At 38.5% G+C, this 72089-nt stretch overlaps 2 protein-coding genes and 1 pseudogene across 3 annotated transcripts; 1 reads left to right on the top strand and 2 right to left on the bottom strand.

Annotated features, from left to right (window-relative positions):
• Positions 1-627: 627 nt before the first annotated feature.
• LOC307157337 (nuclear receptor coactivator 3-like) lies at positions 628-13317 on the bottom strand. Its single transcript, XM_079869223.1, has 6 exons — positions 11724-13317; positions 11398-11619; positions 11177-11291; positions 5490-5661; positions 1164-1370; positions 628-1017 (listed from the first exon to the last, which is right to left on the bottom strand). The coding sequence occupies exons 1-5, from the start codon at positions 12592-12594 to the stop codon at positions 1167-1169; spliced, it is 1584 nt and encodes a 527-aa protein (XP_079725349.1). The 5' UTR covers positions 12595-13317; the 3' UTR covers positions 628-1017; positions 1164-1166.
• Positions 13318-13355: 38 nt separating this feature from the next.
• LOC307157369 (uncharacterized protein) lies at positions 13356-32105 on the bottom strand. Its single transcript, XM_079869265.1, has 4 exons — positions 31989-32105; positions 31042-31235; positions 29607-29754; positions 13356-16775 (listed from the first exon to the last, which is right to left on the bottom strand). Exons 3-4 carry the CDS (start codon positions 29695-29697, stop codon positions 15643-15645), a joined length of 1224 nt encoding a protein of 407 aa, XP_079725391.1. The 5' UTR covers positions 29698-29754; positions 31042-31235; positions 31989-32105; the 3' UTR covers positions 13356-15642.
• A 17537-nt stretch (positions 32106-49642) lies between these two features.
• LOC307157349 (tripartite motif-containing protein 16-like) lies at positions 49643-56288 on the top strand (annotated as a pseudogene). Its single transcript, XR_013824052.1, has 6 exons — positions 49643-50252; positions 53162-53257; positions 53344-53577; positions 54000-54159; positions 54306-54353; positions 54594-56288. The product of XR_013824052.1 is annotated as a tripartite motif-containing protein 16-like (transcript).
• The last annotated feature ends 15801 nt before the right edge of the window (positions 56289-72089 follow it).

Here is a 72089-nt window from a genome sequence, read left to right on the forward strand (position 1 = left end):
TCTGTCAATCCCCCGTCCTCATCGCCTCAATCCCTGAGGACAGACCAGGGTCAAGTTCAGCAGTGAGTGCCCACGGTGAGGAGGAGCCAGCAACAGCAGCACCAGCACCCGCACCACCACCAGCAGGAGCACCCGCACCAGCACCAGCAGCACCCGCACCACCACCAGCAGGAGCACCAGCACGGAGAAAGCGGGACTATGAGGAGAAGATGCTGAACCTCATTAGAGAGGACAAGGCTCTACAAAGGGAGGCAGAGGAGAGGAGAGCTCGAGAGAGCAGGGAGAGGATGGACAGGCTGTTTGTTCTTCTTGAGCGTATGGTGGAGAAAGTTTTTTTTTTTTTTTGTATATATAAAAGAGGAAACTTTCATTCTGTACAGTTAATTTTTTTATTTACATTAAATTAGGTAATATATATATATATATTTAAAAGAGGAAACTTATGTTTTGTGCAGTTTATTTTTGTAATCTAAGTTATATTAAATGAGGAATTTTATTTCTTTATTTTTTTCAAACTTGTGTACAGTTTATTTAAAATGAAGAATAAACATTATTTTGTTCCATTTCTGTGCATTATTTTTTAAATAACTTGATGTGTTGGGATATGAAATATAAAGGAATAGTTCTTGACATTGCTTATTTTTTTAATGACAGGTTTGACAGGCAATTTGAAAACAAACAAACAATATTTTGTAATAACATTTGTAAAAAAATAAATAATTATATAGATAACGTTTTATAAATAATAAATAACCATTTACAACATATTGTACAACTTATATATCATCTGAATTTAAATGAACAGTACATAAAACAAGATTTCAGCTGAGCAGGGAGATCCTGGTGGTGCTGCTGGACCCGGGTGGGCTCCACAATAGAGACCCTGGTAAGGCCTCTCTGCCGGTGGGACATCATCTAGGATGGTCTCCAGAGTGTTTGACTGCATAATTTCCACTGTCCACTGCATTGTCTAACAACAGGTTTGCAGGGCTGACTCAATTGACGGCTGCCATCTCACTGAGATCATTTCAAAAAGAGGGAAGAATAAAATAAATCAACTCGCATCCTCAAATCAAAGCATCAAAAATTTCGAGATGTAAACCCATTCTATGGACATTAATTTTTGGTTTTGGCCATTATAGCTTTAAAGTTCTCTGACTTGCCTGTTACAAATAATCATGGTCAATGGGAACCTCCTCCAGGGCAGACACCTCTGCAGACAGCTGGTCACGCCAGGGAGCCCCACTGACCGTCTCCAAAACATGCTCCCCCTCATCCTCTGCATCATCCTCCTCGTGCTTATCCTCCGGGGCCATGATGTCACCAACCCCAAGACAGATGTTGTGGAGGATGGCACAGGCTGTGATGACCTGAAAAGAAAAAAACAAAAAAATGATATGGTCTGGAAGAAAGAAGTTAATTATGTTTTTTGCAAATGTATTTTCATTTAACTTAGAGGCTTGGTCGTGTTCACCATCCGAGGTCTCATCATGTTCGCACGAGGATGCATAGCGCCCATTCCACCCATTCCGGGAAAACCACTCTGCTGGCTCATCTGACTCATCATGGGGTTAAACCCTGGTCCAGACTTTTATTTTTTAGGGAATGTGACTGGACAGTTGCTCTAACATTTATGTGAACTAGAGGTGCACGATATTGACAAAAAGTGATATTGCAATATCGATAATGAATATTGCGATATTGATATTCATTTAGATATTTTTAAACATATGTAAAACTACAAAAGTTATGGGAAAACGCATCAAAATAGATTCATAACAAATAAAACAAGTTTTCTTAAAACATAAGGTTTATTGAGCGCATTCGAGACGGATTTGAATCTGATCGCTGAAACCACTTCAGGAGGAGATCTGGGCCGCATTCCAGACGAAACTGGACAAGTGTAAATGCATTTGGTTGTTGAAACCACATATGTAAATGTACTCCTCCCAAAAACACTAAAAAATAAACGTTTGAGAACGTGTTATAGGCTACATGTCATGTTATGGCCAGATATGACGATGCTGTAGCTGTGTCCCAATGTGAAGTCTGCATCCTCCGAAGGCCGTATTTGAAGGCCGATTGCGTCACAGCGGCGCGTCGAAACGTCACAGCGGAGCGACGAAGGATGTCCCAATTCAAAGGCTGCACACTTCGGAGGTCGCATTTGAAGGCCGATTGCGTCACCGCGGCGTGATGAAGGCTGTCCCAATTCAATTCTGCATCCTCCGAAGTCCGTATTCGAAGGCCGGTTGCGTCATCGCGGCGCGACGAAGGCTAAAGCGACGCCAAATGCACCCTTCGTTTCCCCGTGAAAGGAAGGATACATAAATGGACACTTTGCGGACTATCCTACCCCATAATTCATCGCGCGGCGGTGACGACAGCATTTTTATTAATAAATAAATAAATAAATGACGGCCGAGAGTTCGCTGGTGGACGGCAAATTCACATTTAAATGTAAGTATTATGTTTTCATTTACTCAAATAGCTAGTGAAACCTGAGTTAAAAGCCACATGTTTTTCTTTCTTATAAACTTCACCATAACTCCTTCACCATTGCGTGGCTTCATTTGTCAGGTGGTCTGAGGCAAAACTTGAGCTAATAGTTTAATAATTGTTTCAGGAAGCAAGGAGCAGACAGCTCAATTTATTAAACTGCAATTTAAAATAAATAAATAAACTAAATAAATTAAATTAAATGTTATTGTAATATTTGCACTAGTCTGTCTAACTTGTGTAAATAAGAAATATCACTCACCCTATAAAGCCCACAACAATAGGAAAAGCAGTAGATAAGGCAATGGGGTTTCACTTGTATGTGTTTTTGTAGTGCTGCTATGTCTACAAAGGTTTTAACCAAATTTGAGTATTCATGAATATGATTTCTGAACATGAATATGATTTTAAAAATACAAAGTAAGAAAGTTGAGATCACATCTTTGCTGAAATGTATGTGCTGTTGTTGTTAACAAGCCATGGTTATTTTGCTCTGCCTTAGGATTGCACGTGTCCTGGGACAGGAGAGGGTGTGAGTGGGAACCCACTGCTGAAACTTGGCCCTGGTTTGTCCTCATGGATGAGATGATTGCACCCTCATTGCCTCAATCCCTGAGGACGCACTCTCTTCTTGAAAGAATGATTAAGAAATATATATATATATATATATATATATATATATATATATATATATATATACTTTAACTTTTTTCACTTATATTTTTTAAAAGGAAAAAAAAATATGCAACTTTAAATGTGTAAATAAAAGAGAATTCATTGCTCTGGACATTGTTTATTTTTGTAATGACAGTCATAATTTCTACATGAAACAAATTCTTCTATAACGTTTTTCCCCCAACTATTTACAACATACGTTAAACATCTCAAAATCAACATAAACATTTAAATTTACAGTACATAAAATAAGAAAAAATTATGTAGAGTTTTATTGAGCTGAGTGGGAGACCCTGGTGTGCTGCTGGACCGGGATGGGCTCCACAATAGAGACCCGGGTAAGGCCTCCTGCTGGTGGGACATCATCTGGGATGCTCTCCAGAGTGTTTGACTGCATATTTTCACTATCCACTAAGTTGTCTACCAACAGGTTTGCAGGGCTGACTCATGGAATAAATATTGAGATACTTTATTACACTAAAGTACTTGTAATAACCACTAATACCACTAATTGGGGGAAAAACTATTAGTCATATATTTCAAACCTTAGTTAAGCAAAATTATCTTGCATACTCTAATGTACTTAAGGTATCAAGAGTAAAAGTAAAGGAATTCTGGAGGAAAAAAACCTTGTCAGGGTTTTTATGATGTTTCTGCTTTTATATTAGCCTACTGCATATGTTGCATTTTACTTCTGGAATATTTTCAAGGTTGATACATTTAAACTATATACTTTTGTGTAGTTTATTGTAAAACAATGCATCATATTGTAAAATAACATAATTTTGTAGTGTTGCTGTCCTGTGTGGGAAAATCACTTCGAGTATTAACGATGTAGTTCCTTACATACCACCACTGGTTATTTTGAAAATTAAAGTAAATGTAGGCCTATTGTCACAATATTAACAAATTGTTGCGAACTACAGCTCTGTTATATTTCAAAGGGCGCATCTGAAGCGCTCGGACCGGTCTAGCCTACAGAGGACTGTTCTTGTCGCCTAGCAACATGTGACTGACAGCTGCCGATGAAGAGCGGGAGTAACATTCGCACTGGACTTTTTATATTCAACTGAGTTTTATATTCAAATAGGGTTGAAAGCCTGTGTAAATATATTTACCAAGGTCCATTTATGTGCATAATAAAAAAAGAATACACTAGCCTACAAAATCGCATCAAGGTAAGATATAGCCTAAATGAACATTTGAATCTTCAGCTAAGCTGAAAGTACATGACCTGAAACATCCTTATTAATACCATGTCCTCCAGTAAAATATAAAACATAAAAATGACAATAGCCAATTCTGGCTCCATAGCTGTTTACTCAATTATATCAAATGAATTGTCAGGATGGCAGCATACTCTCGCACCGTTGCTTGGCGCCTGGAGCGGTAATCGGGAACACCTGGCTGCACAATTAGGAAATCCTACGAAGGCTGCATGGTGTGCCGTTCGGAGGACGCATAGGCTGCATCGTTTGAAGTCCGCAGCCTTCGAAGGATGCAGTCTTCACATTGGGACACAGCTTGAGTCTGCAACACGCATCACCGCATGAGCAGCTGAGCATCTACCGGTCAAGCCAACGCGCAAACTATCGCAAATCAAAGTGAAAGTAAGTCGCAGATGCTTTACACACAAGTATCTTCATTAAAAGTAAAGAAGCGAAATTATCTTACCAGGGCTGTTGCCGTTCTCTATTATTGCGGTATTTGATTTTGACATTTTAGCTGATGATCAATAAAATGCAGCTCATAACTGTGTTCGGTGACATGAACTCTGCATATAGCGCGGGAATTGAAGATCGGATTTATATCCGTTTTGCAAAAACACGTGAACAGGTGTAAAAGGAATCGTTTTGATAAATCAGATAGCTATCCGATCTGTGATAATGCATGAAGTGGCCAGGTGGCCTGATGTTTATACTTGCGCGCTGGTGTGTGCGTCGAGTGTGTGTGTGGACTGTGTGGTAGAGAGTGAGAGAGTGACGGCGATTAGCTTTGGAGCGACTCTACAGTCATATTGAGAGAAACAAAGTGTCTCCCTTGTTCTTTCTGACCACTGTTGGAAATCTGTAGCATGAAAAGTTAACCCTCTCCTTGATTTCATGTTTATGGAGAAGTAGAACCAGGAAATCAGTCGAGGGAAATGCAACGGTGCATGTCGGACGGGACGCATCATAAACAAAATATCGCATAAATATCGCAAGACTTTCGATATGATATCGGGCAACGTGATATCGCGATAACGATATTGATTCGATATATCGTGCACCCCTAATGTGAACACATCTGTTCCATGAAGCAGGTTGGCTGAGTACCTGGTTGATGAGATCCGGTATGCCAAGGGCACGGTCGATCTCCTCCAGAGCAATGACATCAGTGTTGTTGAGTAGAGAGTCCAGCTGGTCCAACAGAGCTCGCTCATCACTCTGACCCTCAGTGGTGGATGGAGGGACCAGAAGATCATCCAGAGAGTTATTAAATGGCAGCCTGATATATAAAAAGAGAGCAAAGAGGACGCTATTGACTTTTGGGTGTAAAAACCATCGAAACATCGTTGAAACAAAATAAATTTACTTGAGAAGCAATAAGATGCACAACCTTGTTTTCAAAAAAATATATCTTGAATTAAGTACTTTTTTGGTTTTAAGAATAAATCTAACAATTTCGTGCTTAAAAAAAGGGGGGCAATTTTATATGAATTATATAAACTTAACTTAATGCAAATCTTATTTGCAAATTTATTAAATTATATATTTCTCAAACAAAAAACATTAAATATATAAATATTATATATTATACACTCACCTAAAGGATTATTAGGAACACCTGTTCAATTTCTCATTAAATCAATTATCTAATCAACCATTCACATGGCAGTTGCTTCAATGCATTTAGTGGTGTGGTCCTGGTCAAGACAATCTCCTGAACTCCAAACTGAATGTCAGAATGGGAAAGAAAGGTGATTTAAGCAATTTTGAGCGTGGCATGGTTGTTGGTGCCAGACGGGCCGGTCTGAGTATTTCACAATCTGCTCAGTTACTGGGATTTTCACGCACAACCATTTCTAGGGTTTACAAAGAATGGTGTGAAAAGGGAAAAACATCCAGTATGCGGCAGTCCTGTGGGCGAAAATGCCTTGTTGATGCTAGAGGTCAGAGGAGAATGGGCCGACTGATTCAAGCTGATAGAAGAGCAACTTTGACTTAAATAACCACTCGTTACAACCGAGGTATGCAGCAAAGCATTTGTGAAGCCACAACACGCACAACCTTGAGGCGGATGGGCTACAACAGCAGAAGACCCCACCGGGTACCACTCATCTCCACTACAAATAGGAAAAAGAGGCTACAATTTGCACGAGCTCACCAAAATTGGACAGTTGAAGACTGGAAAAATGTTGCCTGGTCTGATGAGTCTCGATTTCTGTTGAGACATTCAGATGGTAGAGTCAGAATTTGGCGTAAACAGAATGAGAACATGGATCCATCATGCCTTGTTACCACTGTGCAGGCTGGTGGTGGTGGTGTAATGGTGTGGGGGATGTTTTCTTGGCACACTTTAGGCCCCTTAGTGCCAATTGGGCATCGTTTAAATGCCACGGCCTACCTGAGCATTGTTTCTGACCATGTCCATCCCTTTATGACCACCATGTACCCATCCTCTGATGGCTACTTCCAGCAGGATAATGCACCATGTCACAAAGCTCGAATCATTTCAAATTGGTTTCTTGAACATGACAATGAGTTCACTGTACTAAAATGGCCCCCACAGTCACCAGATCTCAACCCAATAGAGCATCTTTGGGATGTGGTGGAACAGGAGCTTCGTGCACTGGATGTGCATCCCACAAATCTCCATCAGCTGCAAGATGCTATCCTATCAATATGGGCCAACATTTCTAAAGAATGCTTTCAGCACCTTGTTGAATCAATGCCACGTAGAATTATACGTGTATTCGTATCGAACCATTCGGTATGAGGCTTTCGGTTCGGTTTTCGGTACGCATTACGTACCGAACGGTTCGTTGGACCATTTTTTCTGCCAACAACAATTTCGTTATTTCAAATGAAAGGCGCGTCGCGGGTGGCAAGTGTGGCGCGACCACAACATCAACTGGCAAATGTAATGAACGAAACTGAGCTACTCTTATTGTGTTTGTGTGGACCGTTATCAGTTTTGACCTGTGAAGCGGGACTCGCGAGCCCTATGCCATGCGCGAGCCTGATCAAGCAACACCACACAGCGCTAAGAGATCCAGACCAGTAAAGAAAGCATTTGAATTTCAAATGCTTTTTGAAATCGCCACTGAAGTAATAACATCGCTGTGAGATCTAGTGAGAAACATGCATGAAGACTCAAAATTCATCATTTAATGTTGTTTTTAGTACCGGTATTATTATTACTTTTTATTAATATGCATAATCAGTATTATGTATCTCTTTTATACTTTTTATATACATTCATAATCATTTGTACAATGTATTTTGTGAAGATGTGGGAGAAAGATAGACTTTGGTGGACTTTGAGTGTGTGCTGACTTTGTGTGCTGGAAAGACTGTAATGTTATACAAAGCATAGCATAAGGGTATACATTCCAACGTTAATGGAAACCATATGTTCCTCTGCTGAATGTATGTGTTATGTGTATGTGCTATGGTGATGTAGTTTTTTCCTGGTCGGGGTATAAAAACCAAGCCCGTAGAGAAGATGACCGGAGAAGATGATGAGAAACTAGATTGAGGGCTTGTCCTGTCTCTTCTCTCCTATGTCTTATATAATTAAATAAATAAGAGATCTCTTGGCAAAATCACTGGTGTCTGTTTCCATGAAATGAAACAACAGGGGAAAGCAAGATTTTTAAATCAACAATGCACATTTCTCTGTTATTAACGGATCAAACTGCGCTGACATGGAAACCAGGAAGAAACATTGTGCCATGAATGAACTACCCAGTGTCCACAGATCAGCAACATTCACCATGGATTTGCTGTAGTAACACTAACTGCAACGTATGGAAGTTTGTCAGGAATAGTGCTATAATGCTCTCAAGTAACATTACGCCGGTTTTATTTTGACATTATGAATACAATTGCTGCCCTCAAATGTTAATCTGAACTAAAATAAACCTGTTTATAACTAGCCTACTACTACAATATTACATTTCATTTTGTCCAAGAAGCTGTTTTGTTTTATATGCTCATAAAAAGAGTCAAATATAGCTCCATTATTGTTCAGTAAAAAAAATAATAAAAAAAATCATAATTTATGATGTTAGTTTCATTAAATAAAATAATAATAATAAAAAAAAATTCAAGGAAATTTCTCTGGCATTTATTTATTTTTGCTGTATGGAAAACGTACCGAATCGAACCGTAGTGAACCGTGACACAAGTGTATCGTATCGAACCTTAACGCGTTATTACCGGCGTTAACGCAAACCCATTTTAACGCGATACATTTTTTTATCGCGAGATTAACAGTCTTTTTGGCCTAGCAAACTTTGTAGTTTTTTTCACATGCTTTTGCAACAGGACGCGGCATGCTGCTCTATGAAACCCATTCATTTCAATGGCTTGTGCCGCGCGAGGACGTTTTGTTGCTTCGTCGACCAAAGCCAGTTTTTACCACACATAGACTAATTCGTGGCGGTGCGCCACAGAATCAACACCGGCCGCCACATATTGCGTTTCGTTATAAAAAAAATACAAAAAATACGCTATTTAAAACATGCAGCGTATTCATTCAGCTGCATTTCCTTTCCCAGCTCTCCCTCCGTCTCTCTGTCACTCGCACGTCTCTCTCACAACACAAGCGATTTTTTTGTCTCGCCAAGACCTTATTTGATCGGTGAGTGATGTAGTAGATGACTGAAAGAACGAGCAGAGAGAGAGGCCCGGTCGTGCGCGCGCCCCCTTACCGCCTTCAAACTGTCTTGTTCTCTCTTGCTCCCTCGCGCATATTATTCAAAATCAATTGAGAATTGACACGATGGTAAAAGATCGGAAGATCGAAGTTTCACATTAAGCATTCGGGTATTTTTTTCCTGAATTACTGCTGGGTGTTGTGCTAAAAAAAAAAAAATTACATTGTCTTATCTTCCTTGAAAAGCGTTCCGTCCATTCAGCTGAAATGAAAAACACTTTCAATAAACAAAACAAAACCTATCCAATGATTAAATGTTTTCTGTGTTGACAAATCTGCGATGTCCTAACTGCCGGGATAATCATACAATGCGTACAAGTCCGCTAATGACACGTCCGATTCGCGAACTAATGACTCCTTTGAACCAATTCAACCAAAACAATCTTTTAGTTTAGACTGTTTGCGGTAAATGCAGTTGGGTTGTCGAGGTCAAAATTCTAAATAAGCTGTGAATCAAATAAACTTACTATAAATAATGTTGTCATTTTTTTACTCTTACACAGAATTTTTGGATTTTGTGAAGGTGTGAATCATTTTTGATTAATATTCAATATATTAAAGTTCTGTGTAACAGATTATTAACGGAGATTATTAATTTATTTTAATACATTTGTTTTATTGTATGGACTGAAAAAAAATTATTATTACAGTTTTTCTCGATTGCTTAAACACATTTCTTGAAACTATGCCTCATATTCTCAAAACTATAAACACAAATCCATAACGTCTCACCCAATTCCCCAAACATCCTATTTTCAGGTCAAAATGAAGCTCTACACTCAAAACCATTCACTCTTGCTGAAAAACCAAACTTTGCCCTCAGACAGGACACACAAACACTCAAAATCACACACACTACAACATAGTCTAAGACACTGGTGCAATAAATTCAAAACAACATTTCCAAAACTGGTAAGTTATGTTGCTTGTGGTTCCCCCCTCACAAACCTTTTCACATGATGAACACAAAAGACACAACCAGTGGATACATTGGCACATTTTTACAGTATTCATACACAGAAAACACACTTTTTTTTCCTGTTTTACTCTTTTTCTTTTTTTTTACTCTCTCCTCAATTTTTTTATTTTTTTATATTTACTTACAGTAAGATGTGTGTGACCAACATATGAGAGTAAAAGAGCACACACAAACCTTACTCTAATATGGAATTGTATTGGAATGGTAAAGAGTGTTGGGACGTGACAGGAGGGCCTCCACTCAAGGATACAATATGATGAACAAGTCTAAGAATGTTCCACATATGGTTGAAATACCATCATTTGCCTAGAAAAGATAACATTCTGGGAGTCCAGACTATAAAGGATGAAGGATGCCCTCCCTTCACTGTCACACTCTGCAGCCACTCTGTGTGACTGTACGACTGCTGGCCTTTTCTTGCAAGAAAATAAACCTCATCAAAGACTATTGGAAATGTTTGTCTCTTATTCAGTGATAGAATCTTGTTTGCCACCACACCTCCCTGAAGGTTCTCAAGGCGACGGTAAAGCGACTCAAGTTTGGCCTTACTCATAGCCCAGCCTCCCTCATAGTCACACCATTGACTAACACATGGGCAACTAGAGTGGCTTGAATTTCATCTGAGACTGCTTGTCTTCTTATCCTTGCCCTTCCTCCTCCTCATTCTTATCCCTCTTCGATCTCTTCCTTCATGCCTTTCTGGATCCATTGTTCCAAAACGCAATAAACTGATTTGGGCCCTTTTATCTCTCTATTGAAGGATCTGACTGATGTGTGTTAAATTTTGACTCCTAGTGTTTCCACTTGGGTAATTGTGTGCTAACTGAGCTGAAGCTGTGCTGATTGAGTGAACAATTTTGAATGCTAGTGCTTTCTATATGACAACATGGTCTAAGCAATGAGAAATTAAGGGATTTGTGTGTAGAGTTTTGCAGTGACAGTTCAACAAATCTGACTCATGTGTCAAAACAGGGAATAGTGTTTATAGTTTAGTGAAATGGGTGTGCTTTTTGATAAATGGCATTATGGTTTTGAAATTTTAGTTCAAAAGCCTGGTTATAGTGTTTAAGCAATCGAGAAAAACTGTAAGAAAAAAAAGACCTGTTTGCATTATGTGGTCCCTCCATTACCATCCCACTGTCCGGCCATGAAGGGGACTGTGGTGGAGGTGCCTGCCCTCTGAACGAATTTATACCCATTCCTACATCATAAGGCCCTGCAATAACAACATCATGCAGTTTGAAAGATTTCATTTGATATATTACCTGTTTTAATAGGTACACACTGCTGGTTTTTAGTTATTCTGAATTAACAGCACTTACCCATATCCATTAACTGCTGCTGCAACATGGATCTGGTTGCAGGAACGCTGTTAGATCGGTTAACCATGGGTCCTCCCATCATGCTCTTAGGATTGTGGTCCATGCCTGCACGACCCATGCCAGGGTGCCTGACAGGGCCGCCGGTGGAACCAGACATTGTCCAATCTCCTGCACCTGCCATAGGGGGCCGATTGGGCATTCCCATTGGCCTGTTTGGACCTCCTGGGAACAAAATAGTGGAAATGTTAAAAATCCAGCTATAGAATGAATGTATGCACAGTTTTACAGTTACGTTTATGTTTAAATGTTGAAAATATGAGACTCACCCATGACCATCTGGTTGTCAGTGTGCTCCTCCAGCTTTGGCTTGACCTCTGTGGCATTGGGCTCTTTGGAGTCATCCTTATTGAGGAGGTAGTGAAGAAGGGCTTGGGGCTTTTTTCCTTCTTTCGGACTGTGCTGCTTCTGTTTGAGATCCAGATTCCTCCCTTCAGCGCCTGGGTGCTCTGAACCAAGGGAGGCCTTACCAGTGGCCTCGGCTGTGATGCGAGCCACCTCATCGGGCGTGATTCCAATTTGAAGAAGCTTGTGAAGTATCTTGTGTTTTTCTAAGGTGTGAGTACTGTGATGTCCACCGGGACAAGCCGTGGACGACACTCCTCCCGAGCCTTGCTGATTCAGGTTATTCCCTGACGATGAACCGGAGGAGGAGGACACCCCCGTTGATGAAGGACTCATCATGCCACTTCCTGCCTCCTTTGAGTCGGAACCCATTGGAGTGGAGGCGCGGCCTGGGACGGGTCCACCAGTCGCAGTCCCAATCCCAATCTCTTCAGTTGGGGATGTGAGCATCTGAAGTAATTTCTTGTGGCCCTTTCCATCAGGGACTCTCCGGTTGACTTCCGCCCCAGTCGAACCGTCCTTGTTAGACTGACTGTCCGGCTTATCCATGGTCTCTGATGAAGAGGCCTGTTGTTGATCCAACCCTGTGCTGTGAGCACTTGACGGGCTCTTGGAGTCACCAGCGCTGGGTTTGTTGTTGCCGGTCTGGCCTTGCTGACTGGACTGGGTCGAGTTGATGCTGGGAGAACTGTCAGATTCAGGCATGAAAACAGGCCAGGGGTAAAAAAGGTGAGAAGGATGCGGCATATATACTACCCCCCCCACCACAAAAAAAAAAAAAAAAAAAAGCTGCATTAGTAATACCAGTGTTTCTCACAGGATTTTTTTGGATCACTGTGGTGAGTGGACCTCTGCCACTCTAGGGGGGTTCGGGGGCATGGTCCCCCGTAAGAAAATTTTGTGCTTTTTAATGTTAAATTCATCAATCTGGTGCAAATTAAACAAAGAAAAATTCAAAACTCTTTTAGTGTCTGTCTACATTACTACTACAATAATAGTTATAATATTAATCCCATGATAGTAATAGCCATATATTGTAAAACAAATGCACTGAAAAATAAAGGAAACTTTCATAATTAGTTTTGTACTAATTTCTATACTTGAAAGAGTATATTTCTATACTTCACATTAAAGATGTGATTGGGCTAGCCCAGTATCAATCAAGAAAAGAACCAATGGGTCGCTGATCTACGTGTTTCATCCACTGATTTATATAATGACATGTCATTATATAGAGCCGTGGTTTCATCGGGTGTCAGAAAAAAAAAACTAGCGCTGACTTTTTTTTGACCAATGCATTACACACTAATTACGCACTGTCTAACCCAGCGCCGCCAAATAAGCAAAACAAAACGTATGGGCCGCCGATGTACGAGTTTTATGGGCCGTTAAGACAAAAACAAAACAAAAAAGTATGAGATGTATCGGCCAAAAAGCACGTCGATCCACCGGGAATCTCCCGGTAGTCCCGATGGCATTAGCCTACATGCCTGGACGTCACACAAAACAAAATCCTACCTGTAGCCAGAGATGTATAAAGTACTAGAGACCCAGACTTGAGTAAAAGTACAAGTGCTCTATCAAAAAAGTGACTTGAGTAGAAGTTGAAGTGCTCTTTAAGCAGACTACTTAAGTAGAAGTACTAAAGTATTCAACATTTTTTGTACTTAAGTATTGCAAGTAGTTTATTTTAAAATTTACTACTCAAGTACTGAAAGTAAAAGTACAAGTATTGTGTTATGAAGTTATTAAAGAAAACAGTCAAAAGTTTGAACATCATATTGTTTATATTATTTCAAATGTTTAGGACACTCACAATTAATTTGGCAGAAGCACTAATACAAGGACATGAATGTTCAAGAACACCTTAAAATACTGAGCTTAACTCTTTGTAAAGAAAAACAGATCAAATATGTCCCTTCCCCCTCTAAAGCATCCCTCTCTTCTCTTCCCTGCTTGTGCCTTTTTTCTCCACAACTTATTGGGTATTTATCAGCATGTAACGGCGATCTCTGGAAGCTTTGTTTATGTCAGGGAGTTCCTTCCTGGAATGGCTCTTCTTCATGTGTTCCATATATGGTCTAATGTGCATAGGGCGCCCTCAGGCTCCCGGTATGGACTGAAAACACAGTACAGAGTATCCAGCGCTCGTAATGATTACATCGGCCCATTTTGGTCATAATAATTTAAATAAATATTATTCCTCTCTATAGAAATCTAAGGTAAACCTATGAAATCTATCAATCTATCAAAATCTGCACATTTTTTAGCTAAAAGCCCTGAGGGACGTTGTTTGGTCAAGCGCTTTCATGACGACCGCACATGAGATTTTTTTTTTTTTTTTTTGAATGGGTGCGGCTGACGCTCATAATTCATATTAAAGGTATCGACTATTTTTTCCTGATATATAACTGACACAAATTAAGACATAACTGTCCCTATAAGTTTCTCAGAATAAAATAGTGCTCAAATACTAAAACTTGAGTCTCATATCATTTTAATGATGTATAGTTTGTCAAGGTAATGACATTACATATAACAGTAGCCTAACTTTAAACTATTTAAACAAGTAACGAACGATTCAGTTCATCGGCGTCCTCATGACAGCTAACAGTTACACACTTCAATCTATATGAATTGTCTTTCACTCCGACAAATGAAAACATGGACTAGTAGGGCCAGGAGTGGTCTCCTTCCTCACCCTCACCCTCACCGCCACCGCCAAGATCACTCGAAGTTCTGGTTCTTCCATCTCGAAACAAATTAACAAAGCTCAAGTGTTCTCAATGGAGGCAGGCAGCAGAGCGAAAGGCAGAACGGGAGCACGCGCGGTCTTCTTGCTCGCTTGATTCGCTGGGCTAGCTTCATCAAACCTGGTGACAGAGCCATCTACCGCTCTGGCAGTGATAATGTGGGTTTGGAATGATTCGTAACATTTTAATAATTGTAACGAGTAACGATGCAGCACATAAAAAAAGTATCGGCGTAAAAGTATTACACTCGCCGAAAATATGTACTGAAGTAAAAGTGGAAGTATGAGAAAAAAATAATACTCTAGAAAAGTACAGATACAGCCTTTTAGTACTTAAGTAGCCTACAGTAGTGAAGTAGTTCTACTTCGTTACTATACATCTCTGCCTGTAGCCTTTCAACATACACTTATTTAGCTGCTTTCGCATCAGTTGACATGCCATCTCATTTCCCCTCTTTCTTTTTCTATTTTTAGCCCCCAACAACTTTTTTGCGTTATCCATCTTTTTCGACGACAACTCACTACTGTTACTCGTTCCTGCTCGCTCAGAGCTCACGGCGCCCGCGCCCGCTCGCGTAATTATCCTGCCCACTTCTATGTCAAAATTAAAAATAATGACATTGGCAACATTGCTGTCTGTATCTGACAGGACAGTTAACATTGTAAGCTATCTTACCTCAGGCTTGCTTTCCGACGTGCGGTTCTTTGTTCGGCAGTGTGTCCAGTTGTCAGACTCGCGGTGTAAGACTTTGAAAACATTTCTGCCCTAACGTTACTCTGACTGTATTGGCTGTCATGTTTCGGCCTTAGGAATGATGTTTGTTTTTTAAAGCTGCGAAGTTTATGGTAACTTTATAGGGGATAAATGCTGGCCTCGGCCTCGATCAATGCAGAAATCCAGATACATTCAGTATTTCACAAACTTATTATTTTCACTGAAGATAGATGGATAGATAGATAGATTCACACAGATTCATATTTTTCTGGTGACACTTTAAATTTCCAGGGAATTAAAACTCTTTCCACACAAAAAACAAAAGTCTCACATCTGACCTTTCAGGTGTCTCTCTAATGGCAAAAGAATCTTTCAACTAAATGGTCTGCGTAGGTGATTTTTGAAATTGCTCCTTTTTCTGCAATATTTCTCCAGAATGAGTTTGCAAGTGGCGTTTCAGGTCCGCTCGATATGCGAAACTCTTTTCACACTGAATACACATGTAAGGCTTCTCTCCAGTATGAGATCTTATGTGAGTCCTAAGGCTTTCTTTAAGTGTGAAACTCTTTCCACACTGAGGACAGGTGAAAGGCTTCTCTCCAGTGTGAACTCTCATGTGAACATTAAGGTTTGTTTTGTTTGAGAAAGCCTTTCCACAGTTAATGCACATAAAAGGCTTCTCTCCAATGTGAGTTATTACATGATTCTTAAGGTGATCACTGTCTGTGAAAATCATTTCACACTGATGGCATGTAAAACAGTTCTCTCTTGAGTGAATCCTCATGTGGGTATTAAGGTTCACTTTATGTCTGAAAGTATTTCCACACTGATCACAAGTGAACGGCTTCTCTCCAGTGTGAATTTTCATGTGGGAATTAATTGTTGCTCTATGTTTAAAACTTTTTCCACATTGAGGGCAAGTGAAAGGCTTTTCTCCAGTGTGAATTCGCATGTGGCTCATAAGGCATCCTTTTCGAATGAAACATTTTCCACACTGTTGGCAGGTGAAAAGGTTCTCTCCATTGTGAATTCTCATGTGGACTTTAAGACTGTCTTTTTGAGTGAACCTGTTTCCACATTGTTGGCAGGTGAACGGCTTCTCTCCATTGTGAATTCTCATGTGGGCTTTAAGGCTGTTGTTTTGAGTGAAACTTTTCCCACATTGTTGGCAGGTGAAAGGGCTATCTCCAGTGTGAATCCTCATGTGTTTTTTGAGGTTTCCTTTTTCACTGAAACTTTTTCCACAATGTTGGCAGGTGAAAGGCTTCTCGCCAGTGTGAATTCTCATGTGGACTTTCAGGTTTCCAAGTTGATTGAAACCCTTTCCACATTGAGTGCAAGAGAAATAATTTATAGTTGCCGTCTTCTGACCCATTTTTTGTGAAGAAGTCTTTTCAGTCTGTGAGCAACTAAAAGATTTTTCTCCAATTATAAAATCATTACTCTCATCCTGATCTTCCTCTTCCTTTTCATTCAATTCTTGACTCTCTTCTTTAAGCTCTGTCAGATCTAAGTTGAAAAAAGACAAAAACAAATGAACCACGGTTAAATGGCTCAAAGCAACAGACATCAAAACAAAGCATCAAAACCAACAGCATGTACTCCTGAATATTGTCAGCTCTCCTCTTTTAGGAAACATCCCCAAAAATTATGAAATTTGAAATTATGAGCAGTTTTAGAACCCCTTATCAAAAAATAAAATAATTATACCAAGAGAACTGGCTAGTTAGACAATCTCAAATCTCCCATTTATTTGCAAAATATTAGAAAAACAGTGTCCTCTCACCTATGTTCAGATTTGCAGAGAAACAGTATGGATAATTGTGGACAATTTCAGTTGACATTTAAGCCCGATCACAGCACAGAATCTGTGCTTATTAAAGTTATAAATGACATGCTTATGGTATCTGATCTCAGCCAGCTACATCTCTCTTGAAGTGCTATTAGATCTTTTGACAACATAGACAAAATATTCTCTTATTGGGTCTCAATCATGAAACATTCGTAAATATTCTCTTATTGGGTCTCAATCATGAAACATTCGTAAATATTAAAGTAAATACGTGAGTGATTTGCGCGTAAAGAGACCTTCCCGAAAACTCCTCCTGATTCACAAATACTTCGTAAACGTCAGATGTGATAGTGAAATGTGTGTGTGTGTGTTAATGAATTCCAATCAGTCGTAAATGGGACGCACGTGCACGCTCATTCTCAATTACCATAAATCCCACCCATTAAATCCGACTGACAACTATATATGGGCATTATATTATGACACCAAACAAAGGATTTCAACATGTCTTCTCAAAAGCGAATGAAAAAGAGAAATTTCTCAGATGCAGAAATTGAAGTTTTATTATCAGAAGTTCATTCAAAACGCCACATTTTATTTTCAAGCGTACATAGAGGCGTATCAGGTCCTAAAAAAAAGGAAGCTTGGCAGCATATTACAGATGCAGTTAATGGAGTTTCATCTGTTAATCGAACAGTCCCAGAAGTGAAAAGAAAATGGTTCGACATGAAGCTTGACTGCAACACTTGTGACTTGCGGACTTGTGTTCCGTTTGCAGATGCTATTACTGGCTCTCATAATAAAAGTAAAAAGAAAAACCGTATGTAATTACTATATATAATATTTTTTCAAAATGCTGTGTAAATATGTACCCGATTAAGGTGAATTAAAATGCAGCCTTATTAATGAGCAAAACGTTCGGATGTTAAACGCACTATTTACGCGTGGCTGGGAGCAGGTGTAGATTTCTTTTCTAGATTTCTAGTACCAACTAACATTTGGAAAATATGAACATTTTAATGAATCCGAAAATTTACGCCAGAACCACTTTACACACGATTTACACAAAAATTTGTTCTGCTCGTGTTTCATGAATGAGACCCAATGAGTTGACAAGAATTAGCATGGATTATGTACCATCTACCCAACCGCTACCTATATGCATGGAGTGCCACAGGGCTCAGTATTAGGCCCTCTACGTTTCTCTATGTATGTTTCCCCTGAGAGACATAATTAGATTTTAATATATCATGCCAGTGATACTCAGTTTTATATTTCTCTACAACCTGAAAAAACTGCACAACTCTCCAAGTTAGCAGAGAGTATTAATGATATCAAAGATGGGATAACTAGTAATTTTCTTCTATTCACTTCTGACAAGACAGGGCTATTAAAGGAGAACTCCGGTCAATTTTAACATTTTTTTGTAAATTTGGAGTGCTGTCAGTACAGAGAACAACGACAAAAATCGGTGTTGCCTACACCGTGTTATCCTCTTTTTAAAATTTGCACCCTGTTGACTTCAATGGGGCAAGTTTTAAACCTGCTTTTAGCCTCTTAACATCCTTGATGTGTCATTACAAGTGCACAGCTAATGTGAGTGATTCCTTCAGAGTGAACACGGGTGAATCTGACTGCAGTAGATGTGAAAGATATAAACAATACCACATGCGGAACCCAGTCTGCAAAACGCATGCGCAGCATTACGCATAGTGCATTAACATTATATCGAGCATTCATCAAACTGTTAACGTTTTATTGAGGAGAATTTAAAATTCCCCCACAAGAGTCACCTAAGGTGGGGATGCTACCAATTTTCCAAAATGAAATTCAGGTCCTAAATTAATGTCAGTAAAAATCATGATTGGTGAACCCGGTCGAATTTCGGTCGAAGTCCACAGCAGTCGATTGTCGAGTTCTCCACTGTTGCTTAGTTACCTATGATCACGCGCGTGAACTCGACAATCGACTACTATGGACTTCGACCGAAAACAGGAAATAAATACAGGTATGTGCGCTGGCCGAATTAACTTAATTTTTATTCATATCTTTCACATCTACTGCAGTCAGATTCACTGTGTTCACTCTGAAGGAATCACTCACAATGGCTGGGCACTTGTAATGACACATGAAGGATGTTAAGAGGCTAAAAGCAGGTTTAAAACTTGCCCCATTGAAGTCAACAGGGTGCAAATTTTAAAAAGAGGATAACACGGTGTAGGCAACACCGATTTTTGTCAGCACTCCAAATTTACAAAAAAAATGAGCTCAATGTTAAAATTGACCGGCGTTCTCCTTTAATTATCAGATTAAAAACATTTGCACAGAAGATGCTAGATCTCAATGGATATACTGTTATATCACTTTCTACAGTTAAGAACTGGTTGTGAGTGACCAAGGTTTTGTTGAAAGCAAGTGGCTCTTTGATTATCACGTATCCTGTGTTTAATAATTAAGCTCTAGTTGGTTCAAAATGTAGTGGCTGGAGTGCACGCTAGATAAAAGAAATATGACGACATTAGCTACTTTTACAATCTCTACAGCGACTGCTTGTTAAGTTTTGTATTACAAGCGCCACCCACTGGCCCAACGACGGTATGCAATGATGTGGCTGAAGGTTTCCTGCACATTGTCTTTTCTGTCTGAAACGATCAATAATACTTAAGGTATTGAAATTTAAGTTAATTCCAACTAAATTACTATGATGCCAAATGATTATAGGTCATATACATAATTTATTGCAACATTTGATTTTAGCTTGTTTGGATTTAATTTTTAAATTTGATTAGGCTAACTTGACTCAGCAAAAAAACAGTTCATAGGACAGTTTACAGGTAGTAGACAATGTAAAGGGTTCACCAATCATGATTTTTACTGACATTAATTTAGGACCTGAAGTTAATTTTGGAAAATTGGTAGCATCCCCACCTTAAGGTGACTCTTGTGGGGGAATTTTAAATTCTCCTCAATAAAACGTTAACAGTTCGATGAATGCTCGATATAATGTTAATGCACTATGCGTAATGCTGCGCATGCGTTTTGCAGACTGGGTTCCGCATGTGGTATTGTTTATAGTTACAGTGGTCGACAGGCTTGGAGGAGTGGAGCAAGAAAAATGAGCGATAGTGAAGAAAGTGCAGTGCCCACGACCAGCTCGAAGGACATCGTTGACAAGAAAGGTAATTTAATTTAAAGTCCCACTGAAGTGCCTTGGAAAGTACAGCTTTGTATGATGGGCTGACTAGGGCTTTAGCTATCGATTATTTTAATAATCGAGTATTCTACTGATTATTCCATCGATTAATCGGATTTAAAAAAAAATAATAAAAAGTGAACAACAGCTTTTTAAATTACTTAAAATACAGATAAGTAACACTTTACAATATGGTTCATTTTAACATTAGTTAACATACTAAGAATGAACAATACTTCTACAGCATTTATTAATCTTAGTAAATATTAATTTCAACATTTACTTATACATTATTAAAATCAAATGTTATATTTGTTAACATTACTGTGAACTAACATGAACAAACAATGAAACTAACATTAACAAAGATGAATACATACAGTTACAAACAGTGTTGGTCAAGTTACTTGGAAAAAGTAATCCAGTTACTTTACTGATTACTTATTTTCAAAAGTAATTAGTTACTTTACTAGTTACTTTTCAAAAACATGATGCACGAAATGAATACGCTATAAAGCAATAGACCTTTCTGCTTAATTCTTATTCTTTCTGCATATTCCATCATCTAAAATTGAATCAAATGAAACATTCTTTTTTAAAACTTGTTTTATTAGTTTCAGTATTTTAACTTTATGCACATTGCATCAATGACTCACTCATTAAGATGATCGCCTGCCGCCTCCTACTGGTGGTTTATAAATATTATTTCTATGCACAAATAATATTTCTTATTTGTATATTCAAAAAATATTTTAAATAATCTCATTACATTATTTAATGCAATTTATTTGATTGGTAACAGCCCTTTAGCATCTTATTATTCTATTGTAATTTATTGATCAAATTTAAGAATTTTAAATGAAAGATGAAGCAAACGATAAGGGGAAAATGCCCTTTATAAAGGTTAAAGTACCATAAATATGCCAATTTATATATGTTAAAGCTGACTGAACTGATGAGAATACTGAATCGGAATAAATTATATTTACAACACAAAAAAAAAAAAAAAAAAAAAAAAAAAAAAATCACATTTTTTTCCTGTTCTAACAAATGTTTTTACTCAGACAAGTGAATGACCGACCGAAGGACAAATGAAAAGGCTTAAATGTTGAGCCCTGGTATATATTTTTTATTATTATTCATTTATTTACCCATAAACCTATCTTTAGGAAGCCATAAGTTACAGTGGCAAGAATACCTTTGTGAAACCTTTGGGGGTGGTGGACAGGGTTTACATTAAGACAGGAGTTTGCCTTAATCTAGTTAATCATGCATTTCTTTTCTTTTATTCCACAGCTGATGTGTGCAGTTTTTTATTGCTTGCATTAAAATAATTTTCTCTTGTTTTGTTTTTTAATTGCAGTCTTTTTCTTCTGCCATTCATGCTTATCAGCTCCATGCAATCTTAAGCTTTTCTTGGTTCAGCTGTACACAGTCTGAAAAGGTTTTTTGGCAGTTTGCTCAAATAAAAGACCCATTCTAAGAGCCATCGTTTAAGCTGTTGACTTTTCTACCTTGGGAAAGAACGTTAAACGAACAACTTAAAAAGGCATGACAAATCATGACATAAGACTGACATCACTCACATCGCACCAATGCATTATCCCTCATGAACAAATATAACGTCTGATGTTTGCACGCGCATACAGTTTACCATTACGACATCGTTCATGAATAAACATGACGTCTGAACACGGACAAACGGTGCGTGTTGACGCGTCAAAATTCACGCGTTTCGTTCAAAGACTTTTGAACGCGATCGCTTGCCATAGTGTTTACCACTGACTTCGTGGCGCTCATGTCATTGTCACTCACGAGTCACGGCTCACGTCGCGAGACAGTCTCGCAGTATAACGCAGTAACGCAGCCTGCTTACGGGGAAGTAACAGTAATCTAATTACTGTTTTTGCAATTGTAATCCCTTACTTTACTCGTTACTTGAAAAAAGTAATCAGATTACAGTAACGCGTTACTTCTAACGCGTTACTGCCCATCAGTGGTTACAAATGTATTGTTCATTGTTAGTTCATGTTGGTTAATACATTAACTAATGCTAATGAACCTTATTGTAAAGTGTTACCTAAATACATAATAACAAGCAATAATTAATAAAGTATCAAAGTAATCACATGGGTTTTATTGAACAACACTGTTAAAGTACACCATGTAAAATAAATGATATAAGCTAATATAAACATAACTTAGGCTATGTACATTACGGAAAAAACTAATGCCTGCAGAGAGCGTCAATGGCTTGGTTAGACTAAGGCATGATCAAATCCTTGTTTAATATCGGCCAAACAAAATTTAATTCAAATGTCAACTTAATCTTTAATATTTGGTCTCTTCTGTACGGTAGAGATGCAACAGCTGCTGTATTTTTTTTTTAACAATAGCCTGTGCACGTCAAAACATGCAAACTAAATAAACTTTTATTTTGAAATCGTGATGAACAACAATTCGCATTTCAGAGAGATGTTTATGTATCGTTCTCCTGTGTTGGCGTTTTACAAATGAGTTGCGTTACGAATCTTGTGAAACGGTGCAAACTGCATATAGATGAACGTTATAAACCACAAATACTCACAGCACGCAGAGATGGAGTTTGAGAAACCCGAGACGCTGACACACATAAATGATGACAGTGATATGAAACAACACGCGTCCGAGGTTTTGCGTTCCCAAACGTACATTATCGGAAACCTAAACAAACAGCACATGAAGAGACTGAGTATGTGTGGAGCAGCGTTTACTATGAACGGAGCTAAGGTACTTTTAACAATCTGCACGCATATAAATAATTAAAGCATTGTGCTTCTCTGTAAAAAACAAAACAGCGCATATATTTTTTTGTGATTTTTTTGCGCATATCACAGCCTTTGCGATTTCATGATAGCACTCTGCTATTTTATGATTGTAAATTGTTGTAAAACGGTGTAATAATGCGGTTCATGTATTCTCGTCTGTGGAATGTGCCACTTCCGGTATTTTGCTGGTTACTCGACACAGGTAAATTGCAATCGAGGATTTTTTTCAAATCGAGTACTCGACTTTAACCGAGGAATCGTTACAGCCCTACTGCTGACGTAATTTCCAGTGAAACTAAGGAAGCTAAGGCGGGACATATTGAATGGCTCCTCCTGCTTAGTTTACCTCACAGACTGCAAGTCATACGGCACCATGGAAGCAAATCCGAGCGCTGATGATACGTTGGATTCAATAATAGAGGATTTTTCTCAGCCACATTCTCCTGCACCAACGGACTTGGCAGAATCGTCTACCAGGGACAAAAATGAACCAACCGTCTTTGGAGTCAGACCATATCAGTTTGAGCCAAGTAACGTTACGGGTTGGGGCACTTTAGATTCTAGATAGCATTTGATTGGACAGAAGATGTGATTAGAAGCTAAACTCCGCAGTGATGTCATAAAAATCCATAGTTTTGAAAGCTTATTTCTCCTAAATCCGAATTTTGTCATTGTTTTGGAACACACCAGCTTATCCATAACCTTAAAGACCCACTCCGATGAAAATCATGTTTTTCTAGGTGTTAACATGTTCTTGTGGCATTTTTCTGATGTTAGAGGACATATCTTGAGAAAAATAAGCTCAAAGTTGTATTTCTGAGTATTTCTGCATTCAAATGGCTGTGAATCAGTAGCAGACGCTAAAATGCTGGCTAAAATAGACTGGAGTTGTGACCTAGTAACTCCACTGGGCGGGGCCACAAGCTCATACTCCCCTCCGCCCCGCCCGCTCAGGTTCTGAGGAGTAGAGAAGACGATGGCGGATCAACACCTATGTGCGGTAGCGGGTTGCAATGCTAAGAGGAGAGATATTGGTATTAGCTTTCATGCTTTACCAAAACATGTTGCTGTGAGAGATGAATGGATTACGTTCCTTGGTCACGGCAATGTTAAAAACCACACATCGGTTTGCGGTCAGCACTTCACAGAAGACTGTTTCACCAACTGGCAGGAGAAAAAAAATGGGCTTCGTCAGTAAATTATTTTTGAAGCCGGATGCAGTGCCTTCCATCAAGACACCATCAACTGGACAGCCTGTGTCTTTACCGGTAAGTTTATTTTTTTTCTGTCGGGAGCTAGTTCAACGATCCCGCCTGTTTGCCCTTCCCCTCTCCGTGCCAACGGCTCCGCCCACAACGCAGAGGCGAATTGCTAATGAGCTACTGCCGCTCTGCTGAAGCGAAGTCCCAGAAAGAGGCACAGGTTTTGTGATTTTGGCTAAAAACGGCATAATCATAATTTAAAGACCACTGAGAATGTTTAAAAATAGCTCAAAATATGATCGGAGTGGGACTTTAAGGCTAACATATTCATACTAAAAGTTAAAAAAACTTTGATTTTTGATTTCAGGGGGCCTGTAATTTCAGTGGAGATATTTTGGCTATTTGCAATCTGATATAAAACAGAGCGACGTGCACTGCAAACTGTGTAGACGACTCCTGCCATCAAAGACAGGCAGCACCACAAACCTGTTTTATCATTTAAAACAATGTCATTCTTTAGAACACGAAGAAGCTACGAAATTACTCCGGCTATCTGCGGCCGCCGTCCAAAGACGGAGGAAACATCGTGTTCTACGACAGCTGTGTGAACGACGTCTACGACCCGTCTATATTCGTCGTGTTCGAAAATGACCAGATCTACCCCGAGTATCTGATCAAGTACACAGACTCGAGTAAGAAGTAGAAGAGATGTTCTTGGGTCGGATTCAGAAATATTGAGAAGTTCGTAAGAATGTTCCGCAGTACAATTCTTGAAAAAAAAAAGTAAAAGTCCTCAAATAATAAAGTTTGTGGGAATATAAAATATTCTTCTTTTTTCTTAATTTAGAGAATAAGAAGAAATTGTCGCTTAAAGGGATACTTCAGGATTTAGCATTAAGCTTTGTATTAGTAGAAAACCTGTAGTATTTTCGAATTACCATGCTTCCCACCCTCATATCCCCCTGAGACGAGAGATTTATGTATTTTTTGTCTCTATAAAAAATCCTCAGATGACGCAAAAATCGTCATTTTGCGTCATCTGAGGATTTTTTGGCCAGAGGCGTGAGACTCCAGCCAGTAGGAGGCGCTGTCCCGCATGTTCTCAACCCGCCCATAGAGGGTGGGATCTCACTCACAGAATGTACACACTGTCAGCCGACTTTCTTTGGAAGCTTAGCTAGCAGGCTCTTGTTCTGTGGAGAAAGCTGAGTAGTAGGAGAAAGCTGAATAGTAGGAGAAAGCTGAATAGTAGGGGTAACCATCCTCTTTATCCCGGACGTGTCCGGCCGCCGAGATCGTACAAAATATCCGGGATTCGGCTTTTGCTTTCTGCAGTCGCCATTATGTTTACATGCACACCTTTTGTTTCAATCTAACTGAATTCATTCCGATTGGTCAATCTGAATGTAGTGTTTACATGAACGCTAAACAAGTGATCGGTTGATGTATGCTTTTTACCAATGCTAAGAAAATTCCTCCTCCGTGAGAGATACGAGACCGGTGTCGCTCATCAGTAATCACGCCACCGGCCTCACGCCGTTCTCCCGCGCCCCTCAGCCTCGTCCTGCTCGCCACAGTAAACATAATAAATGGCGACTATAGAACACAAAAGCCGAATCCCAGACATTTTGGGCGATCTCGATATCCCTGGCAGACTCGTCATGGAGACTCACTAGTAGCCTAGCCTTGTTGATTAAACTGCGCGCTCTTACCGGTAGGCGTGGCTTGGGAGTGGCCTCCTAGAGCAGCGAATCAAGTGCATTCTGGGAGTTGTTGTCTTTCATCCACATAATCCAAAAATACATTTTCTGACTTTTCTCAGTCTAGAAAGCTCCAAATTCAAAAATAATTTCACATTTCTACTACATAAATGACCCATTTTAAATACACATTCATCTTTCCAGAGGTGAAGTATCCCTTTAAGAAGAAATTTATAGTTAAAAGAGTTTCAATTGAAAGATTATTTCAAACTCAGTTGCGTGAAGTGTGCTCAGTATAATGGTTTAAGATTTAATACAGAATTCATTACGTAGAAATGTAAAAGAGAACAAAAAACGGCAAACTCCTCATTCTTAGAGACAAAAATTAGTCAAACAATTTAGAGTTTGGGTCACATGATTTGTTTATGAAGCTGTAATGCCACCTTGTGGAAATCCTCTGGAACTGCAGGAACTGAGCTTCGAGCTGTCGGCAAATAAAAAAGACTGAGTTAAAGGTGCTGTATGTAGGATTCAGCGACCTCTAGCGGTGATGTTTCAGATTGCAACCAATAAGTTTACAAGCGCGTGCTCTTGCCATTGCGCGTGCTGACCGTGCTCGAATTTATGAGCGAGCACTGTGCATAGACAGTATATAAACGGCACTGTGGGTACCTTCCAGACTGAGACGCAACACACCGGAGAAAGCATCACACAACATGCTGGAAACTCAGGTAAACTCCCACTGCAACGTTACAATAATAGGCTACTTTTATCAGCTTGATGTTGAACTAATGCTCCATGCTCATACCATGATAAGTATGGAACCCTGTCAACCGTGCCGAATTGTGCCACTGCAAGCACCACTTCACATTTTCTTCAGGAAATGTACATTCTAGGTTTGTAGATAAGGTTTCTCCATGATTCAAATGCCCTGCCGATGTTGATCCGTGTTTTCACCCGAAGTTCGTCCGATTCACATCTGGCCTTACGAGCTTCAGCAGAAAAATTTTGTTTTTTGTTTTTTATCAATATGTGGAGTTTGTGTTGGAGTCTGTGTTGCGCCGGGCACAGGTCGTTTCTTAGTGTTATCAGACATGTCATAAGTTGCATAAGTCATAAGTCCATGTCATAAGTTGCAGTGTCGTCGCTGTTGAGTGCAAAGTCAGTAGGCTAGACGAGGCAAGAGGCTCGGGAGCGCGCGTGCAGGTGACGTCACTGGATTTTGCGGTAAATCCGACCCGGCACCTTCACATAAAAATAAGAACACTTGCTTTCCGAGGTAATAGCGGTTTATGTGAGATTACAACCCCTTCAACCCCTTTATGTGAGATTACAACCCCTTCACACACATGCAATAAAAAAAAGGATTAATTTTAGTAGAAAAGTTACATACAGCACCTTTAACTAAAGTTAATTTATCAGGCAGTATATTCAGTCATTTGAACTTTTTTGCATTATTTTACCTTAAGACAATCATATATTAAAGTGGTCCTTTAATGCTTATTCACATGTTCATTTTTCTTTAGTGTGTAATGTTGCTGTTTGAACATCAAAAATCTCTGCAAAGTTTCAAAGCACAAAGTTCTTCTCTATATCTGATACCCCTTTTCCACCAAGGCAGTGCTGGTGCCGGTTCGGTGCCTACTCGCGAACCAGTTCTTTGTGTTTCGACAGCCAAAGAACTGGTTCTCGGCCAGGAAAATTGGTTCCAAAGCGGCACCAACTCTTTGCTGGACTAGAACCGTTCTTTAACCACGTCATGCTTACGTCGGGGGCTGGGGGCCGAGTTATTGTCGAACTTGTTCTCAAACTTAACCTCCGTCCAAGCAGCACAAATGTGTTCTAAACGTCTTCTGACCCCAATATAGGATCGTAAAGCAAGGAGAAACATTTACAGAAAAACGATGTAGTCCGCCATTGTAATTGTTATGTTTGAATTTGGCGCAAGCGTTTCTAGGAAAGCTACATGGGGTCACACACCGGACGCGCAACTCAGCTCAGCGCCGCGTCTTTTAAATTCGAACAAATTATTCTCTAGAAGTGTACACACACCAGCGGCGCCTTTCGGCATCTGTCCACGGCGCCCAGCAACGGCTCAGGACCGTGTTCAAAATCCTGCCGTGCCACAGAGTGCCATTTAACGTTACATAGTTTTATATGTAAAACTATGTAACTATGTAACGACTGTGTGTGTGTGTGTCGCATAAGGCGGCTCTCTGCTTGGGCGCTGAACATTCTGATTGGTTGTTTACACAGCACTTTGATTGGTTGAATCCACGCAGCATTTTATTTCAACCACCATTTTTAACATTCTGTTGCTGTGCGTGCACAGTAAGAGTTGTTTGCTATTTGAATCAACAGTTGAGTTAAAAAAATACGACCGATGGACCGACGACGAGGTTCAGGCGTTATTAAGCCTAAATTAACGTTACATCCCAATATTGTTATGGTTTCAGCTTAGCATAGAATCTTACTAAACATGTTAGCTAATAATGTTGTATTTAATTTGATGGTGAACAGAGTAGCTTTTTAATAAAATATTCTTTAACTTCATAATTGTCATTTTGTGAAAAATCTTGTTAGAGCACCTAAAATATGTTGCTTGTGAAAACTTTAAGGCACGGTACACGTGCATGTGTACATGATCAGGATGGTATCACCTCTGCCTCATTTTGAACCAGGAAAAACCCTGCTGGTGCTCTTTAAAAAAAACAATAACATTGTATTAATAATGCAACTACAGTAGCCTGGGAAAACCCTGACAAACTTCCAGCAAATTTGAGATTTGCTCTTTAAGTCTGTCTGGCCAAGAGCCCATTCAAGCCCATTTCCAATTTTTCCAAATCGAGGCACCAATCACAAACATTGAGGCGGGCTTTACACGATGACGATCACTCTGATTGGTTTTAGGTCTATCCAATTGTGCCCAGAGGCATTTGAGCGACGTCCGTTGGTGACGCCCCTTTGGAAACGGGCTGTGAATGAACCTTCCCCAGACCCACTCTCAGTTACAACTGAGAAGGGCCTGGGGTCTCATTTATAAAACTGTGGGTATGATCCTTACTAAAAGTGTATGTGCGCCCGAAAGACAAAAATGGCGTACGGCAAAAAATATTCAGACTTGTAAAACCGTGTGTACGCCAGAACCTGCACAGAAATCACTTTATAAATCCCAGTCAGCGGAAGATTGTGCGCACATGCGTCTCCTCCCCGAAATAACCATATATGGAGCTTACAACGCCTAGTTTTACTATGCGTATCCTCATCAGCATATCATTTGCATATGATTGTTCATCCACATTATAACATGTTTAGGAAGACATTATTAAAATATGAAATACGGATGTGCCGTCACATTACATTGATGAATCATTTAGTAGCCTATCCATGCCTTGTTTTTGCGTCGGAAGTGGCGTATGCCTCTTTCAGGCCCTGATTTGTGCGTACACAACGGTTATAAATGAGGCCCCTGGTGTCTACAGTTTCACGGCAGGTAAAATCTCCCAAAATGCATTTTTACTGAGACAAGAGTTACGCTGCTTTTTTATGCATTCAGTCAACCGAGTGAGTGCTGAATAAGTGACTGTGCACAAGTGATCCTAAAGAAAATGTAGGCTATGCGTACAAACCTGAGAATGAAACCAACCTGTTTGTTCTTCAGTATCTTCTTGTTTCACTTTGAATGTTTCTTCAATCTTCATGTCTTCAATCTCCTCTTTAATAAGCGCCATCTTCATAACAGCAAGTGACGTGGATCTCAGCTGCTTCACCAGGAGTTTTTCTGTGTGTTTGTCCTGTTTAAGATGAAAATAATGAACAGATCAAGTACAATAAAATCCACACTAAATCTCTGTGTGTTTCTTAATCAGCTCTAGTTCAGTATTTCCCCTCAAAACATACACTTCAAATGATTAAAAGAGCACAATTTATACATATTCTTCCACTTTTTTGACCAGCTGGTGACGTCAGTGTGCGTTGATTCGAATCAGTGAATCGTTTTGACTAGCAATTGATTCTTCTGAGTTATAAAAAGCTCAGTTTCTTTTATCACTACTTGCCAAGAGACCGAATTTCTTTTTAAGATAAACGGATTCACGACATATAGGGAGAGAAATGGTTGCGATTGACTCATGGTAGAACCACGTTCATAAATGTATTACAAAGCATTAAAATGTTACATTCAATGATAAAATATTAATTTAACAGTTTTTGATAAAACTATACAATTACCTGAGCGGTTTGCTTTGATTAAAACACTTTAAATGCTTTGAACACACACCTTTCTCCAACCGAATCACAACAGATGCAGGAAAATAGACATAATAGAGAGTTGACAACTCAGTGTAATCTGTTTGGCAGGTGCAATGACCTGTCAGCGCATTTAATTAATCATACCGAACTGAATAGCGAACTGATTTTCACACGTTTTTTTTTTTGCTGCAAAGGTCATACATGAAGCTATGATACAGGACACATGGTTCGGCGTAATTTAATATTCATAGTGGGCTTAACAGTAATAGAATATTCTGATATATGATATAAAGTGACCAGAAGTCTGAGATCAAAACTGGGAACATAATGCCAGAAAAGGGGAAAAAAAGGGGGACATTTCCAGTTTGACTATGCCAGTTTATGGCCCACATTCTTTCTTATAGTCATCACCTGTCAAAGCCACTGTCAGCACCGTGTGTGTGTGTGTGTGTGCCAGGAATGCATGTTCAACATGTTTTCAATTGTGTGTGTATGGGTTTATTTGTGAGTGTGTTTAATATGTGTGGCGGCAAACAAGTGAGATTTTAATATATGTCCATATGATGTTTAAAGTAGAAATATTCACATAATAGGCTGAGATTGTGGGCTTGAGGTTGCCGTTTCTTGGGAATCCTGAGAGGCCACGGACAGGCTTTCTTCAGCTCTAATGGAGGTAGACGTAGCCCTGCCCTTTACCAACTAAAATAAAGAAGCATAATACATAATGAAATATATATAAAGGGATAGCCTAAGTATCTCACCCTGCCCTGTGATTGATAATATAATATTTACATTTATGAATGCTAATAGCCTTATGATGATACATCTACTCTTTGGAGGTGAACCGGGAAGCTGAAGACGAATGGAATAACACCATCTAGGAATCGGACAATCTGACCCGTCCTATCAAAATCACCCTGCTTAAAATGTTGAGAGCAAAGCACTGATGAATCACTTGCAGTGAATCCTTCTCTCCTCAAAGCCACTTCCCATTTCTTCCTCACATCTTTGTCCTTGGGAAACCCTCAAAATGAAAACGGAAGATTTGGGAGAGACACTTAACTGTTGATAATGAACCAAAGTTGCTGCAATTGTGAATAAGCTTGTTTGCAAACCATTCTACAGTCAGATGTCCTTTTGCCTTTATTTTAAGTAAGTGGGGTGGGTATGAGACACGAGAGACATTTAATACACAGTGTTGTGTAAGCTACTTGGAAATTGTACTCTGCCATGAACAAAGCTTCACTACATAAAAGCTACCACCCAGTGAAATGTAGCAAGCTAAGTAACACACACACACACACACACACACACAGCAGAAGGATAGTTCACTACATAGGAAGCTACTTTATGTTGCGCTAATTTCACATGACAAGAAAAGAGTAGTTTGTGTGGCCAAGCTACTTGATAAATAAAGGAGTTAAGCTACTGAAAAGTTACTTGATTCAGGAAATAGTGAAGCTACCACCAAAATACTATTTTAGTAACGTTAGCTAAGCTACAAGTCGCGACTGCCCGACACTGAAAATACAGTCTGTGCCACTTGTGTAAAATTCGCTGGCCAATGTTATACCAGTAGTATTTGTCTTATTATCAAGTCCCCTCTTATCAAGTCTCAGTTCATAGCCGGGTGAACACCGGCCGGTGCAGTAAACATAGCCTAGCTAGCTATGTTTCAGTACAGTAATATCAAAGATCCTTGCTCCTTCTCAACTAACTTATCTGGTAATATTCTATTCACAAATACAACCAATAGTACGGTAATGTTAAATCTTACTTGTGAAAAGTAATCCCCCGAGCCCTGTTTGCGATGGTCCGCCGATTTGAGCAGGAATATGCGGCACAGTGCTCTGGCATCCTGTTTTTAAGATTGCTTTGAACACAAACCTTTCTCCAACCGCAGCAGCGCAGCCTTATGACGTCATATCGCCACTCCAAAATAAAAGTCCTATTCACACGCTAAAATCATAAATGTGCATAGACATCCACATACAAGTACTACAACATAGCAGCGGCGTTCAGAGTTGAATTCTTGTTGAAATACACATTTAAATGCATGTTGTGAAAACAATAATCCACATATAATGTGATTTATGTTTAAAATGCTAAAAACTAATGTTTGTGTGTAGAAACAATTTATTTAAGTGTTTGGGAACTTTTTTGTTTGATGCGATTTTTTTTTTTTTTTTAAGAACTTTATCAAAAACTGAATATTATTTTTTTTTCTCAATGGAGACATTACATGACGTTTTCTGTCCCTCAGTTTTATTTAACACGGAGAAGTATATTACCATTCAACATACATGAACAATATTTATTTATGTTAATAATAAAACAAGAAGGTACTTAAGCAGTAAGCGATTCCTGGGTGAGAAGCCACCAAAGAAAGGGGCAAAGCGAGTTAACTTACCTTGAAGTGATCAAGGAAAAAACAGAGAAACAGTCTGCCGTCAGATGGAGTCAAATGTAAAAGTGGAAGAGCAGTTTCTGAGGGAAGATGGACCAGATTCTCACTATATTAAGTAAATTTAGTGGTCCATGTAACAAAAGGTAAATAGCCTATCTTTAGCAACAGTTCTGTTGTTGTTTTGTTCTCATTTTGTAGATTTTAAAGGGATAGTTCACTCCAAAATGAATTTTCAGTCATTAATTACTCACCCTCATGTCGTTTCAAACCCGTTCATCTCTGGAACACAAATAAAGATATTTTTGATGAAATCAGAGAGCTTTCTGACTCCTCCATTGACAGCAACGTAAATGCAACTTTCAAGGCCCAAAAAGGTAGAAAAGAAATCTTTAAAATAGTCCATGTAACTACAGTGGTTCAAACTTAATGTTATGAAGTGACCAGAATACTTTGTGTGCACAAAAAAAGAAACAATGACTTTATTGAAGAATTTCTTCTCATCTTTGTCAGATCATGTTGTAACAACGTGTTGGGCTTTCTGGGTTCTACGCAAAAAAAAAATTAAAATAACTTCTTTATTCAATTTCTTGTCTTTGGTGTCAGTCTCTAAAGCTGTTCATGTTGAAAACACAGTTCAGCGCTTCTGGGCTCTACATTGTAGAATCCAATCAAGGCAACATCCACTGCAATGTTTGCCTCCGTCTCTTCTGAAGTCCTCTGGATAATCTCTGTAAAAAAATATTTGAAACTGAAATTCTATGGGGAATATGGGGCACTACAGAGTTAGTGGAGCTGAGCGCATTGCTTTTAGATTACCTCATGTCTCATTCACCATTGAGATATTAAAATAATAACGAAAGTAAAATAAATCTACTGTTATCATGTTTAAAAAAAAAAAAAAAGATAAAAAGTGGTTAAAAAAAAGGTAAAAGTACATCAACACATTTTACAATAAAATTAGTTATTTTTTTAAATGTTATTTAAAAAAAACTTTTGTTGTTGACTGTTTAGGAGGAAGTTGAGATAACAATAAAGCAGTATATTTCGTTTAACAAAAATAAAGAAATAAGGTGGAATTCAATGCCCTCAAGAGACTCAAGGCCCAAAATACATAAAACCAATCTAAGGATATTAAATATCAACAAAAATAACCTATGACAAGGAAAATAAAAATAAATACAATCAACCTTACCTAACTACACTTAGCAAAACAGAATAAATGAGTTTCAAACAAAAGGGCAGGTCTCTCCTACAATACTATCACATTCTAAATGAAACAAACGAATGAAAGAAATACTAAGAACATTTTGGTCTGGTGACCGGACCGGCCTGGAGTCGCAAAAGCTCCTTCTGACGAGTTGAAGAGGAGTTTTAAAAGAACCACCACTGTTCAGCCAATTGCAGCTGCACAACTGACAAATCAGCGGTGATCTGAAACTCAAAAAATGTAAAGCTTGTGACATGAACGCTAAATAAAGTGAAGGGTTGACGTTTATGTAAACATTAAGTTCAGATTCATCAATCAGAATGAATCAAGAATTAATTCTGGTTGAAACAAAAACATGAACGAAAAACGAAACGTGCAAGGGACGTTACTGAAACAACATACTTCATGTTAATAAAGCACCATTGCACAGGATGAAGGGGAGGCTGCAGACCTGGAACAGGTTAGATATAGGCAGTTTCACGGCGCTGTTGTTCCTGATGCTGTACAGTATATGAGCCATCAGAACAGACCTTATCCACCTTATTCCTACGCCCCATGATGCTTTGCTTGAATTATGGGTGTTAACTTCCATTAAGCTGTAAACAATCAGTGAGAGGATAGCTCTATGAACGCAATACATTACAATTGAGATGACATTAATCTACTCACCCTTTAACCATCGAACATTAAAAGGAAATTTTAAAGTGTAAAAGCATCAACAAGGTACTTTCAACAGACCAAATAACCCCAAAAGCACAAGTCTTTCCACAGCAACAACGGACGTGTTAAATATCACTGTTGTAATATATATATCTGGATTATGTAATTTACATGGCCTTAATCAAAAATGTTCTTTAACTTCAACATTACGTGATACTATTTCAAAGTGATTTCCGTCATTTTGATAGATTATAAATCGCATTTACCTGTGAAGACAAACCTGGAAAGAGTCGTGAGGATTTGAGGAGAATAACGAGAGATTCTTCGTGCATTCCAGTGAATTATTAATGGAGAATATCGTAAAATAAATCTGGAGAACAGACCACAAATGTGCAGTATATGTTGTCCTTTTTCATACTTTTCCAGCGGAATGCAAAGGAAAAACAGAAAGTAATCATGAGCAAAAGAAAGCAGAGACTGAAAAGAGCTCTCTTGCCACAGACATTCTTGTTTTAACATGTCACATTAAATTTACCAAGTATGACGTTATTATCATGATGTCTGAAAATAAATCATGAAGGAAAATTGACAGCTCATCCAGTCAAACTGACGGATCAGCTTTATTTGTAGAGAAACCTTATGATTTGAAATGATTCGTTTCAGTCTCTTTGAATGGAAGTTCCCCAAACCACAAGTGCCACCCATAATTCAAAACACAGTATAGTCGTCAGGAATAAGGTGGATAGCAGCAGACCAAGTCTGGTAGCGACACGAATTGAGGTGTTAAATAATATGCTAAAGTTATTGTTATTTAGCAATGGTGCAACATTTATTATTTAGGGTCGATTTGAATTCATTTCTATAGAAAAAGTCTTGGATCTTTAAGTTCAGCTCATGAAAAATGGGGGCAAAAACAAAAGTGTTGCGTTTATTATTTTGTCCAGTGTTTTTGCAAAGTTAAATAAACGACTGCTGTAGTTGTCACAGTCAGGCCTAGTCCATGCACACTGGTATCTTTATAAACAGAAATCGCATCCACACAAGCACGATTTAAAAAAAATCTCTGTCCACATGAAAACGCAAAAACACACTATGAAGCGATGTCAAGAGCATGCCAAAGCAATAGGTGTCGATATAACCCTAACCTTAAAGCCATGTTGACCAATCAGAAGCCTGAGAAAAAGGTTATTACTGGTTCTGGTAGGCTAACATCATGTTGTCATAAGCAGTGACCTGTGTAGTATTGCATTCTGACGCCTCTGTTCTGCAATATAATGGGAGAGCTGTGCATGTATCTGTATACATGTTATAAGCCCTGTTAGCACGGTTATTAGCAGCAATATTTTGGCTATGTCCTCCATTGCACACACTTGCCTCATGTAAACAAAGGAGATCAATCATGCACTCCGACGTCACAAGCCAAAATCTCCAGTTTCACCGGCTACACAACAACACTGCAACCAGAGTTTCTAAATATCTTAACCCTGGCTGGAGTTTTCAAAAAAAGTTTGGTTTCAGTGACCGGATACTGCGTTTGTGTGTGGATGAACGACCAAACTGCATAGAAAAATATAGCGTTCAGCGTCAGTTCAGGCAGGCCGCGTAGTCAAGCTCAGCTATCAGCTGATACCTATCCAGACCTAACAGCTGATCTGATTTCTAAGCACTCAATTGGTCCCTATCAAACAGGGCGCCGTATTTAAAGTCATTCTTCAGTGTGCCTGCTTGGCTGCTTCCACTGCATGCTTGCAAAAGCGCAGCTTCTTGCAATAAAGATGCGATTACTCGTGTATTTTGTTGTAACGTTACTCACCCAACTGCTGACCATGTCTACTGCCGCAAAAGATGAAGACCAATGGCAAGTTGAATCCATCGAAGAAACCCAGCAACAAATAAATCAAGCTGAGGAAGCCTTTCAAGACGAAAGCAACGCTTCTGTCCGTCGGAGCTCTCGTCTGGCAAGTAAAACATATAGTCCTCCCAGCATCATTGACTGGCCACTGCCGAAGTTACTGGAAACCTTGTATAGACACGATATCCCAGCACCGACTGGAGCTACGCATAAGGAATTGTTTGCTTTGCTCTGTGAAAAAATTGACGTCCCAGCAGCAGATTTTCCTCCTCCTCCTCCATTCTCCGGCAGGAAACAGGCGCAGAAGAGGAAGAACCTCGACCCGGCTTCCACTCCATCTGCTGATGTTGAACCCAAGCGGGCAGGTGGTCCAGCCGTCTCAACCCGAGCGATCTACTCTTCTTCAGTTCAAAGCAACGACCCAGTGTTGTCAGCATTGTCCAGCATTCAGCTTTCGCTCTCCGACATGAACTCCAGAATTCAGGCTCTGGAGTCCGGTTCAACTTCTAGGTCCTCGACAAATCTTCTCTTCTCCGGCCAGTCTTCCGAGAACTCCTCATCGGCCACGGCACGGCTGCCCGTGTTTACGCAGCAGCAGGATGATGACGTCATCAATTCGGTGACTATACCACGGAGAACGATGGGAAGTGCAGTTCCCGTGTCTACAGGCTCTCCATTCTTTCCGCCAGCGGCTGCGATTTCTCATCAGTTAAGAAGCCAAATCATCGCAGGTAATGATGTCAATCTTGTGAAAATATTGCTGTGCTCAGAAATGAGTGAGAAGCGTGTTGTTGATTGCGGCGACGTGTCTGTTATGCTTAAAGATAGCGATCCCCGGCTTTCAAAAATGTTAACACTAGCTGAATTTAACGTGGCATTTGGGGTTTTCAGAGATGTCATATGTGAAATCTATCCGTCTCGTAGAGCTGAGCTGGACACATATTTAGCAATTATTTCTGACTTGGCTTTGACTTATGGAGGAACTCTCTTCTACGACTATCACAAATCATTCTCTGCAAAAGCTGCCATGTTTATTCAACGTTTTAATCAGAGACTGGACTGGTCAGTAGTCGACTTAACCCTCATAAGCAGACATTTCACTGGTCATCAAGCTCTCTCCTGCTCAATTTGTGGCTCTCATTCTCACACTCTCAATCTATGCCCAAAATCTGTGTCTCCTCCACCCTCTAAGCCTGGCTTTCAAAATGTTGACTCTAAGGTAACACCATTTGCTACTCCATTGTGCTATAATTTTAATGAAAATGTTTGCAAGTTTTATAATTGTAAATATGTTCATGCTTGTAGTTACTGTGGGGACAGCCACCCAAAATCGGTGTGCCCAAGACGAACCCGCTTTATGAAAAAGGAGAAAAAGAAATAAAGCCATCAACCCCAATTAATGTTCCAAAGCTGGGACAGGCACTGAAAAATCATCCTAACCGCTGCTTCGTCAATTATTTATTAACGGGACTTATCCAAGGTTTTTTTGCAGGATTATTATGGTTGCCTAATCATTCTTTTTCTTGTAATAATTTGCTTTCTGCTGTTAAGGAACCTGAAATTGTTGATTCTTTGTTGGAAAAGGAAGTTAAGAAAGGATTCATGATTGGGCCTTTTGATAAGTCTCCTTTCTCAACTTGTCGGATTAATCCTATAGGGACTGCTACCCGAAAATATTCAGGGAAGAAGCGCTTAATTATTGACTTGTCTGCCCCCCATAATGACGCTGCTCAAAGTATCAATAGTCTTATTCCTCTTGCTCCGTTTTCTCTGTTGTACGCAACTGTTGATGATGCAATTAAATTCATTAAAATAGCAGGTAGGGGTGCATGGCTCGCAAAGGCAGATATTTCAGACGCCTTCAAAGTCATGCCTTTACATCCATCGCAGTGGCATTTATTTGGCGTTAAATGGAGGGAAAAATTATATTTTTCGGTCAGGCTCACTTTCGGCTGTCGCAGTAGTCCAAAAATATTTGATACACTATCAGAGGCACTATGTTGGATTCTTCTTAATAACTGCAAATTACCGCACGTGCTCCATCTTTTAGATGATTTTTTGCTTGTGGATCATAAAAATGCAAAGCCAGAAAGATGCATTTCGGCGTTAAAACACACTTTCACCGAATTAGGTGTTCCCCTTTCGGAGGAAAAAACTTTAGGCCCTCTTAAAGTTATTGAGTTTTTAGGCATTACATTAGATTCTAACTTAATGCAAGCCTCGTTGCCCCTTGAGAAATTAAATCGCATTAGAGAAATCATGAGAAATGCTCAGATGTCAATTTCTTTTTCAAAAAGAGATTTGCTTTCTCTTCTAGGCCATCTTAATTTCGCGATGCGTATAATTCCACAAGGCAGGTCTTTTATTGCCAGACTCCTCGATCTATCCAAATCAGTTAAAGATCTTAAGGACATAGTTACCTTAGATGAAGGCTGCAGATCCGATCTCAGGTTCTGGTCTTTGCTCCTTGAAAATTGGAATGGCATTTCCTTTTTTCATTATGATGATCTTGAGTCTTCTGCAGCCCTTAAATTGTATACAGATGCTCCGCCTTCCGTCGGTTTTGGGGGGGTTTTTAATGGTCATTGGTTTGCTAGTAAATGGCCAAAGGAGCTGCTATCCGTGCCTGATAATAACATGTCCACCGCTCTGTTGGAATTATATCCCATAGTGATAGCTTGTATTCTGTGGGGCAAACAATGGTCTAGAAAACAAATTCTGTTTTTTTGCGACAATGAAGCAACTGTTAATATCATTAACAAAGGTCGCTCATCAGTTCCATTTATTAACAGATTCGTAAGGCGCCTTACTTGGTTATCGGTCATGAATAACTTCATTTTTCGTGCTGCTCATATTCCAGGCTTAAACAATCAAATTGCTGATTCTCTTTCTCGATTTGAATTTCAGAAATTCCACCTCCTGTGCCCAGGGTCAGCGTCAGCCAGCTTGGTGTGCCCTCCTTTCAGCCAAACTGTGATAGATTAGACATGACCTTTCAATCTTATTTACATTCAGCAGCAAAGTACATGCGCAGTGGTCTAGCAACATCAACATTAAAAATGTACGACACTGCTTGGTCTCATTTTAGTTCTTTCTGTGCCACCTTCTCTGTAGATGTATTTCCTGTCAATGTTTCATATGTTAGTGCTTTTATAGTACACTGTTATGAGTCCCAAAAAATGCAGCCTTCATCCATCAAAAGCAAAATCGCCGGCATTCAGTTCCACCTGCGCTGCTTGGATCCATCCACCATCAGCTTGCTCGAAAATTCATCAATTCGTCTCCTGCTTAATGGACTTAAAAAAGAGAAACCAAAAGGCAATGATCATCGTCTCCCTCTCACACTTCCACTTCTTAAAAAATTAATATCACGTCTGAGAGAGGGATGTTTTGGGATTTATTCTGATATGTTGTTAGAATCTGTATTGCTTACGGCTTTCTATGGCTTTCTCAGAGGTGGTGAGTTTTCAACACGCACAGGTTCCTTTAATCCGGCACAAGACCTCACTATATCTGATGTTTCAATTTTTTCTCACCACTTCACCCTATTTCTAAAACACTCAAAAACCGATAGAAATAGAGAAGGGTCTTTTGTTTATGTTTCTGAAACTAACTCTGCTTTTTGTCCTCTGTCATCTATGTTGGCTTATCTTAGGAGTCGTTCACAAGCTCGTCCGGAGGATCCATTATTTTCAACGGAGGAGGGAAAGTCTATGTCTAGAGCTTGGTTTGCATCCCGTTTCCGCCTGCTTTGTGAATACTGTGGGCTTCCCCCAGAGCGTTATTCGGCTCATTCATTGCGCATAGGTGCGGCTACAACTGCAGCTTCCTCTACTCCCGTTTCTACCCTAAAAGCTATGGGGAGATGGTCTTCGGCAGCTTATGAACGGTACCTCCGGCCAGATACTCAAGCCATTCTTGAGGCTCAGAAAGCTATGAGTGATGCTTGTGATCTGTAGTTGAAATAAACATTACTTCAATTACTAATGGGCTTATTTTTAATTTTACAGCCTTATTAGCTCTAGCTTCATTCCTCTTGCTAGCTCCACGTAGATCTATTGGGTCATTCTTTTAAACTAAATAAGATTGGCTTTTGAAACGCTCATTTAATCCTCTACTGGCTCTTCAATTAGCAAGAAGAGCCAGGGATGATTGCCTGGTATGGTCTGTTTGGGGGATTTGTTTTTGCTGCTTTCCCAGTTAATGGGAGATGTCCCCAGAAGCTGCTGCTGTTCCCTGACTAGCTTTCATGGAGCTCATGAAAATGATGGGTAACTCAGAACAGAGCCATACCGCCAAATGTAACTTTAACAATAATGCAAATAAAAATCGCCTTCGTGCTGTGCGTGTGTGTGAACAGTGGATGTGTGGAAAAACACAGAAAATTACATTGATTCAGCAGTGAAAATGCCGCCGAAGAAGTTAAGTGATGTGGCTGAGGAAATCGATGATATTAAAGTCACGTTGGACTTCCTCAAAACACAGCTCACGGAGGTAAAGGAGCAACAGATCCGTATTTTGGATTTGGTGAAGGAGGTCCAGTCTCTTCGCATCCAGAACGCGGAGAAAGACATGAAAATAGTGCAGCTGGAGAATCGGGTTGCAGACCTTGAATATTCGAGGATGAACGACATCATAATAACCGGGTTCACGGTGAAACCCCGATCGTATGCTCGCGCGGTGGACGTAAACATCAGAGATCCAGCAGCTGAGATTGACACCAGCTCGACAGAGCAACAAGTGGCGAGCTTTTTACAATCAAAAGGAATTGATCTGGATTGCAATAATGTTGAGGCTTGCCATGTGTTGCCGAGGAGGAAAGCCAGCGATAAATCTACTGTCATCATGAGATTTGCAAACAGAAAACACAAGATTGCGATTTTGAAGGAAGGAAAAAAGCTCAAAGGAACAAACGTTTATATCAATGAGCACCTCACAAAGCACAATGCAGATATCGCAAAGAAAGCCAGGTACCTGAGAAAAATGAAGAAAATACAACATAGGCCTACATGGACTGCCAACTGTAAAGTGTTTATAAAACTAAATGGAAGCCCAGAAGATGCGAAGGTATTGGTGGTGAGGGGTTTGGAAGAGCTGACTGAGTATGAGTAAACAAGGTTGTCAGGCTACTGGAATACGAGGTAAGCTGACTGACATACATACTCAAATAAGACACTCATCTGAAGCAGAAGATACAACCAGTCTGGAGTTGCAAATATTTGAACATACTGATTACATAAGTTTTGATATGGAATATGATATTGATCCGGACAAGAACTTTTTTACTTGTGCCAATAAAAACTGTGGCTACTATACAGATGAAATGCACAATCAAATTAATAAAGATGGCAGACTCTCCGTTATACATATAAACAGTAGAAGTCTCTATGCAAACTTTGAAAATATTAAGAACTATTTGCATGGTTTGGCACAACCATTCAGTATAATTGCTTTATCTGAAACATGGATGCATAAGGAGAAAAAAGAAAATTTTGAGTTGGATGGATATGATTTTTTACACATGGACCGAAAACATGCAGCAGGAGGAGGTGTTGCATTATTTGTGGACACTAACTTGAGATTTAGTGTTGTGGAGGATATGAGTCTCATTGTTGAAAATATATTTGAATGTTTAACAATTGAGTTACATAGAGAACATAGGAAGAATGTGATTCTAAGTTGTATTTATAGAAAACCAGGCTCATGTGTTGAAAAATTTAGTGAATATATGGAGGAAATGTATACCAAAAAAGCTAGTAAAACAATCATTGTTTGTGGAGACTTCAACATAGATATGCTCAATCCAAATAAGCATAAATTGACAGAAAATTTCATTAGCACAATCTATAGCTTGAATTTGTACCCTAAAATCACTAGACCTACGAGGATAACGACCCATAGCGCTACACTATTTGATAATATTCTAACAAATGAAATCTTTAATGATGCAATAAGTGGAATATTAATAAGTGACATCAGTGATCATTTGCCCGTATTTACAGTGTTTGATAGCGATTGTAAGCCTCATCAGGAACCATTAAGTAAATTCAAAAGATTAAGATCAGAAGAGAATGTTTTTAAGAATGATTTATTTGTACAAAATTGGGACGGTGTATATGACAATAGCAATGTACATGATGCCTATGATGAGTTTATGAGAATATTTAAACAACTATATGACAAAAATTGTCCATTGAAGAAAATATGTACAATTTCAAATAAAAAAGGTCATCCCTGGATTACAAAGGGAATGAAAAATGCAATCAAAAAGAAGAACTTGCTTTATAAGGAGTTTTTTAAACAAAGAACCAAAGAGGCGGAAAATAAGTATAAGAAATATAAAAATAAATTGACTAATATCTTGAGGAAAACTAAGAAAGATTATTACAATAAATTAATAGAAACTAAGAAATCTGATGTGAGGGAAATGTGGAAAATATTGAATAAAGTAATAAAAAAATCTTCTGGCCAATTAAGTTATCCTAAATATTTTAATATGGGAGACAAAGACAATTATAATATGATAGAGGTGGCAAATACTTTCAATACATTTTTTGTCAATATTGGGAAAGAGCTGGCAGAGAATATTCCTGACCCCAGAAATGATCAATATGGTTATTGCTCTATTGAAAGAAATGTAAATTCAATGTTCCTTTCTCCGGTGGAGGAAAGTGAGATAATTCAAATTGTTTCAAAATGTAAGAATAAAACTTCAAATGATTGTAACAATGTTGATATGACGGTGGTGAGAAATGTTATTGATGCCATTTCAAAACCTCTTACCTATATTTACAACTCATCATTTCAATCTGGCACATTTCCTAATCAAATGAAAATAGCAAAGGTCATTCCACTCTATAAATCAGGAGACAAACATCAATTTACAAACTATAGACCGGTTTCTCTGCTTCCACAATTTTCAAAAATTCTGGAAAAACTTTTTATCAATCGTCTTGACAACTTTTTGGAAAAAAATAATATATTTAATGAATGTCAGTATGGATTTAGAGCAAAAAGGGCAACATCACTTGCATTGTTAGATTTTATAGAAGAAATATCAAGTTCAGTAGATAACAAAATGCATACTATTGGAATATTTGTTGATTTACAGAAGGCGTTTGATACCATCAATCATGAAATTTTGTTAAGAAAATTAGAGCGATATGGGATCCGAGGAAAGGTATTAAACTGGATAAGAAGTTATTTGACTCAGCGAAAGCAGTTTGTGAAGCTGGGAGATTATTTTTCTGAATGCCTGGAAATTTCTTGTGGAGTCCCACAGGGGGCAGTGTTAGGCCCAAAATTGTTTCTTATTTACATTAATGATTTATGCCAAGTGTCAGAAGTATTGAAATTAGTGTTGTTTGCTGATGACACTAATATTTTTTGTTCAGGCAGTGATCTACAGTTGCTAGTGCAGGAGACAAATAAGGAATTAGAGAAGATTAAATTATGGTTTGATACAAACAAATTATCACTAAATTTAAAGAAAACAAAATTAAAGATGTTTGGTAATGGTCGAAATAATTTGCAAATTGAAATTAAGATGGATGGAGTGGTCATTGAAAAGGTTAATGAAATAAAAATTTTAGGAGTTATCATTGACAATAAAGCGAACTGGAAACCACACATTAGTTATGTTAGGAGTAAGGTTTCAAGGAGTATAGCAATAATTGGCAGAGCAAGACCAGTTTTAAATCAGAAGTCTTTACGTATGCTTTATTGTTCATTAGTTTTGCCATACTTTACTTATTGTGTGGAAATGTGGGGAAACAATTACACAACAACAGTTCAGCCACTTGTCATTTTACAGAAGAGAGCTTTAAGGATCATTCATGGGGCGGGTTATAGGGAACATACTAATATATTTTTTATGGAGTCCAAATTACTAAAATTTAAAGATTTGGTGGATTTACAGACTGTGCAAATCCTATATAGGGCAAAGTGTAATGATTTACCTCAAAATGTACAAAAGTTATTTACTTGGAGAGAAGGAGGGTATGTGTTGAGAGGAAAACTAAATTTCATATTACCAATGGTACACAGTAGGAAGAAAAGTTTTTGTGTTTCCATACAAGGGGTGAAACTGTGGAATAACTTAAATGAGAAGCTTAAGAAATGTCCAAATATAAAACAATTCAGGAAAAGATTTAAAGAAATGATTTTTGAACGTTATAAAAATGAAGGAAAATGAGTTGGTTAAGCCAGAATGTCTGTTGCTAACATATTGTATAAATGTATGAAGATTTATGTGTTTGTGTTTTGTAAAAAAAAAAAACTAATGTATTAAGAGTTTGAAAGAGGGGTGGGAATTAACAAGTGTTAAACTTCAGCCCACTCCTTTTCAAGCAGCGGTGAATTTTATTTGTTGGATCATAAGTGTTTTTTCAATTATTGTTTTATGTTGTACATACTGTACATTTTTTCATTGTATGCTTGAAAAAAAAAAAAAAAAAATAAATAAATAAATAAAATAAAAATTTGAATATTTGACAAATGTCTGTTATTTTTGACTCAAGTGGTCCTGACTGAAATCTGGTTTTGAAAATACCTGTGTTCGTGTGGACAGGGCCTCAGTCATACTCTCAGCACCAGCCAATCAAGGACTCACTTTTTAAGTAGTCACTCCAAAGTTCACATTTGTCTGGTCTTGTTGTTCCTACCTGAACTACACACCCGACTACCAACCTGTTGTGATCGTCTTCAGTCTTCTGTCATCTTCAGTCACCAGCCATCCTGTTAACATCTGACAACACCTGCAAAGAAAAGAACTGCTATTCATCGATTGGAGTTCGCTTGTTTCCTGCTCATTACATGCAATAAACAACCTGTTTGGAAGTTACCTGTGTGTGCACTCTTCTGTTTTGCTGAAAGAAGACCAGACTAACAATGCAACGTGGTATGGATTCAGGCGATGTCAGTAATCCACCTTGAAGTTCTGCAACATTCCCCTTTTCCAATGCTAAAAGCATTTTTGAAACTTTTGCAACCTGAACTGTTGCATCAGGCAGTCTGTAATACTCTCTGTGAACCCTTATGTCACGGCCCAAAAATCAGTTGATCGAGTTGGTCCATCGCATTGTTTTTTAAGTTGAGTATTTGTGATGTTGTTGCAACCTGTTTCCACACCTAAGTGGATCTCAAGTATTCAGACAGCTTTGCTCCTGATTCTTCCGAAAAGCTTTTTGGTACTGCAAATAAGAATGCGCTGTCATCCAGGATCCTTTTTCTAACAGCAATTTGAGAGCCTTTACGAGATCTGGAGTCAGCAAAACAGCAACTGTCCGGTCTTTCTTTGCTTATGATTTCAACCCTACTCAAATAGGAACAAAGGTGTTTTTCACATTCTGATAGTCCGAATTCTGGAAGAATGGATGAGGCTTCCCTTTCAAGAAAATTCCTCAGTTGCATTCTAGAAACTTCTCCAGAACGTCATCAGTTGAAGAGAGTTACTCTGGTGAGGGAGACTCTGGAAAAAATCGGCATTATTTTAGAATTATTCTGACCTTGCCAGTTTATTATAGGCTGTATCTGAAACCTTTTCAAGTTGTTTGTGCAACTTTTGGATGTCTTCTGTCAGTGGTTAATGCACTGTATTACTTTGACATTCATGCAGCGTAAGATGCTCTGTCCACTTTGCCATGTACAATGTGTGCAATTTTTCTGTACATTCTCTGATCTCCTTATCACTTGCAATGAATAATTGAGCTTACTTGCAGTAAGTGCTGTCTAATATTTAATGCCAAACTTGGAAAAGATAAATATTCTTTTCATACTTGTTAAAACCTGCAACTTCTTTTGCAGCTCTGACCGTAGCCATGAAATTCACTGGCTTTATGGGATCCTCCAGGGTTTTAATGGAAGAGTTCTTTCGAATTCTTATCAAAAATCTGGTAACACATTTTTTGGCAGATGTCAATGCCTTAATAAGTCATGTCCGTGCTTATTGTAGAGAGATTGGGCAAACTGTAAAAGACACAAGTCACTTCGAACCACACGTGCCTTTTCATCATCTCTCATACTTCCGAGAAGTTCAATTCAGAGTCTTGTTTTATGGAACAACGTTTTAGTTTCAGAACACCCGTTTCTTTCTTCAGGAGATTGTTGTTGTGCATAAAGTTTACTTTATTTCGCAATGCCTGAAGCAATTCCTTTATTTATTTTTAGAGCGAGCTGGAAAACCAAGTCCTCATGCAATTTCGGCATCTTCATTTTCATGAACTTTAAAATGTCAAGCTATTTTGCTTTTTAACGTTTCAGATGTTTCTCCTAAACTTTCTTAGGAGAAATAAAAATAGACACGAATGAGACAAGAAATATTTAAGCAAAAAAGAGTCAAAACTGAGAATGTGGTAGAAGCATAGAACATCTCTTTATTGTTTTGCTGCAATATCTTTCAAGACTCCATTTATAGAAATTGTATTGCTCAGAAGTTGCTCTTTTTAACCTCATGAAACTTAGTTGTGATTCCCATACATCTCTCATTTTAGTATCAACAATGTCTCATATGTTTCTCCTATAATTCCTTAGGAGAAATAAAAATAGACACAACTGAGACACGAGAAATTTCTGAGAGAAAGGAGTCCAAAATGAGAATGGGCTGTGAGAAACATGGGAGACCTCTTTATTGTCTTGCAGAGGTTGCTCTTTTATTATTATTATTTTATGCCACTTGGGTTTTTCATCTTTAATGGACAGGACAGTAGGAGGCGAGACAGGAAACAATGGGAGAAACAAAGGAGCAAGAAAGTACCTTGAACTTGACACTCGAACTCGAGCTGTCTGAGATGCAGTTGTGAAGAGTTTATTGAGCAGAATATTAATAGTTTAAATTTATCTTTAATGCCCAGCACTGTATATACAGCACATTTTCCAAACTGTCACGAACAAATGAAGAGGATTCAGTAGCGAATGTGAAAATGTAACAATTTATTTGTAAAGTCCAGAATGTAGTAGATAGTGAGGGTCAGATGGAAGGTGCAAATGACAGTCACTCTTGGCAACGCAGGGACACAATGGGCAATCGGTCCAAGAGAAGAAGCCAGCCAAAAGAGTCCAAAGGCACTAGAACAGGATCCCCAAAGGAACACGAAGAACAAATTCAGAGGACTCCAACAGTACCAGGACTGAACGGCAGAAGAACACCAAATGATCTGACAACACAGGACGGAAAGCACAGACAATAAATAGCTGAGCTGATCAGTCAGTGAACTCATGAACCGTGACAGTACCTCCAGTTTTGTTTATTGTTTGTTTATTATTTGTTTATTATTTGTCTGTTTTAGTGCTGTCAAACGATTAAAATATTTAATCATGATTAATCGCATTAATGCCATAGTTAACTCGCAATTAATCGCACATTTTTATCTATTCTAAATGTCCCTTGATTTCTTTTTGTCCCATTATTTTTCTTCTCATTTTAATGCTTCTTATCAACATGGAAAAGTGGGTCGGCTTGCTTTGTGCAAATGTTTTTTTATTGAAAACAACATTTGCATATACTGTAGTGTTCAATTTCACACTAACATTCTCACTTGGAGCAAATAGTCGCATCAGAGAATTCGCAGCTTGGCCATCAAGTGGTATTTCAGACTGGACGTGCTGCGATGATACTGTAGCTCAGTTCACAACGACAAAACACAGATCATGGAACCATTTGGCAACTTTTTAACCCTTTAAGGTACGCACCATGAAAAAAGCAAAGGAAAAATTATTTCTTTGCATTTTTTATTCAATTATGATAACAATAACAACAATCAATATTTTTTTTTTAAATTAGACCCTACAGTATTTTAGATACACTCCTCTACCAAACGGTTGAGACATCTGTTCATAATAAAAAAACAACATTCAGAACAAGTCATATTAAGTGCAATTTCTTGACCAATAAAAAATCTGATGGCTGCTATTGATGGCTCCAAACACATCAAGTGTGTGTGTGTGTGTGTGTGTGTGTGTGTGTGTGTGTGTGTGTGTGTGTGTGTGTGTGTGTGTGTGTGTGTGTGTGTGTGTGTGTGTGTGCGTGCTGTTTGGAGTGAAAACAGTCTCAAAACCTTCCACAAATGCACGCGAGAGATCCACATGTGCGCGCAGCAATCCACAAATGCACGCGAGAGATCCACATTTGCGCGCAGCAATCCACAAATGGCCATCGCAGACGTCACGCTATAAGACAAACGCAGTCGCAGACGTCACGCTGTAAGACAGACGCAGATGCCACGCTAAGACAGACGTAGATGACAGACGCAGACGTCACGCTATAAGACAGACGCAGACGACAGACTTCTAAGCCTTAATGAAGCCAAAAATTACTTTAATGATGAGTAATTGACATTTCAGCACTCCTTGAACAGACAGCAACTTAAGCGCGTACTTGTTGCACAGTAATGTTTTTTTTCCATTTTTGGAAAAATGTTTGTAACCGCTCGCACACCTGTTTAGTATTTCCTTTGATTTGTCTGCTATTTAGTCTAACCGTTAGGCCCATTAAATAATTAGGATAAACAATATTTATAGAGTATATAATTTTCTAACATCTGACTAATTAAAAATTAACCTCAAAACATAACATGTTAAATGGGGGATATCTATAGCATAAAAAAATTGAATTGTCAGACCGTCATCTCTCTGTTGCTGAATGTCGCGCTACAACGTTGCTACAGCCCTGTCACGTCTTACAATTCTACGTTGTTACAATGTTGCGAGCACGTAGACAGCGACGCTGCCATAGTAGAAATGCAACGTGCCACAGACGTTGCCACAAAGTAAATGTGTTTGCTGGGTAGAAGACAGTTTCAGCGTCTTTGATGAAGGGACGGAGCTGGACAATGCGAGAAAGGTAAAATAATGCAGATTTTGTGATAGAGTTAATATGAGCCTCCAAGTCGAAAATAACACCTAGATTTTGAACAGTACTTTGGTTTGATGTGAATATCAGCAATCTCACAGGTGAAATCAGTAGAAATATTGCTAGTGAGTGACGGAGTTCCAATAAAAATTATCTCAGTTTTGTCCATGTTGAATTTCAGAAAATTTGAATTAAGCCAATCTTTTATTTCATGCTTATATTTTATTATAAGCTGAAAGTGCAACAACATTCAGTGTGGGTTGAGTAGAAGAGAGTACAAACATGGTGTTGCTGAGAGTGGTTTAAAAAGTGTTTTCTTTGTGTGTTGAAGTTGACTGTAATTAACATCATGGCTCTTCACACTGCTTTACAGACACGCCTGTTTTGCACACGACACTCAAACACAGAACCAGGAAACAGGAATCACGAGAGTTCAGAGAAACTGAAGTGTCGTTGAGCTGTTGTGTGTTTGTGTCTCTGTCTTCATGCAGTAAAATGGCAGAAGCCAGATTTTCTCAGGATGAGTTCATGTGTCCAGTGTGTCTGGATCTCCTGAAGGATCCTGTGGCCATTCTCTGTGGACACAGTTACTGTAAGATCTGTATTACAGACTGCTGGGATCAGGAGGATGAGAAGAGAGTCTACAGCTGTCCTCAGTGCAGACAGACCTTCAGGCCAAGACCTGCTTTAGCTAAAAACACCATTCTGGCTGAAATGGTGGAGAAACTGAAGAAGACTAAACTTTCTGCTGACTGTTACGCTGGAGCTGGAGATGTGCAGTGTGACGTCTGTACTGGAAGAAAACACAAAGCCATCAAGTCCTGTCTGGTGTGTCTGGAGTCTTACTGTCAGAATCACCTTGAACAACATGAGAGTTTCTTTAAAGGAAAGAGACACAATCTGACTGATGCCACTGGACGACTGCAGGAGATGATCTGCCAGAAACACGACAAGATCCTCGAGGTTTTCTGCCGCACTGATCAGAAGTGTATATGTGTGCTGTGTGTGATGGATGAACATAAAAACCACGACACTGTATCGGTGGCAGCACAGAGGACAGAGAAACAGGTATGAACTTACAGAGATCCCATTATCTCATAGCCTCATTTACAGGCTCACAGTTTTGGGGGGGACCACTCGTTGATCACATGTTGACCTGACTGGTTACAAGGTAGTTTGTGACGTCAGAAACACCAGCGATTACAAACCGTGTTTTTGAGACTCTTTGGTTCACTGCAGTTTAAAAAAGAAATACTCAGCAATGGTGTTGACTTATGAATTTGTTTGTCTTAGGGACCGTTCGGTATTTATGGAAGGGGCCACCGGAGGAAAATAGGGGAGGGTCATGTCTTTTTATTCTTTGTTGAGGGGAGGGTCATCCAACTTTTTTTAGTCTAGGGGGAGGGTCACCCAACTTTTATATTCATGAAAACAGCAACATTTCAAAGTGGCTTGTTTGGTGCTATTTTTTTCCATTTAGCTCCATGTTGCTCTCGCGGTATCAGCCCCCCATCTATATCAGATGGGTCTGACCCAACAAAAATCCAGTTTGGCGCTGTTTGACAGTGCGCGCGCACTTCAGTTCGCGCTGAGAAAAAGTGCATCATGTCAGAACAGAACGCCAATGAAATGTTTACCCGGCAAAGGTTTAAAGCACGAGCAAATAATGAACTTTTGTGATTGCGAATAAGTGCACAGTGTCCTGTGAGTGTAACTCTACCGCTGCATTAACATGTGATGTGAACGTACGTTGAGTTTTACAGTATTGGGACTGAGGAGCCAGAACCGCAGCTGATAGAATGTGCGCTGTTGCGCAATACTACCATATTTTAGTTTTTATTCTTATTTTGTTTCCACGAAGTGTAAGATGTAGGGCTACCACATCTTAAAATTACTATTAGTATTATAAATTCGTTAAAATTGGGCGATTCCAGTGTTATGGACATGACATTTGCAGTCAAAACTTGAAATATAAATTCTCAGAAAATGCATTTAATACCAATATTTTGAAACATCTGAAAGGAGTCAAGACATTAGAAAAATATCAGTCTACACATGCGTTTTATATTTAATATGAGGGAAATACACATGTGACGTGACACAAAAAATCTTTAACTTTTAGGTGGCAAAATATTTTTTAGTAATTCTATAAATTACACTGTGCAAACCAAAAGATATATACCCACCGGATTAATAAAGATCGGCCTCCACAGAACATAAAATATTATATTATTTTTATTTTATTTTTCGTGTTCGCATTTAGCCTATGTGAAGAAGAAAAAAAGAAAAAAAGAAAAAACAATGTTACGGGCGTGACAGTTCTCCATTACGGACATGACCGCTCTGAAAGCGAAATTTCACAGAGACCTCAAACAGAAAGCACAAAGCCTTTCTTTAAAGTGAATTTCGTTTTTTTATTAATTGTATCTTAATTTTAATCAATGTTTCATCTGGATTTAATAAATAAGAAGTAAATATAGTAGAAAATAGATAATCATGACATGGAGGCGCGGGCGAGTGAACTGGACTCTTGTCTCATAAATGAATCGAATCTCAGCGTAAGGTAGGCTACTTGCCTCACAGACCTGAGAAATATATAGAAAGCTTGAAATGTCTACTTTTAAACAGAACAATTCATAACGAAAGAAAACAGACTGCTTTCTCCTTATGAAATGTGCATTTCTGAGAAGATCGCGACACATCGTCAACTTCATCTTTGCAGTAGACACAGAAAACACTTGTTTATTAATAAACAATTAAAATGTCTCCTTGCTATATATGACATATTAATAATCATTACTTTTGCCGGTTCTTTGTGACAGCTTTTAGATGCTTTATTCGCAACGCCACCCACATGTTGAACGAGTCACACCGCATCAGCACCGAAAACATGATTTTTTTCAAATCTAAAATCAAAAATCGTGATACGAACCGAATCGTAGGTTTGGTCTATCGTTACAGCCCTAGTAAGATGAGAAAGCAAGAGTTTAACGTTATGGCTTAAAAAAAAAAAAAAAAAAAAAAAAAAAGGCTATCTGAACATCTTTGCCAAGCGCAAACCAGTACAGAAGTAGGCTAATCAATAAATTATCGGGGAGGGTCATGCCTTTTTTCACAATCATTTTGGAGGGTCATAGAAAAATTTATTGATGGCGAAGGGAGGGTCATGTCTTTTTTGACAACAGATCTCAAAACTCCTCCGGTGGCCCCTTAAATAAAAAACGAACAGTCCCTTAAAGCACATTAAAAACTAGATTTGCAAAAACGATTAAAAACGCTGTATTCTGCTGCCAGGCCATTAGATGGCGATAAAACGCACATGCATAATGTCATCATTTTTAGAGATTCATGTTTTTGTAGTTTACACTGAGACCGTTTTCAAAACATGCACTTTGAAACCCGTTTTCAAAAGTTTGCGTTTTCAGCCACCCAAAGCGCTGTTGTCGTGTAAATGCATGTTTTTTAGTTGAAAACAGTGTCATGTAAACAGCGATGGAGAGGTGAGGAATGTTGGAAGAATTGTCGCTGGGACGGCTGCTTATAAATGCAGTAATGATGATTGACAGGACTGAATGATTTGGCTCCTCCTGAACCTACATTTGTAACTTCATTTATAACATCTGACCTGCATTGAACTGCATGGTTCAGAAAGCAGTCGTCAGAAAAGTGGTGAGAACACAACAAAAGACTGAGGTTGTATACTCGAGGATAGTGTTAAAAGTACATTTTAACCATCAAATTAGTCTGCATTAGGAATTAGGGTTTAGATTCAGGGTGGTAAAAACTGTGTCTCTTGGACATACCGACAACACACTACTAACACGACTCAACCAGGCCTCACCCCTTCTGACTGAACCTATAATCTTATCATGCAAGACCTTTAACCCCTCAATCTCACCACTTCTCTGATACTGGATTCATATTTGTTTAGTTGATGATTAATGTGATGTTTCTCCTGTCATTGGTTTGTCCTTTAGCACCAGCTGAAGGAGACGCAGCGGTCGTTCCAGCAGAGGATCCAGCAGAGAGAGAAAGATCTTCAGCAGCTGAGAGAGGCTGTGGCGTCTCATAAGGTGAGTCTGGAGAAGAAGAGAAGTTTGAGACGTCTCAGTCAGGACTCACTGAAGCCACTGTGTGATTGTGATGTGTGTCCTAACAGCGCTCTGCACAGACAGCAGTGGAGGACAGTGAGAGGATCTTCACTGAGCTCATCCGCTCCATTGAGAGAAGCCGCTCTGAGGCGACACAGCGGATCAGAGATCAGGAAAAGACTGCAGTGAGTCGAGCTGAAGGACGACTGGAGCGACTGGAGCAGGAGATCAATGATCTGAGGAGGAGAGACGCTGAGCTGGAGCAGCTTTCACACACACAGGATCACATCCATTTCCTGCAGGTAACAGAGATCTAGAAGAACAGGGTCATAGTGGACTTGAGCAAGAGACTCACAGAGAAACATTTCATGAGAGCAGAATGAGCTGTCGACTGAAGTGTTGATCTGTGTGTTCGGTTATTATATAATCATCAGTCAGACTCTCATCTGATCTTCTTCTATTGAAAGAGATGCACTTATAAATGCAGTTCAGCTCTGGAAATCTCTTAGGAAACTTTTTTACAAAAGATATATTGAGCTTCCAGACAGAATCAGCTCAAAACTTCACTAATATTTAAACTCTTTTTTTATAACAGTGTGAAATCCATGAACCTAATGGCACCAGTTTCACTACTAAAGATCAAAAAGAACCACATAAATCTGACAGTAGTGCAGGTTATTGATGAAGTGTGGAGATGATGAGCTTTGATTTCTGTTTTCTGTAGAGTTTCCAGTCTCTCTCAGCTCCTCCTGAATCTACAGACGTAAATGACAATCCCTTCAGTTCTCTCTCCTCTTTTGATGACGTGAGAGAATCTGTCCGTCAGCTGAGAGACAAACTGGAGGATTTCTGCAAAGAGGAGCTGAAGAAGATCTCTGACAGAGGTAAAGTCCTGGAGATTCATCAGCTCTCAGAAATGATCCTCCATCATCATATTAGATCATATTAGAAGATCATCTTAGGAACGGATGCAGGGATCATTTTCTCTTGACATGATAATCACACTCTTCATGTCTGTTGATTTCCACAGTCACTTTCACCAACATTGTTCCTAGAACCAGGAATGACTTCCTACAATGTAAGTCACTAAGAAAACAAGCAGAAAAACTCACTGAGTGTCTTCATGTTCTTCCTGTAGACGGTGAAAGAAAACATGACAGAAGAGTTTTAGAGTTGATCATGTAAATGATGATTTGCACAGGATATCTGGTAAACTGTACTGAGACACTGCTGATATACTGAACATTAAGAGATCAGCTACAATAAAAGATCAGACAGATTCATAATTCCTGATTCTGATGTGTTTTCTCTCCATCAGATTCCCATCAGTTCACTCTGGATCTGAACACAGTGAATAAACGCCTCTGTCTGTCTGAGAGAAACAGAGTGATTACTTACACTGACACAAAGCAGCCGTATCCTGATCATCCAGACAGATTTGATTATTATCATCAGGTGTTGTGTAGAGAGAGTGTGTGTGGACGCTGTTACTGGGAGATTGAGTGGAGTGGGAATGATGTGTTTATATTAGTGTCATATAAGAGCATCAGCAGGAAGGGAGATGGTTATGAGTGTTTGTTTGGATATAATGATCAGTCCTGGAGTTTGTCCTGCTCTTCCTCCAGTTACTCATTCAGACACAATAGCATAGTGACTGAACTCCCTGTAAAGTCCATCATCAGGAGAATAGGAGTGTATGTGGATCACAGTGCAGGAACTGTCCTTCTACAGTGTCTCTGACACAATGAGCCTCATCCACACAGTCCAGACCACATTCACTCAACCGCTCTATCCTGGGTTTAGCGTTTATGATGGATCAGTGAAACTGTGCTGATGAATGAGAACAGACTTTAGAGAGATTCTACCCATAATGCTTTGAGCTGCATGATAAATCAGTAACAGTGAGATGTTATAGTCGCTTATTTTCTCTTCATTACATTAATACTACAGCTGAACTTCTGTCAGTGAAATAACGTCAGAATAAATGTGTGTAATGAATCCTCAGTAAGATCTGAAGGTTTCTTCGAGTGTCTGGATATAGTCTGTCTCAGTTTTATCTGTGTCTTCATTTAATCCCAGACAGACTCGATGATGGTGAGATCAGATTTCTGTGGTTCATACCGGCTGTTGTCAGACTCCTTGTGCATGCAAAAATCTCACTGGATTATTACAGTTAATGGCAAAAGGAATGTTTTGAGCTGTAAACTGATATTTCCTACTGACACACTACAGCAAAATACATAACTGGCTTGAAACCTTTTTTTTTTTTTTTTTTTTGGTGACAATACTAATGTGGTGAAGTTTCGGTTGTGACACCATTGGGTCATTCCATGAAATCAGTGCCTTTTCAACTTTGAAAAATTAAAGTTTAATCGATTTTTTTTTAATATATATATCCATGAAATGAAGACAGCTTTAAATGACAAAAAATTGTATTATGCCATCTCAGGCTATGTAATTTTTTATTTTATGACTATTTATCTACCTCATGTTTTGATATTTTTGTCATCGCTCTTACTATGGAGCCAGATCAGCCTCAAATAAAACAAAATTCATAAATGCACAACACATTTACTACATCCGATTCGTAAATTCAAAACACAAATTCATTAATGCACAAGTAAAAGCATACATATTTCCCCAAATATTATAGGTTGTGGGTAAATCCTGTAATAATGGGATTGCGCTTCCTATTGGTGGCGCTATAGGCGCTTTATAAAAGGATTGCTCACAGTAGACACTGATTGATTTGTAGAGAGTGTTTTCTGTTTATATTTATGAGTATTTTGATCGTTTTATGTCCATTTGGATGCACTCTACGATCTCTCTAACTGCGGGTGGAGCTTAAACGACATTACGACTTACTATCGTCTCTCTTTCACTCCTCTGTGTGCAGGTAAATGTTTTTATCATATAGTGTTTAAGAATTTACTCTGTTCATGTAGTTGTATTTTCTGTATTGTCAAGACATTTTTGGTATGAACTGTGTTTTATAAAGCACTTAATTCATGGTTTTACTAAAAATACCACATGTTATTTCCATTAATTTCATACATTTAAGGGTAACACAAAGTGGATGATGTAAGCTGTGTAATCAGTTTTATACGATCACAAACCAAGAAGTTTAAGAAGGAAAAGACAACATTGAATTGTTTACAAAGTCTGTAATTTTCCTGGAGAGATTATTACATTTCAGATTTGTTTTATTTTTGTTTACTGTTTTGTTAAGTACAATGTAATGTGAATGAATGAGTAATGTTTACTGTTACACTGAGAGCAGCAGAGCTAAAGAGAACTGCTGTGGGTGGAGCTTAAACGACTTACTATCGTCTCTCTTTCACTGCTCTGTGTGCAGGGGCCTGTTTCAGAAAGGAGGTTAAGTGAAAACTCTGAGTATGTTAACCCTGAAATGAGGGAAACTCTGGGTTTTCCGTTTCAGAATGGGAGGTATGTCAAACCTGAGAAAGCAGAGTAAGTCAAGACCGTTTCTGAAAGAGAGGTAACTTATATTCAGAGTCAGTTTGGTAACTTGATCAGTGAACCTAACCTGGTCAGGAGCAGGTTTTCTTAGATAAACCCAGAGTTTTTCTTGTGTAGTAGTGTAAATGCAACTTGATTTAAGAAGGTTTAGATATTTTGACCGGAAACAACAAAAATGTTAAACAGCATTTTTTGCAGTGCAGTACATTCATTTATTGCGCATTATTCTATAAAACATTGGAGATGCAGAGCACATTAGTAAGGCTACTGTATCAGAGCAGGAAGGAAAGTGTGCCTCGCTCTCACGCTCCTTCTGAGAGTTTCCTGGACCAGGGGCGTAGCAACCGGGGGGGACGGGGGGGACACGTCCCCCTCACTTTTAGAAACAGGTGATTCTGTCCCCCGCATTTTTTTTTTTTGACCCAGCGCCACTATTTCCGCCCGTGTTCTCTGATTTGTTACTCAGACTTGAGTGAACTAACATTCAGCCAATCACAGCGCGAATCATCTCTTGGGCGTGTTTGCCATGAGCTTCAAATCTCTTGTTGCTTGCTCTTGCTCTTTTCGTTCGTTGTTTAGTCACTTTGCTGTTTGGCCGTCTGGGGTAAAATGAACCCCAGAAAAAAGCAGAGGACATTATATCCTTTTATATCCATTATATCCTTTATGTCGCGATGACATGAATCACGCGTAAAGTTTCCTTGTTGATTTAACCAACTGTACGCAGTAAGACCGTCTATGAGTAAGACGTGTAAGACAACAGAACCCGTATGGACCTCGTCACGTCGCTCCTGATTGTGCCGAGTGTGTGTTAAATGCTCTCCTACTTATCGCTTTGGATAAAAGCATCTGTTAAATGAGACATAACAGATTATTCCCATCAGGTAACTTACGCGATGTAAGACGTTGATATTTGGTTAAATTTCGGTTGCGACGTCGGGTGACCAAAATAATATTAAAACTTTGTAAATACATTGATTTAGGTTTTATTGATAGCCTATATTTAAATAAAATGTCTGTTGTATAAAATTAGGGGGAAAATGCCCTTTATAAAGGTACAAAAAATGAGTGTTTTCAAACAGTGATGTAATGAAACATTGACAATTTAAGTTTAAAGGGAGTAAAGCTTCTGTTTATGCTATTAAGGAAATGTAATTTTGCCAAAAGAAGAACTTTTATTTTAAATAAATGTTCATTTTAAATCAGCCTACTTCAGTGTGATATGTTACCATATTATCATGCTTAACACTAAGAATTTGAATAATTGTAATGTGATGATCAGATGCAGACATCTAAATCAAAGAATATGGGTGGTTGGCGGGTGGATTATTTATTTTTAACAGTGGATTCGGGTGACTCAAAGTGAACCAGATTAATGAATTTAACTTTAAAATGTACAAAATTTTCTTACGGGGGGGCATGCCCCCGGACCCCCCTAGAGGTACCAAGCTCCACCCACAAAAATAATGTGGGAAACATTATATGATGATCTACAAAAAATACACATTTTCATTATTAGGATTTTACCACCTCCGCCTCATTTTGAGCCAGGAAAAACCCTGTTATGAACATCACCTTTGGGTCACATCCTATGGTCACATACGGCTTTTGTCCCCCCCACTTTTAGAATGGCTGCTACGCCCCTGTCCTGGACACAAACCCGTATGAGCCATCAAAGAGGAGTGTTGTGTTATCAGTAAGAAAATGTAAATAAGCATTAAGTCTATCTAGTTACTGAAGATAAACTTGCTTTACTTTAGTCAGCATTTCAGTTCAGCTATTCTAATGTGTTCCAGGAATATGCATTTCATATGTTTGTATTTAGGTCATGGTCACTTTAAGATCGCGCTGTGCTAAATGTCCTATTATGTGATCCGTAGTGGGGAGGAAAATACTCAGGCACTTCATGCGCGTTTCAGCGGATTGCTCGAGTTGGTTATTTTCATGGCGCCTCAATCGCATCTGTCTACTTCTCATGTCTGACGTAGCATCGTCAGTACTTTGTTTTGTGAGATTATTCTGGAAGTATTATGCGTTATTTTTGACAATAATTGTAAGTTTGTAGAGTGTAATCTGCCGTTGTTTTGAACTCACGTCGGCTATGCATACGCTAGCTCTCACGTGTTCATTTGTTACGAGCTGCACTGTAAAGGTGCTATAATGACCAGAATGTAGTTCGCATGCATTTCTTTATTAGTGTTAAAATGAGTACAAACAAAAATGCAACAGTAATTGTGCAAATTAGCCTTTATTCATGTGTAATTTGTCATTGCTCTTTTGCGTGTTGCAGTTTCACTATTTTCCTTAACTCCAATAAACCTGTGGAACTAAGAATTAATCTTCAGAGTCTTGGTGTGGGGAAAAAGTTTAGCTGGCCGTCAGGATATTAAGTTAACATATCGAGGATGGCACAATGAGATTCTCACGAGTGCAGGTTAATGGTGGAGAAATCGGTTTAAATGAGGCTAAGCTCATAAATGATGTTCACTTGATACCTTGCTGTGACCTCTGAAAGTAACCTAATAATTAGAATTTCCTTTATGATTTCCAGTGTGGTTGGATGCATTGATGACACACATAATCCCATCATTGCACCTTCCGAAAATGAGCCAGATTACTGTATGGAATGGGAGGATGCCAGATGGAAGGGTTGAGATATATGCCGTAACCATCACAGCTGTTGAATGAACACAAGTTATTCACAATTTATTTAGTCATTTTTATTTACTACAAATACAAAAGCAACAGTAATTATTTTCCTGTTGGATTTTAATATTCTTCCTATATTGTGTATCTTCACTTCATCTATCAGTGGTGGTCAGGGACGGACTGACAATTTGTGCGTTCTGGAAAAGTCCAGAACGGCCGCCCAACCGAGGGCTGTCGGCACAAAAAAAGTGTAATAAAGCAATATGAACAGCCAACAGCAGGGGCACTAATACATTCACATATATCCTACATGTAAAAAAAAAAAAAAAAAACCGAGGAAGAAGAGTTGGCCTACTAGCCACTGACAGAAAGTTAGTTTTATAAGGCTTACCTATACTGCACTTTCAAAAGAACCCACTGACTACAACCCGTTTTTTAAAATGACTCGATTGTGTATCATCGAAATTGTTGTTTTATTGATTGTTTATCGCCCATTCATCGATGAACATTTTGCTATCCCATGAGGCCACGGGAGAGGATAAAAGAATGGCAGTGAAGCGACGTAACTGACGCTGGTAGGTCACATGATAATGACAACATGGTGAATGTAGTACATCCAGATTAACTACACGCATTCATACTATATAGAACATACTCTTTTAGCATTCGTGAAGTAATTACTTCAAAATAAAATCATCAAGATTATTCAAAATAAGTACCTAATCAAGAGAGTGATGTGATTTCGGACACAGCCTACATCTTGTAATGTACTTGTTCCATGTCTATTCTTGAATGCATTGTCCTATGCCTCATTGCACTTGTACTGTTTGTCTGTGTATGTTTAGCATGTCACCTTTTTTAGTACATAAATTTTTTTTTTATTACTATTCTGACCTTGAAGGACCAGCTTCTTGTCCATCTGGCTGTAGTGGTTCTGGGCTCACTGGAGGTGTGGACAGGCTGCGGAGTGCAACTGAAGCTGCTTTTTTAGCTGCCCAACACTTTGCCTGGGCTACTCTCCATTTTTTTTCGCTGCAACCTCTGCTCCCATGTTTTTTTTCCTTCTCCTGCTCTCTGTCTCTGCTCCAGTCCTGCTTCTCCCATTCAATGTATTTTGTCCTCCTTTCAGGATCTGTGTCTCAGCGAGCACGATAGCACCTTTGTTTTTCTGATGCACTTAATGGCATACTACTATCATCTCTAAAAGTGTATTAGTACAAAAATCAACACAATAATGTTAAAACTATTTAAATAATTAATACTTTAATTACCAGATCCATGCAACAACACTAATACTAACAATACCAACAATACTAACTAAAAATGTAACTGACAATCAAATGCCACCCACTCTGAATGAAATAGGCATTAGCTCAATAATACACCCAGGATGACCTTTAAAAATGTTTGCATTTTACACAGATATACTTTAAAAACAGTATGGCTAAGGTGGCACCTAATCTATGTCATCCCTGTTACCCACGTCAAAACCTGTTACTATAGAAAAGTAACAGGGCTGGCAGTAACAGGTTTGACAAATTTAAGCTAATTTGCTAATTGCTAGCTAAAAGGTCAAGGCCACAAAAGCACATGTTGTATACATTTTGAAAGTTAAATAAATAATTGTTTTAATTTGTGCTTTAAAAATGGTAACAGTTTTGACATTGCATGATGTCCCCACCTCAGTCAAACCTCATATATCAAATGATGGCTTGATTGCTCCTGTCTGCCTTGCTGCTGCTGTTGAGTTGGTTTGCGATATAAGATATAAGCTTCATATATCTTTCTGTTTTGAATCATTATTTACTATCAATCCCTGTTGTTTGTACTGCTAAATATAACTTATTCAACATCACATTTAACCTGATATCGCTAGTTTCAATCTAAATCGTTGCTAGCACAACACGCTAGTAATTCGCTAGCCTGTTAGCGTGCCATCTGTGCGCTCTTTATTTATTAATTTATTTCGCTCGCACCTTTTACAAATCTATCAAACAACTGTGGTAAGTAGGATCATTCAACAAACACAGTGAGTCATGTCATCTTCTCCTCTTATTGTCACTTGCACTTCATGTAACATGTAAAGCATAGCCTTCTCTGTCAGCACAGGATTTACATCTCTCTATAAATTACAGAAACGTCTGTCTGTCTGTGTGTGTGTCTGTTAACCGCATATCTCTCGAACCATTAGTCCGATGGATTTCAAACTTGACAGGTGTCTTGCCACGGGCACGAGTAAGTGCAGTGCCAAGTTTGACGTTGTTTGGATGAGAAATGCTAAAGATATGGTTAAATATATCATTTTTAGAAGGTTGTGGTTTAAAAATAAACATTCTGACATTAGAGAGTTGTATCGGTCAAAGAAGCCCCAAGAAGGTTGTGGTTTAAAAATAAACATTCTGACAATCTGTCAGCTACACGGTTTACTTCTGAATATTATAGTTTGGTTCCAAAACGTGATAAATCCATTTTGATTAATTTGAGTAAAAATGTGTTTTCTTTACCAAGAAACCAACAACTACTAAAAACACACACAAAAACTGATTTTGCACGGGCACTTTGCACTGCTCCCTGAATCGACACGCTTATTCATTTGTGGATGTAAACTGAATCTATATGTTAGCTATGCTGTTTACTTCTGAATATTATATTTCATTCTGGTGCGCTTAACGTTATCGCTACTGTGTAATAGTAGCCTATGCTATTCACCAACTAAACATATCCTATTCAATGCGTTCACAGTCTCTTACACAGGCATCATTTGTAGTTGCCTTTTCACAAAGCATAAGTTTGCTCAAGCATAGCGTTTTCTCAGAGTTCACTGTGTGCTTTCTACCATGCACAATTTGCACAAATAAAAATGTCACTGAACTTTTGCTGTGTAATTGTAACAATGAGAATTCAATCACACCAAACCAACAATTACTAAAAACACACACAAAAACTGATTTTGCACGGGCATTTTGCACTAGTGTGATAAATGCAGGGAGATAGTCAGGCTGACGGAGAAGATTTCAGAACTAGAGACACGCATCCAAACTTTAATTGAGGTTAATTGTAAGAGTGCAAGGGCTTTAGATACTGCTTTGGATGCGACTAGGTTAGTGACCACTGTACATTGTTCGGTTCCAGCTGTAGAGCCCATGCATCTGGGCAATTTTGTGACGGTGAGACGCTGTAGTCGTGGAACAAAACATCGCTCTTCCGTTCTGATTACCATAACAAATAGATTCTCCCCACTCAGTGAAACACCCACTGAGAATCCTGATGAATGTGCCCTAGTTATTGTCGATTCTATTACACGGAACGTGAAAATAGAGACACCAGCTCCCATAGTCAAATGTTTGCCGGGAGCCAGAGCGCCTGACATCAAAGCAAATTTAAAAGTGCTGGCTAATGCTAATCGTAAATTCTCTAAGATTATTATTCACGTCGGCACTAATGATGTTCGACTCCGGCAGTCGGAGATCACTAAAATTAACATTAAAGAGGTGTGTGAACTCGCAAGTACGATGTCAGGCACTGTAATTTGCTCTGGCCCTCTTCCTGTTTGCAGGAGTGATGAGATACTTAGTAGACTGTCCTCACTCAATGACTGGCTGTCTAAGTGGTGTCCGCAAAATAATATAGAATTCATAGACAATTGGAAAAGTTTTTGGGGCAGACCTGACCTGTTGAAATGAGATGGTATTCATCCCTCCTGGGATGGTGCTGCTCTTCTCTCTAGTAATATGGCACATTGTCTTAGAGCTCAAGCATGAATTGGGGCTCAGGTCAGGAAGCAGACAGACTGGCCAAACCGACCGTCTGCTAGCGGCCTCGCGTCACCAAGGTCAGATAAATCCCATCACATAGAGCCTCTTTCACTTAGATAATATCATATAGAGACTGTGTCTGTTCCCCGAATTAGGAAATAAAATACAAAAAAATTCCAAACCCATCTAAGGGTAAAAAGTTAATTGATGTTCAACAAATAAAAAACAGATATAATACAAATGAACAAATGATAAAGCTTGGGTTGCTGAATATTCGATCCCTTACTTTAAAAGCACTTATTATTAATGATATGATTACAGACTATAACCTAGAGGTGCTGTGTTTGACAGAAACCTGGATAAAATCAAACAATTACATTACTTTAAATGAGTCCACCCCCCAAGATTACGGTTATAAACATGAACCTCGTCTGAAAGGCAAAGGGGGGGAGGTGTTGCTGTAATTTATAGTAATATTTTCAGAATTACTAAGAAGTCTAGTTTCAAATATAATTCTTTTAAAGTGTTAGTACTTAATGTAACAATATCTAGTGTAAATGATAAATCACGTTTGAGATTTGTCCTGGCTACTGTATACAGACTTTATCAAAGAATTTGCTGATTTTCTATCAGAGTTAGTACTGGCTGCAGATAAAGTCCTAATTGTCCTAATAAAGTCCTAATTGTTGTTGATTTTAAAGGGATACTCCTTTAAAAAAAAAAAAAAAAAAAATATATATATATATATATATATATATATATATATATATATATATATATTGGCATAAGGATGTCATGCTGATATCATGCTGACAATCATAAACAAAAGCATGTGGTGTCACAGGCGGCGTGGTCAAGTGCACCTGAAAATATAATAATGGACAACACTCGTCTCATTGTGGAGGTTGAGAAACGTTTAGTTATTTATGATCCACGAAATATGCATTATTAAGACTCACAGGCAAAGGAAAAGGCATATGGGATGAAGTTGCAGTGGCTCTTGGTGCCGATGGTAAGTAATTTAAAAGTGTTTTTGACACTCTTTCCCTGGCCCAAACAACTTAACTCAATATAGAAAGGTAAATAGAATAGACATGTTATTATAGCACACATTCAGTAAGCATAGACATCTATGGTGTGCATGATTTTGTTGAATTTTCGAGAAACTGTGCTGTTTGTTATTGCACACATTTATTAATTATCTTTAAGATGTTCATGATGGGTAATGTTTGTAAATTAGATGTGTATCAGATATTTCATCAATCTAAATGAAAAATCTTTCTCCAAGAAACAACAAATTGATGTTGGACACTCCACCATCACTTGTTCTGTCGAAGTCTCCGACCTGGACAAACGTAAACCTGTAGTCTGCATCTGCTAGTGCTAGAAGAACTATAGAAAAGGTCCTCTTGTAATTAAAAAACAAGCTACCAGAATATGCAGGTGACACAATGGTAACATGTTTCCCATCAGTAGCACCCAGGCAGTTTGGGAAGTTCCATTTTTCCCAAAATGTGGACGCTATGGCTCTCCACATGTCCTCTGTTGGTCTAGGGAACTGTGATGCCATCATCTGCTGCTCAATTGCTCAACAGCTCATGTGGACAGACTCAGCAACGGTGCTTATGCCTAGACGGTACTGGAAGGCCAGGCTGGTGAAGCTCTCTCCAATTCCCAGAAATCTGTGGAAAACAAACAAATATAACATTGTTTTTTTTGTTTCTTCATATAATATATATATGGATAAATGTACATATGTAATACATATTTTTAATGTATTTTACAGTGAGTGAATGCAAGCGAAGATGGAAGTTGTTGAGAGATGCTTTTGTCAGAAACAAGAAACAAAAAAAAACATAAAATTGTGCCCAGTGGTTCTGCTGGTGCCACAGTCAGGGAATGGAAGTACGACAGAGTAATGTCATTTCTGTTGCCATACATGCAGCCTAGAAGGTTAGTATGGCATTGTTGTTGACCTTATGTTTTACCTTGCTATTTAGTGTCTTATTTTCTTTTATAGACAATCAGTACTAAATAGTCTTTCACTGAGCATGAGTATATTATTAATTGTGTGTAATGTAACAACTGAGACCAAATCAGACACATTTATTTGGCATATGTACCATAAAAATCTTTACACTCCACTCTGGAATCCCATCTTCCCCCAAACAGGGCAAGATGGTCCTAGTTGTCAGGACCACAATCAGATAAGGTTTTATGGGTGTTAAAGAATGTGGGGCCCATGGTCCTGGATCCAACAGGCCTAAGCACTGCCTGCTATGCTTTCATGCTACCAAAAAGGGAGACTGCAAAAACTGCAAACCTACCATCACCGCATCGTCCAACAATCAACTCCTTGCCTTCTCGGCACTTCAGGAGGTTTCGAAGCATCCAGGACATGTGCTCACTCCAGCATCAAGGACAACCTCAGGAGTTCAGTGACTTCATTCAACACGGACGAAGTCCCTCGCAACTCTCACCATGTGCTCTTTGTGTCCTGCCGGCCCAGAGTGTGTAGGCCACAATCTGCACTCCAGCCATGAGAACAGCGACAATACAAGTTCATCCTATCTTCTTCATCCAACGGAGAAGAAACGATTGCAACTTGCACCATGACTTTTGACCCTTACAGACCCACCAACGGACTCATTTTTCAACCACTTCAAGAATTGAACCATGCAAGTATATCAATTTAATGAGGTGTTCTGAAAATGATCAGCTGATGGTTCTTTTCATACTAAAATAGATCTTGCTCCATAGTTCTATTACCTGTTTCCGGTTCCATAACACTCACCACTTGACCTATGCATGTATGGATGGATGGATGAATGTATGTATGTATGTATGTTTGTTTGTTTTGTTTAGTTTAGTTATGTTTGTGATTTAGTTAAAGGAGTCATAACCTGCAAATTTCACTTTTCCACGAGAATCAATGTATGTTATGATTGCATAATGATTATACACTGGCCGGGAAGCCGATATTTAAAAGTGAAGCGTTTGTTTACCTCAGGGTTTGTAAAATAGCCCACGTGCACGCGCACTAAAAAACGAGATTTTGATTTCAGATTTGACGTCAAGACGGGGCAGGATATACCATATATGGACACCGCAGCAGGAAGCCCGCCCTTCCCCTCTCCCCCTCATATTCAGTTCAGTCGCGAAAGATGGAGAAACCGAGTGCACACGTGAGTTGCTCTGTGGTTGACTGCCAGAAACAACATGCGAATGTGTTTTCTATACCAAAAACGGACCAAACTATCAGGGACCAGTGGATAAAATTCATTTTTAATGACGCTGTCCCAGCAACACTTTCAACTGGCTTATTGTTCGGTGTCTGCGCTAAACATTTTACGCCGGAATCATTCACAAATTTGGGCCAATATCAGGCGAAGTTGGCCACGAAGCTCCGTTTGAAAAAAGGTGCCATTCCAACCATCCGGGACTTGCCTGAAATTGAAACGGTAAGACTGTTTTTATTGCTCTACTGTGTGTAACAAACAGCAGCTAACTACTAATGCGGCTATTGTATGTAACGTTAGCTTCAAGGTAAACACGGGGAATGGACTCTACGTCCACTACAGCCAAAACATCGCATCAGATCTCGCGAGACAATAATGCCTTCAGAAATAAAGGTTTTAGGAGCTCTGTTTTTTTTGTTTTTTTTCACTTTTATTTTTTAGAAGGGCATGAAAGACTATAATACAGCAGTAGGTATCCAAATTAAGACTAGGTTATGACTCCTTTAATAAAACTTGTGCACAATTATGAATTTGGTTTCTGATCCTCTGTTTGCATACAAAGTCCCTTTTACGATTTTGATCTTGTTACTTGCTCTAATGGCTGTATATAAGGAATAATTATTTTTCAGCGACCATGAAAGATACATTTTCCTTAGAATAAATGAATAATCAAAGAGTTCGTTGGAACTGATTAATTGATTGTAATATTAATTTGGCTTACCTCAAAGTTAATCTAATTAACTGACCCAAATATTAATAATTAATCATAATTGGTAATTATGGATTATTATTAATATTTCCCCTTTGAGCTAATATTGTTACAGTAATGTACAACAATACTTATGTGTTGGGGCCATATATTTATATCATATATTAACTAGATAAAAAAGTTTGTTGGCAAACTTTAAGTTGGCTTGAAAAAGCCTAGCCAGAAAGTTTGAAGGCAATACAGTCAGATATAGATAGATAGGTAGATTGAAAGAAAGAAAAATTAGGCAGAAAGATAGCAAAAAAAGAAAATTAAGAAAGATTAGTTAGAAAGAAAAAAGAAAGAAAGTTTAGGTAGAAAGAAAGATTATTTAGAAGGAAAGATTGTTGGAAAGAAAGAGAAAGAGAACTAAATATTAGTTAGAAAGATTAGATCGTGACCACGATGGTAACTCCCAAAACTCCAACATCACCAAAACCTTCTCTGAATCCCAACTCAATACAACATTAAACACCAATAACAAACTTTCTCAATTTTTCTGGTTTAAAAACACATGAAGATAAATAAATTCAACATTTCTCTTCGATTATGTCCCATGTAGAGAATTCTGGGAAATAAAAATCTACTTTCCCCCAGTAGCCTACTGTAGCTACACGGCGAGACAAAAAAAGTCTGTATTATTCCAGAGGTATATTTGCTTTGCGAAGCTTCCAACACCACAATTAATGGATTGGTAAAACCGCTTTGATACGTACAAAAATGTCAAAATAGAAGAGTAGTCAACTTATTTTACTAATAATGCCGGCATAATGTTGTGTACTTGCTTCATCCACAGCTGATTAGCTGGATGAGTTAAGGTCTGAGAGTTGCCGTGAGAAAGGAAATCTCAATTTTTTTTTCAAAAAAAAAAAAAAATCCCTATCTGGCACACGATCAAGGCGCCCTAACCAAACTTACAGCTGGTAGTCCGCCCAGGTCTAGCTAGTGTTTCTAGACAGAAATATACCTACGGGTGATGTATACCCCGGGGTAGCTCTAAATCTACTCCCCAACTCCCTATGAACAACAGAGAAAAAAAAAGTAATTAACACAAATTATAAGAATCCACAAACAAACAAATGCTCCGTCCTGCTGTTACAAGTTCCAAAATGGAACACAAACTAGGTTTTCTAACACACAAAAACAGATTAAAACTATTGTCAAATGTTTAAATCAAAATGTCAGAAAAGTTGTCTAAATGTCATAAACAAACCAAACAAAAAAGTACAAACAAAAAGGTACAAACCAAACCAATACAAAAGGTACAAACCAAACCAAAAACAGGAGCAGAGAGAGAGAACTGATCCAAAAAGAGGCTTTTTAAAGAATCCAGCCAGCTCAGTGTTGCCAGATTAGAAATGACGAAGTATCGTACCAAAACCTCAAAATTACATAAAATATAGCTATTTTCCAACAATTTTATTTTCCAAATAATCTTACAGCCAATTTAAACAAGCTGTGTAATACGCTCACACTAACTGGAGGAAGTCTGGCTACTTAACTAAGGGGAATTAATAGTGTGTGTATGCTGTTTTATGGTGCGTAATTTTAAACACCTTTAACCTTATTTTAATTATTCTCAGGTTAGGTAAAGTAAGTCAAATCTGTCTTAAATAATAAGCATTTGAATCTTCTTCTCTTCACAGAAGACTTCTCCGTGGTCAGTTCAGCTCAATCTTTTGTAAAACAGAGACTTATGGCAGGCGAGCTTCTTAATTTCAATTATATGTATTTTTTTATTAAATACAGGTTAACTAGTTTACATAAAAGGTACTAATATATAAAATAAAAATAAAAGTAAATCCAAACCAAATAATTTACAAGCTTTCATCTTCATGAGGCACAATGGCAAGGCATCCAACACCGGAGAGGCCGTCCTTGGTGAATCAGCCTCTGACGTTATGTTACACTGTACTTTTTATAGTTCATATCACACCCCCTTCTTACATATTCAATCTCTTATAGACAATTTATCCAATCCAAAATCTTGAACTATCATTAACTCTTTCAGTCCCTCCAAGACTTTCTTATAAAAAGCTTTGCGCTCCTTTGTTCTTCTCCTTCGAGCTCGGATTCTTTGTCGTCCTCTACGCTTGGTCTGCAACACAACAACTCGGCAACACTAGCATTTCTACCCTGCTAAAATACCTACTTTCTACTACCTAGTGTTACCACTATCTACTGTAGGCTATTCCCCCATTCGATCAAATGCTCAAAATACAGAACACAGTGTAGTCATCTCTTCTCTGCATCATCTCAACAAACGACTTTTATAAAACAAGTTACAGTGTTTTTCTTAATAAACCAGTTTCATAATAAAAATCTTTATAAAACAAGTTACAGTGTTTTTCTTAATAAACCATTTTCTTAATAAATGATTTTACAACAACAGGTGCAGTGTTTTTCTTTATAAACCATTTTCTCAATAAATTGTTTAACAACAACTTCTGGTGTCTTTCTTTATAAAAACAATTTTTAATACAGTTAGAATTGTGGTTTACTACGACACATAAGTAATTCATATAACAAAAGGCATAATTATAATAGAATAATTGCATATTACATAACAATGTACACATTACTTCTCTATATAAGTATTATATTAATATACAATTAACTGTTATAAGGAGTTAGTGTTATGCAATTAATTACTCTCTTCTATTTCTTTATTCCTTATACAACCTTTAAGAGTAGCATTTTCTCCAGAAGTTCATATAAGTAATGAAGAATTAAATAATCATTAGCCTAAGTCTGATGCATTTTATCACCTCCCTACCATAAACATAAATCATAAATGCTTAACCCATTTGTGCCCAAATTTTTCTGAATGGTTTCATGCATATAATCCTGTTAATAGTGTCCTATGTGAACATGTTCTGCATTTATTTTCCCCAGGTTTTTTTTTTCTTTCTTGAAAATCATATTTGAATGTGCGGCAACTATAGTTGCCGGTGGGCAAATATGTTGTATCCACCCCCTCAATGCAAAATATGAATAGGAGGAGAACATTTGGCATTTATCTCAAAATAACTGCTTTCAACAGATCAATCTTTATTCATAAACACATTTACTATGTATAAAAGTCGAAGAACATTTGATGCAGACCCAAAAAAACTGCATCTAGCTTATAATCTCTTGAATATGAAAACACAACAAACAACAAATCCATTTGCCTTAACCATTAGAGTTCTCAACGGGTCGGGTCGGCCCGACAAACCCGACGGGACCCGCGGGTTCGGGTCGAAAATATAAGCAAATGACTCGGGTCGGACCTCGGGCTTAATCTTTTCCGCTCAGTGAAAAAAAACAAAAAAAAAACATTTATTAATCATTGCTGCTGTTCACCGTAAAGAAAGTCTGGCTGCTGCATGCAACATGCATCATGGAAAGGGGCGGGGGCAGACCTGACGCCGCTGCGTGCACGCCTTTAGCCTGGAGAAGAAGATGGAGTTGGTGAAAAGTAAACTTGCCGCAGGTGAATTCACCGTTGCTACTACAGGAGTGGAAAAATCAGAGGTCTGGAAAGTGGTTATTGTTTGTATTGTTAAAAGGCGTGAACATTAAAGGTTGATTTGAATTCCCGTCTGCTGGTCATGATAATACGTGTATGAGAAAACAAGTAATAAAAACTCAGTGAGTGTTTTAGCGCAATTTTCTGACGTCATGGGATCACAACACTAAGATAGAGTAAATCTTTTTATGTTTTTTTTTTTTTTTTTTTTTTTTTTTTTGTGTGCGTTCCCGAGATTAGACCTTCCTTAACATAATGCCGAAAACCCGAAGTCTCTAGGTGGTCTGGTTGAGGAGGAGATAGAAGTGCAAGATTGGTGCGCACAGACAGAACAGAAATCATGAGTTAACAATCGCAATTTTGTCCGTAGGAAAATTGCGCTAAAAAAAAAAAACCCGCAGCATCGGGCCGCGGGCCAGGTTCGGGCAGATAATTCATGTTGATGTGTCAGGTTACATCGGGTCCGGGCTTTAAAAGCCACGGGCCGGGTCGGGTCGGGTTGTAATTTTAAGGCCCGTTGAGAACTCTATTAACCATTGTGCGCTGTTCAGGGTCTTTTTGACCCACATTTCTAACTTTCATTCATGGGGATAATATGGATAATTTGACATGGTTTAGTGTAAGATTTTTGCCCATCTTTTGGAAAATGCTGTTTTAAAAGTAACAAATTATCACTTTAACCAGTAGATGGCTGCAGAGCACCACTATTTGCTATTTGCTTTTTGACTAACTGAAAGACATCTTTTCACAAGTTTTTCCAGTTGTATTCATATCTACATATTATGAAATCACAATTATAATAATAAAAGTTACTTTTTGTCAAAGTTTAGGCACTTTTTGTACTGAAAATCTGTTTTTCAGTAATGTTATATTATGATTAGAATCAAATGAATTTGATCAATGGACAAAATTCATCCTCAAAATCAGAAACAACACAGAACACACATAAAGTGGCACACTTTAAATTTGTAGAATTATATGAAAAACAGATGTTTGAAATAAATGATAAACTCTAAAAACTCCAACTTTTCTCTTTGTAACATCCTGATCAGGTTTGATTCTAATCATAATGTAACATTATTGAAAAACTGATTTTTTTTTCAGTACAAAAACTGCTAAACTTTGACAAAAAGTAACTTTTATTGTTATAATTGTGATTTCATTATATGTAGATATGAATCTAACTGGAAAAACTTGTGAAAATATGTCTTTTAGTTTGAAACTTTTAGTACTTTTAGAGCTCTGCAGCCATCTACTGGTTAAAGTGATTTTTTTTTATTTTTTTTTACTTTTAAAACTGCATTTTACACATTTTGGGCAAAAATCTTACACTAAACCATGTCAAATTATCCATGTTATCCCAATGAATGAAAGTTAGAAATGTGGGTATTTTATAAGGCACATTTTTTATTAATTTTTTTTTTCTTTTTGG

Source organism: Squalius cephalus, assembly GCF_949319135.1.
Source record: "Squalius cephalus genome assembly, chromosome: 4".
Classification (NCBI taxonomy): domain Eukaryota; kingdom Metazoa; phylum Chordata; class Actinopteri; order Cypriniformes; family Leuciscidae; genus Squalius; species Squalius cephalus.

What these genes read in the sequence shown, in the direction of transcription:
- LOC307157369 (XM_079869265.1), bottom strand. Translation starts at nt 29,697, where the DNA reads ATGAAGATGGCGCTTATTAAAGAGGAGATTGAAGACATGAAGATTGAA. An exon ending in AGATACTGAAGAACAAACAG is followed by an intron (nt 16,776 to 29,606) that starts GTTGGTTTCATT and finishes TTTTCAACTTAG; the next exon opens with ATCTGACAGAGCTTAAAGAA.
- LOC307157337 (XM_079869223.1), bottom strand. Translation starts at nt 12,594, where the DNA reads ATGCAGCTTTTTTTTTTTTTTTTTTTTGTGGTGGGGGGGGTAGTATAT. An exon ending in TGACAACCAGATGGTCATGG is followed by an intron (nt 11,620 to 11,723) that starts GTGAGTCTCATA and finishes TTTTGTTCCCAG; the next exon opens with GAGGTCCAAACAGGCCAATG. An exon ending in TACCGGATCTCATCAACCAG is followed by an intron (nt 1,371 to 5,489) that starts GTACTCAGCCAA and finishes TTTTCTTTTCAG; the next exon opens with GTCATCACAGCCTGTGCCAT.